This window comes from Glandiceps talaboti, chromosome 12 (genome assembly GCF_964340395.1).
Source record: "Glandiceps talaboti chromosome 12, keGlaTala1.1, whole genome shotgun sequence".
In the NCBI taxonomy this organism is placed as follows: Eukaryota; Metazoa; Hemichordata; class Enteropneusta; family Spengelidae; genus Glandiceps; species Glandiceps talaboti.
Window position 1 is genome coordinate 24,652,020 of NC_135560.1, and position 72,089 is coordinate 24,724,108.

Below are 72,089 nucleotides of genomic sequence, written 5' to 3' on the forward strand. Positions count from 1 at the left end.
TGGAAGTGAATCCCAAATTGTCTTTCTTTGATTATTTTATGACAGTTTTGAAATTTCCACATGCCTTCCGTATTTGAACTTGACAGTAGTATTTGTCAAAGACTTTTTTCCAGACTCAAAACTGATTTTTTTGTCCAGGATTTCCAGTTATAACAAAACATTGACATTTGAATCACATTGTGCAAATATTGAATATGTATAACTTACTAAGTAAATTGCATATAACTTAAAGGCTTTGCTGTATAATCCAGTTTTCTTATATTGTATTTATTTTTCCTATACATCTCATTATTTAGGTAGAATCATTGGTTACTATAGTAACAATGAACATGATGAAGGGTATGTTGTTGAGAAGGATGAAGGAGATTCTAAAAGGTGAGATGTATTGAAAATAGGAAAATTAGATATTTCTTGAGAATGGATGACAATGATTCTCTGAAACTGCCATTATGACAAGGAAGGATAAGAATAGTTTGCATATTTCACAAGTTTGTTTTATGGTTAATATATGTAATTTAAGAATAATTTATTAGTTACACAATGAATGCAAAATTTTCTTAAAATTTGTGACAATGTTACACATCCTTAGGATTTTTTGATAGTGAATAAAGCTGATAATAATCATGATTTGTAGATGAGGGATGTTCTAAAATGTGTAATTTGATAATGTACAGATTCTGCAATTACTAAGCCTGCTTTGACCTTACATGACCCAATTTGACCTTACATGACCCAGTTTGACCTAACATGATCTTTCAGATACATGTTTCATTTCCATTACTAGATATTCTAGGAAGAATGTGATACTGACCTCTGACCAAGCCTCTGTATTCCTTGATCAAAACAAAGTGAAAACACCAAGCCGTGCCACAGCCTCTGTGAGTCTAGGTATGGTTTGACACACACACACTTTAGTGTAGTAACTATCAGAAACATTGCACCAAGTGTATTGGCATCTATTTTGTTTGTACTTACATTTGATTACAAGATGTTTTGTACACTTGGATATACTAAAATCCCTCAAATGATAATGTATTTACCTATTTTCAAAAACCTTTTTTCATTGCTACAGACAATTTCTGCATCAAGCTATCGCCTTGTGGAATGTGCATATCTTTCACAGGCTTATGGGGCCCTCCTAAAGCCAGACCCTTCTGCCATACGACCTTGGTCCACAAAACCCTTATTTGGGCCGTAAAGATTATTATTATATACATAGACCATCATATTCACAGGGTGTGACGTCAAAGTATAGTAATATGAAATCCATACATTTCATATTACTATACTTTGACGTCACACTATAGTAATATAGTCGGAACTACTTTGAATTATTTGTAAACATCATCAACCTGTACAGTTACGATGTTGTTGTTTGAAAATATGGTTTCCTTGCTATTCATGGATTGCCGAACATCGACCTTCATCATCATCATCATCATCATCAGTTTAAACAGTGAACAAATACACCTCTTTTTGAAAAATCTATCGCCTTTCGTACAGCCACTACCGTACGTAGACACATGCTAACATCAACACCCGGCATCAACATCGTAAAAACATCCAGTTGTGATAGTTGCCCAATGCAGTGAAATCGTTGTCCGTGAAATTCAACTATTGATAGAATTTTTTGAACGACTTTTGAAAATTTCACAATGTTTTCGACATTTTAACTTGCCAGTGTTGATGTTTTTAGTGTATGACTCTGAGCTGAGTTCTATGCCTAACCGGTGTAGTAGGCATCCGTTTGTTAGTCAGTCTCTCGATATGCCTCATTTTTTCCGATGAAAGTGTCTATATTTTATCAAAGAATTAATCACTGCTCCTGACAAACGTCTCGTCGTTGGCAAAATGTTCCCCACCTGAAAGTCTGTAGTGTAATTTTACTGATCTCAACATATATGTTAGTAGTAGTAGCGACACCAGCTGTCGCAGTGGCGTCTACATTCTGAAAACTGACTGAACAGCTGAGCGCTGTAGCCCCATTACTTCGTAAAATTGATGCGCGTTCAGTGTAAGTTTCGGAATATTTTAGTTTAAAATTGTCATCCTAATAGAAAAAAATAGTGGGTCTATGTATATAATAAATAAATAATCACTCGTACGACGTCATCTCGGACTCATGATTCCCCTAATGTCTGTATCCCTCCGAGCCGATACGGCCGACATTAGGGGAATCATTCGTCCTCGATGACGCCATACTCGTTCGAAATACCGGGAGATTATATATAATTATCACACGCACCAAATACAGTAATTCTATATTGATTTCTTGACAGATAATTTAGTGATGGGTAAAAGAAATAGAAATACAAATCCTAAATATAATACTCCAGGTTGGTCCAGGAAAACTGAAGGAAAAGATGACTCAAAGGATAAAGTTGAAGGAAATACTGTTCCCCAAGAAAATTTGAAAAGAAAATTGGATGAAACAGATGGTAGTGGTGTACCGGAATCTCCTAAGAAAAGGGGAAGACCACCGAAGAAAAGTATGTATGGTTGAGAACTTGAGATGTATTGCTTATTTATTCTCATGATCTTTGAACTTTCAGGTGCTGTTTCCTCATCAAAGTCCTGTGTCAATTTTTGGGAGATTTATTACATATTTGTTTGATTAGAAATTGAATTAAAATTGTTTAAAATAAACTTGATAACTCATAGTAGAACTGATATAGTAGCCAGAAAATACTCATGACCTAAGAGTTTATCACTACTCTTCTAGCAACTTGTAGTGACATGGCCCCTTAAGTCACTCATATTTTCCTTGACTAAAGGAAGAAAACTAGTGTTGAATAATATCAAATTATGTGAGAATTTACACTTTATTGTACTTATCTTGATATGCTTTGTGTCTGCACTTATGAGAAGAAATTGCCAAGTACTGTGTTCTTATTCAGACATTTGATATTTCTATTCTAGGTTGGAAGTTTTATTTGATTGGTATGCTACTCATCCTATTTCACTTATTTACATAAATTTTATCAATAGATTCATTCCTTGTCTCCTCTTGTTGTTTATTAACCATAGCAACCCAGAACCAATAGTGTTGTCTATATCATTCATCATTAGGTTGGCAACCATATTTCGTTCATCAATATATTACTATGGCAACCCATAGCCAATTACGTCTCTTTCGCATCATAGGTTACCAAGGCAACCCAGTGCCGATAACATTGTCTCTTTCACATCATTAGGTTCAGTGGCTTCTCCTGCATCTTCAACAGGACTGCTAAGAAGATCATCAAGGAATCCCTCAACTCTTCAAGAAAATGTCCATGTTTTCTCATCACCAGCGAGAGTTGGACCAGTTTTGAAAGAGAATGATGTGATGCCTACAGACAGAACGCTGTTTAAAGGGTATGGATTCCTTCTCACCTGTGGAGAGAAAAGAAAACCACCAAAGTCACCTGGTTCATTTGGAGAATCTACAGATGACAGTGTGACAGAAGGTAAGGGCCAAAATTTGAACAAAAGATAGAAATCACTCCTAAGTTACCTCTGGCAACAGAGCATGTTTTCATTCCATTTTGTCTGTCTGTTTGTTTGTCTAGAAGATATTCAAATTATTGTGGATGGATGTAGGAGATAAATTTCTGAAAAGATTGCAAGAAGATAGAAACAAGTTATTAGATTTTTGTGGAGAGCTGATTTCAGCTCTCGTGCATTTAACCTTTGATGGCACTCTCAGAAATGGCAGAGGTATGCATTCTACCAAGTGCTTTCTTGTTCCCAATTTTTATCTAGATTGCAAATTGATGATCAGAATGAGAACTTACTTATCTATGACCCAAATTTATCACGATTGTATTCTCAGTATCAAGTGAATTCAAAAAATGTAATCTTACAAAATGCTTCTGAGGCCAAATAAAAAAAGTTATTTGGTTCCGGTTACCTGACCCCCCATAGTTTTTCACGCAGACCCCTAAACTTTTTTTACGTATTCGAGAAAAATAATAATAAAATCGCAAAAATTGTGAAGTCTCGCAAGAAATAGTGGGTGCAGAAATTGATGTCAACTTAAAAAGACAATATAAAACTATTGTTCCAATCTGTAATGGCTGTACATCTGATAGGAAGAAATAAAAACACAAGCAAGAGACCATTTGGAAAATAATGGAAAACCTGAACTTGACACTCACACATGAAAACAAATATATAATAAAATAAAAAATCTACCTACCCCACATATTTTAAAATTGAATGTAATCAGAACCACACATTTTTTTTTACGCCTAATCTGTCACCAAGATCTGTTAATGCATAATGATATATATGTACCAGTGATAACTTGCACTGGTGCATGTACTTGCTAGTGGTATTTGCACTGCAGTGTAATACTGAAACATTATTGCATACCTGCATGCAAATGATATGCAAATGAGGATGCAATCATTCATTGTACACAAAATCACACACTGTCATTTTTATTGAAATTTGCTGTTTAGGATATGCAATAATAACAAAATCCCATGCTGTGTGAGTTCAAGCAATGTTAGACAGTGAAGGGGCTTCACCTCCACTGTCTATGGTTCAAGTTTGGTACTCAGTGTATTTGCAATCATGCCTGCAGTGTTTTCTGCTGCACTTTCATGAGTGTAGAACTGGCTGCATAGAATCCTGTAAGCACTCATGCAAATACCCTGAGTATGGCACACTTGTCATTGGGTTCTGTCATAATATCTGTGGCCTTCATTTGAGTATAAATTGTCCCTGAAAGTTTTGGCAGTATTCATCACACTAGGCAACCATTTTCAGAGTAAGGTCAGTCTGAGGGAAGCAGCTAAGCAATATGGTCTGTTGAACTCTCACCATGGATTTTAGTGGTGCACAAAAAATCTCCTTGCCAACAAATAGGATTTGAGGTCATGTGGCCTCCTGAGGTCAAGTCCGAAGGTGAAATTATGTTGTGTTCACTTGTCATGTCATCTTAAGCTCTGAACATTAAAGTCATTCGTGATGGAAGAAAACCTAGTTTATCTTCAAGAACAATCATTGGTATTATCACATTTGTTCATTCCTTTACAGAATCTCCAGAAACCCCATTTGACAAAGACATGATAAAAAAGTTGATCAGGACAGGTGGGGGAAAATTTCTGAAAACTTTTGATGAGGCTACAGTAAGTATATTTCTCCTCTGTTTGCAACTGTCTGTCAATTCAGCTTTTTATTTGTATCTATGTCATTTTCAATTCAATCATGTCTCTGTCTGTCTGTCTGTCTGTCTGTCTGTCTGTCTGTCTGTCTGTCTGTCTGTCTGTCTGTCTGTCTGTCTGTCTGTCTGTCTGTCTGTCTGTCTGTCTGCCTGCCTGCCTGCCTGCCTGCCTGCCTACCTGCCTGCCTGTCTCTCTGTCTGTCTGTCTATCTGACTCACTCACTCTGTCTGTCTGTCTGTCTGTCTGTCTGTCTGTCTGTCTGTCTATCTGACTCACTCTGTCTGTCTGTCTGTCTGTCTGTCTGTCTGTCTGTGTCTGTCTGTCTGTCTGTCTGTCTGTCTGTCTGTCTGTTTGTCTGTCTGTCTGTCTGTCTGTCTGTCTGTCTGTGTCTGTCTTAGCTGTGTTTTGTGTCTATTAATTCAGGTTTTTATTTGTCAGTTTCAGTTGTTTGTATTTGTCAATTTGTTATTTCATCTGCATGTATGTGTATGTGTATGTGTATGTGTATGTGTATGTGTATGTGTATGTGTATGTGTATGTGTATGTGTATGTGTATGTGTATGTATGCATATGTGTGTGTATGTGTCTGTGTCTATGTCTCTCAGTGCCAGTCTGTCTATCTGTCTATTTGTCAATTTGACATTGACTTGTGTGATTTGTTTCATGCACTGATATGTACTCCTCATTGCTTAGTCAACGATTGAAATTTATTATTAAATTCATATTTCCAGAAATCTCAGTTGAGAGTCTATTTACTAGCCAACACTTACTGTAGGACTAAGAAGTACTTCCAATGTCTGGCAGCAGGGATTGAGTGTGTATCCCATGTGTGGATCAAAAATTGTAGTGCAATGGTAAGGAGTATTCTTTATTACATTTTACATCTGGTGTCCTTGTATTTCTTCAAAAATATACACAACAATCACAGGATGATGACATTTCTTGATTTCTTGATTTGTAGAAACAATGTTCAGTATAAGTTATACAAGACGAGATGAAACGACACAATACGACACATATCAGTCCAGAATTTCACATGATGATTAATCAACAATAATTTTTCTGCAGAACCAGTTGCTAGAAGTAACAGCATACCTGCTACCTGCTGGAGAGAGCATTGAAGACAACAAAATTGTAGAAATGTGAGCTATTTCTTTACATTGATAATTTGACAATAACCTATATATTTGTATTCTTTTTGTCCTACCTTCATTTCAGCTACTGCTATAGTAGGATTCCTACCAACATCTTTCACTTCTTTAGGTGTCAGTATGATGTAGCTGAGCAGAAAGGTTTATTTTATCCATTTTTAAGCACAATTTTACTCAGGAATACTGGATATTTAAGTACAGTGGATTCCTGGTCCAATAGGATAGAATAGAATAGAATAGAAATAACTTTATTGTCCACAGTGTATATATGGAAAATTGCTTTCAGTCACTCAGGTCAAAAATTGACATACAATAATCAAAGAACATAAATAACAACAAGACAGGCTAAAGTTACAGAGACAGTGTTGATCAACAGCAAGTTGGGATGCAATATAAGTTGAAAATCATACCCTGCTATATTCTTTTCCCATAGACAACAAACACATACTGCATTAGCTGGGCTCTCTGTTCTGGTGTTGTCTAGAAATCCTGATGATGAAGATTTTGAACAGTTCTGGGAATCAGTACTCATGGCAGCTAGATGCAAAAAGGTTTCCAAATTACCTGCAGATTTCAGCATCGCTAAGCAACCAAGTAAGACTTACTACTACTTCATCACAATACTAGCATAGGCAACAAAGTCCAAAATTAAATTAGGGGAGAAAGGAGAAAGTAACTATCTGCCATAGAGGGATGTCATATTCAGGTCACTCCTTATATCTTTGCACAGGGGCAGAAAGAGTGCAGTGAAAGTCAACAAAACCAGATTTCTGCATTTTTACAATAGCTTTTACGAGTCTTTACAGGATATTGCTCTTATATTTAGTAAGACTAATCAAATGGTAGAATCAATTTTCCAGCTTTTATCTGAGAGGTGTTCTGGGATACAAACATAATTTTTGGCAAATTGAAATACCCGATTTCCCATGGTTAGAAACAAATTAGTTTCTACAAATTCGGCTATATTAAGTACAAAATATCTCTTAATTTCTGTGGCAAAACTTTAATGATTTGACTTCTGTCATCATTTTGAATTTTACTTCTTTTTGTAAGCTCATCTCAATTTTCACAAAGTGAACACATCTCTCTCTGACATGTTGGCCGGGTCAAAATTCATAAGATGTTGTTTATTTGAAGGAGACAGGATTATTCTATTGTTTGAAGCATTTTAATTGGAAAGTGCCCCTTCTACTTGAAATAATCTCCTGTCCAACTTGCACCTTTAAAGTAAACAATTTATCTTTGATATCAAGCATACTTCATCTTCTTCAATAGTAATCATTTGCCTTCATTTTTTTGTCAGGGAAATCTCTAAACTATGATGTTATTGTGACAGACAGAACTTGTCCAGAAGATCTATTAGTCAAAGCTAAAAACCTGGATCTTCCTGTGGTATCTTGTGAATGGATAATCCAATGTCTTATCAATGGTAAACGAATGGCATACAATGGACACCCTAAGTACAGACATGACTTTTTGATTGATACATGAATGGTATACAGTGGACACCCTAAATATACAGACATGACTTTTTGATAGATACATGAATGGTATACAATGGACACCCTAAATATACAGACATGACTTTTTGATTGATGCATGAATGGTATACAGTGGACACCCTAAGTACAGACATGACTTTTATAATCAATACATGTGTACACTACAGTCTTTGATGGAAGACTGCCATGATCAAGTGATTGCATAAAGCAAACTATATTGACATGGAGATGGTAGCAAAACCCTGCCACACCACCTGTCACAAAAGTGTAGTATTTAGAATTTTTTTCCTAGTGAGAATGGACACTTGTGGTCTTTTCACCCAGAGGAGCAACATAACATCTGTCAATGTCACAGAGAATTGGATGAAGGAAGAAGAGGAATAAATAGTGATATGGTTATAGTGCACTATGCAAGCAATGTTCAACAAATTATGAAGTACTGATTTGTTGAATGAGTTTTACACATGTAATTATTTTTAGAATATAGTTTTAGCACTACAGTATTGATCATGTTCATAAGCATTGTCATGCTGCATATTTATTGGAGTAGAAATCGTTATTGTTTCATGTGTGAACAGAATTTTGTTTACATGTACTTCTGTATAAGGAATGATTGGCACTCTCAAGAAAGAATGCCAGCCAGTCTTTTTAGGTCTCTTTATTTTTTCCTGTAGTCTGTTTTCAGTTTTGACTTACTTGTATATTACTGTTTGACTATTTGAGGTGTGCCCCCAATGTACAGACTTGATAAACTTTTGTTTTCTACACACCTACATAAACTTCTTACAAAAATCAAATATCACTTTCAAATGCACCAGAATGATTTCCAAATCATATTTCAAAATTGACATTCCCAATGACTTGTATCATTATTCCTGTAATAGTTTATTATGTATATTTGATATTGTCAGACATAGCAACGTAATGTATACATGCATTAAACAGTTGTAGGTAAAAATAAACATCACTTTAAGTGGCATACAATATGGCAACATTTTTTTTTGGATAGCTGTCGTAGTAGAAGCTACTGGAAACTTACAACTTAGTACAGAAACCATGTAGGATACACCCCATTCACAACTTACTACAGAAACCATGTAGGATACCCCCCATTGGCAACTTAGTACAGAAACCATGTAGGATACACCCCATTCACAACTTAGTACAGAAACCATGTAGGATACCCCCCATTGGCAACTTAGTACAGAAACCATGTAGGATACACCCCATTCACAACTCACAACTTAGTACAGAAACCATGTAGGATACACCCCATTCACAACTTACTACAGAAACCATGTAGGATACCCCCCATTGGCAACTTAGTACAGAAACCATGTAGGATACACCCCATTGACAACTTAGTACAGAAACCATGTAGGATACACCCCATTGACAACTTAGTACAGAAACCATGTAGGATACACCCCATTGACAACTTAGTACAGAAACCATGTAGGATACACCCCATTGACAACTTAGTACAGAAACCATGTAGGATACCCCCCATTGGCAACTTAGTACAGAAACCATGTAGGATACACCCCATTGACAACTTAGTACAGAAACCATGTAGGATACACCCCATTGACAACTTAGTACAGAAACCATGTAGTATACACCCCATTCACAACTTAGTACAGAAACCATGTAGGATACACCCCATTCACAACTCACAACTTAGTACAGAAACCATGTAGGATACACCCCATTCACAACTCACAACTTAGTACAGAAACCATGTAGGATACACCCCATTCACAACTTACTACAGAAACCATGTAGGATACCCCCCATTGGCAACTTAGTACAGAAACCATGTAGGATACACCCCATTGACAACTTAGTACAGAAACCATGTAGGATACACCCCATTGACAACTTAGTACAGAAACCATGTAGTATACACCCCATTCACAACTCACAACTTAGTACAGAAACCATGTAGGATACACCCCATTCACAACTTACTACAGAAACCATGTAGGATACCCCCCATTGGCAACTTAGTACAGAAACCATGTAGGATACACCCCATTCACAACTTAGTACAGAAACCATGTAGGATACACCCCATTCACAACTTAGTACAGAAACCATGTAGTATACACCCCATTCACAACTTAGTACAGAAACCATGTAGTATACACCCCATTCACAACTTAGTACAGAAACCATATAGGATACACCCCATTCACAACTTAGTACAGAAACCATGTAGGATACACCCCATTGACAACTTAGTACAGAAACCATGCAGGATACACCCCATTCACAACTTACTACAGAAACCATGTAGGATACACCCCATTCACAACTTAGTACAGAAACCATGTAGGATACACCCCATTGACAACTTAGTACAGAAACCATGTAGGATACACCCCATTGACAACTTAGTACAGAAACCATGTAGGATACACCCCATTCACAACTTACTACAGAATTTAAATATTCAATATAAAAGAAATTGAATAGATAACACCAAAATTTATATAAATTTATAATTATGTGTAATTCAAAAGGTATTTACTTTTTTAATTGTTGTTTATCTTTAACAGCAATCATGTGTAATAAATCTTTTTATTCTTACAATTTTCATTGTTGTCTGAAATAATTATTTTGTTGCATGAATAATTAGTAGGAATACACTCCAGTGTTGGTTAGCATCCTAGAAATTATAGATGATTAAATATTATTCCACCAAATTTTTCTTTGTTCTGCTGTGGAAAGTATGGATAGCATAAGACCTTGTCACTGAGTGACAGATTAGTAGTGACAAAACACTTACTCAAGACAAGCAATTATAAAAAGGAATAAATGGCGAAAGGACACATTCCCAAACTACTTGGTGGATTGGTGCATATTTGCTTGAGATCTTTCAAGGATGGGTAGATGACTATAAGGATGCCAAATTATTGAATTAAAATTATCTGATTCTATGTTTCATTTTTTATATTTATTTTAGTATTTAAATTGAGCTCTAACCAGGTCACTTAAACACAGTGCGTCCCACAAGGGATATTGTTGAAAATTGATTGGGATGAGAATACAAAGTGTTGAATGGGATTACATGTATATGCATAGTGATCTTGATTATGGTGGCCATTGCATGTAATACATTAACCATAGACCCTCCACCAGGTCTATGATTAAACAAGGTAGCATATACATGATATGTATAGTCTAGTAACTATATATGTGGTCATTTCTACTATTTCTCTCTCCACCATATAGTCAAATGGCTTTCTCTAGCAGGACATTCTGTTCTTACCACTGACAGCAGTAGTTATATGCTATTGGAGTATTGATATAAATGGAATGGTGTTATCACGTCCTCCTGTTTTCCACAGGAACCCCCCTGCCCACAAATCAAGGGCTCTTACTATTGATGCCCCCCCCCCCCCCTCCAACTTCAATGACTCCACCAAACATACTGACCCCAATCTCACCTTAGCCAGGTGAAAATGACTGGTCCTAAATGTATTCAAATGTCTCTTTTACAACTTTATCTTTTTATGAGGGAAATGTACAGAATTTTGGAAACTTAATTATGTTTACTCAAATAATTCCCAGAGGATTTAGTAAAGATTTCGAAGCTCAAGTGAAATAAGTGAAATAAAAGAAAATTGAAGCATACAGAAAATTATTATTAAAGATAAAGAAAATATTACCTAACTGAAACATAATGAGTTAAATGAGTAGGTGGTGTTGCTGTCTCATGTCTGAACATATATAGTATTTGGACATGAGACATAGTGCCTACTCATTTACTAGTAATTCATTACATTATCATGTATGTTTATGAACACAGTAAAACACAGAATGTAGAATGTGAATTTTAATAATGCCTTTGATGGCATTTAGAAATTTTTCCATTTAGAGGTACAAAACAGATTGTCAATGAATGAAAAGTAAAATAATTTTTGTGAGAACTAAAATGCCGGGTTCAAAAATCCCCCCCCCCCAAAAAAAAAAAAAAAAAAAAAAAAAAAAAAATATTAAAATGAAAAAAATGTAAAAGAATTAGGTGGTTTTTTTTTTTTTTTTTTTTTTTTTTTTTAAAATCCTACATGAAACTATTGATCTCGCCCCGGTAACCAAATGCAAGCTCCCATAGATTTACCTAGTACAACTTGTTTTGTATGTATCGTCTGAAGGCCCCTCCATGCAATCGGGCTCTCGATCGTAGGGTCTCACATGACACCCATGTGATCGTTGCACAAAAGATAGACCATACGCCGAGGACCTTTAGGGGAGTACATTTGTATCTCATTTTTATCCGTTTTATTACCATTTGCGTCATTAGTCTTTCGTTCAGACGATCAGTATTTTTTAAATGACCATTATGACTATAATACAACATGGTAATCGTGTTTCCAGTTATTATAGTGTGCTTAAAACGAACATAAACTTTGGTACTCGACAAGTCAATGTTATTGATATCTACATTTCCGACTTTTCCACGTCTGTCAAATCATAGCACCTACACTAGGGTCTATGGTCAAATTTATGTTTCTGTCTGTATGATTGTGTTACTTTTCTATTAATTATCTGCTCTGGTGCATGGTGTAGATCAGCCGCCCTTTGAGTCGGCTAACCCTTTGGAGGAATGGTATGATCTAGGTCACTTAAAGTTCACAGACGAGACGATGAAAGCTGAAACTGCTGAATGAAAAGTGTATGCGTCTATAAAAGACGAACCTCATCTACATCCGGGATTCCCATTGATGATATTTACCAATTCCTTGGTCGAACATGGGGAAATTGAAGAATTATGATATTGTATTTGACTGGAACAGGGAAGTGTATAATATTGGCGATATTGTTGCTGGACACGTAGCGATCGAACTCTCCGATTCCCTGCAGTGCAGAGGTATATAGTATATGTTTTACAACTAATACTGTCTTACACTGCACCATCATCATGCCCATGGAGGCCTTCCTACCTCCAATGTTAGCACTTACACTTTACAGTTTGGATCTTGTTGTCTTGATACATGATATTGGGTCAGTACTTCCTGATATGCAGTAATGTCACAAGACATTTTACAGGGGCACCAGCTGATCGAATGTACATATGATTTTGGTGATGTATTTTTTTCTGCATTTTAATATACTCACAGTATTATATTAATCTTGTATTGTATACCATATTGTATTGCTTTATTTTCACTGAATGTCTGAAAAATAAATGTACACTTACAAACACTAAATTTACCATAGTGAAGGACATATGACAAGACTTGTATTGTACAAAAACGTGACATCTAATTTCTAAATACGTTTGTCTGGTCAAGTGTTGGAATGCAAAAAGATTTACAAAGTTCAGTGAATGATTCTTTCGAGTGAGGACAAGGAGACCATAAACAGAGAAATTTAATGAATTTCCTCTGCACCCTTTCTAATTTATCAATCATTTAGTTTTCCAAGGATTCCAGACTACTGAACAGTACTATTACATATAGGGATTTCATACAAGACACAGACTTGAAAGATTTACAAGTGCGTTTTAGGAAACCAAACATATGCAAGACCTTGTTTCAAATATTCGAGATATGTGTATTATAACAACGGTTAGAGGTGCCTGGTGATAAGAATGCCAAGATCCTTGATTTTATATACTCTTTCTGAAACATGGTTTCCAGAAAATAATCGTGAGTGATGTATAATTTCCTCTTGTTGGTGAATGAAATTACAAAACATTTCACAATATTGAGACACAACGCCCACAGTTAAGACCACCAAATTATGTTGTTGATGTCTAATCGTTGCATCAAATGACAATCATTTACAGGAAAAGTAATGTGATTTCACACCAACTTTGCTATCATCAGCGTTATGCTGCAACGCCATTGGCACTATCTTGATTACATCTACTGCTATCACATACTACCACATGCAATTAACAATTAAATTATGGATTTAGTCTATTGTGGAGTCTGCCTATAACTTTTGTTTTGTAGTAATACTTTGCATGGCTTCATAAAAGCTACCAACATACAATAACTTTAGACTGCCACATATGAAAATACAAAGTGTACAATTAATGTGATGTGGATTTACAACATGTACATGTATACATAAATAGTATTCTGTAGCAAAAGTCATATGGTACAGTAATTTTATTATATACATGTACCAACAGATGTTTCATACCACAATGGGTTAATATGTGCCCTTACCTCCTCTGCACTGTCAGGAATACAACACAAGCATTAGGTGATTAAACAAAAGACACACACCTTATCAAATATTGGATGTACTGTATATGACAGCTGACCTAGACTATGTATGTTGCAGAAATATGTTGCAATTTACAAGGTTCACAGGCCATGCACACACAGTATCAACATGGTGATCACAAATTTTGTAATTTTTGTTTTCATCAACACATTGTACAAAGATCCTGGAACTTCCGTCACTTTTGGGTAACAAAAATGTACATAGGTAGACTTGTAATCTTGAAAAAAGTTACTGTTTTAGGAGCAAATTTGTGCTGTTTTAAAAGATTTGCTTATTATGTCACAACAAAAAATGTGGGCAGATAGATAGATACACATATAAGACATGTCAAACGTATTGAAAATAGTGAAATCTAGGTCAGAGCACTTAAAGATATAGCAAACAAGCAACACACTGTGTCCTGATCAGTGATACTGGCCTCATCATCATATATGTTGAAACACTATCCTATCACTTTCAATAATAATAGCACTGTCTGCCAATTAAGTCATTCTCAATTTCAATGAGCTAGATATTACTTGATAAAAATACTGGAAGTCCCATAAACCTGACCAGTATAGCTACTTAAGTTCAAATGTGAGGTTGAATATGCTATAGCTTTTAATGTGTCATAACATGTAACTAATGTTAGTTTTTATATATTAACTACTCAAACCGCTTTTCTGATTATTATCCCTTGCATCAGCATGGATCTATATTCTTGCACATTTAATACCCCTAATACTTCCTGAACTCCCTGGGGGCATACAATACATTGCAATCTCTGTAAGCATAGAATTAAAGAATTCACACTGCAAGCTCTTTCCTACGGGGTCCCAGTTATACTCTGGGTTTGCTAGGTTTACTAGGACACAATTAGGTCCAAATCTTACCCAATGACTTTTAATAGCCATACACATATAGTAATCACATTCAGAAACAAATGGTTCGACAGGGCTCAAACCTGCAACCTGCAAATCCCAAGCCAATCACCCTATAAGCCATTCAGCCATCAAGTGTAGTTTGTGTGTGTGGGTACTTACTGATATTTGAGTTCACACTAAGTTGTCATTCTTAGCTACCTATGTAGTTATTAGCTTGTAATGGGCATCATAAATAGGACAGATCAGATAACCCTGCTAAGTTGTCATACTTAGCTACCTATGTAGTTATTAGCTTGTAATGGGCATCATAAATAGGACAGATCAGATAACCCTGCTAAGTTGTCATTCTTAGCTACCTATGTAGTTATTAGCTTGTAATGGGCATCATAAATAGGACAGGGATCAGGTAACCCTGCTTCAGTTTTTAGTGCCAGCAAACATATATCAGATATTCATTGTTTAAATGTAGTGAATAAGTTAAAAAAAGAAGAAGTTGATTGTGGTTTTGACATTGGTTTTGAATAATGATCTCCACGTATTTACTTGCTGACAATTGTCTATTGTTGTCAACTGCTCAAAATCTTGGATGTGCCATCCTTAGAGGGTGGTGTTATTACATTAGAAATGTATGGTGGGATATAGTACATTGTATTATCAAGATGAAAATGTATATCTTAAACTGAATAAAATTTTAATCATCATAGCAATTATGACAATGACCATAGTAAGTTCTGTAACTTACCCAGAGAGTTTTGAAATGAAAGAAATATGGGTACATATATTGGTAACCCCCAATTTTCAATGCGAGTTAATTGTCTTTGTAATAATTAAACCACATAAACAGATAAAAAATATAACATAATGTATGTATAGTGTTGTTGTTTTTTATCAGGAGTGCGTGTTAGATTTCGTGGTATGGGGAGGGTACACTGGACTGAATCTGAAGGTAGTGGTGACAACAGAAAAACTGTCCACTATTCCGCAGAAAGTGTATTTTTTGATGAGACTGTAACCGTATGGGGGAAAGGTAAGCTGGTAAAATGAAACAGAGTTGATGAAACAATAGTTGTTTTTTTCGCATGGACAGAAAGTATGGTAGGTTGTGTCTGTGTAATTATATTTGCTGGTTTTTTTTTTCACTGGACTGTTGTTTGTTTTCCAGTTACTAATTACAGTGTTTAGAAAGTTATTATCTAGTAAGAGTTTGAAATAAATTATTTCATTACAAGGATGTAGAAATTTGAGACTGTGATAACTATGATTTAATAAAGTGACCTCCAAATGCATTGACTTTTTTGCCAGTTGGTGATGGTGTGTGTATGTATGTATGTATGTATGTATGTATGTATGTATGTATGTATGTATGTATGTATGTATGTATGTATGTATGTATGTGTGTGTGTGTGTGTGTGTGTGTGTGTGTTCGTGCGTGCGTGCATGCATGCATGTATGTATGTATGTATGTATGTATGTATGTGTGTCCCATGTTTATGTGTGTGTGTGTGTGTGTGTGTGTGTGTGTGTGTGTGTGTGTGTGTGTGTGTGTGTGTGTGTGTGTGTGTGTGTGTGTGTGTGTGTGTTATGCCAGAAATGTTATATTACTGAGTTTTACATTATTAATATTTTCATTACCTTCCACAGTGGAGACACCCCATCAGTTTTATACATATCATATAAATATATAATTATATATGTGTTTTAGATTTGAGGAGTATTCTATGATTGGATCCACAAGTCTGTGTTTTTGTGCACAGCCAATAAATTCATGCAACATGGAGTTGCCAGTGTTATTTAAACATGGCGTATCTGTGGCATTATAGTAGTGGACATTTGAACATTACAATGCAAAACTAACGAACCTGTGTATTACATTGTCAATTCATCTTTTTACAGAAAAAGGTGAGAGTGGTGATAATCCAACCCTCCATGCTGGAACACATCAATTCCCATTCCGTTTTCAACTTCCTACATCTGGACTTCCCTATTCATTTGAGGGAACAGCCTATGGCTATGTGCGTTACACTGTCAAATCTAACATTGATAGGCCCTGGAAGTTTGACCATAACACCAAAAGAGCATTCACTGTGACAGGAATTCCTGTGGATTTGAACAGATATCCAGATTCAATGGTAAATCAGATTTCAAGCTTTACTGCATTGAACATTTTTATTTTGCAAAAATTTGGCAGAATGGCATTTTAGGATGTGTCAGACACACTTTATTTTGATGGACATGTCAGTGTAAGGGAAAAATAGACACTACGTACTGTAAAAGCACTGATTATCCAAATTATTTAGTCATCCAAACCACAGACAAATAAGAAACTGTGTCCAAACTTACATTTCCCTCGAAGTTTCCAGCATGCAGTATAAACATTGTTAGCACATATTCATATAAAATTAGTGTTCACAGTAGTTACATATAAGTAACAATGATGTCCTATTATAGTGAGGGATGATCCTTCTATTAATCCTATATACTGCCCAGATAGACTATGCCAGAAAAGGCTTCCATTATTGGCTATCCATCTATCTGTGTGTCTGCACTGCAGCCATATCTCTAACATGCACAAGTTCTTTACATACCATTTATGAGAGCTGACATTCCTGATCAGTCTAGGAAATAACTGGTATTGTCAATTGTTTCCACATATGGTCATTGTCATCATGATATTTTATATTCAAGATTGGGGAATTCATTCTCATTATCTCCAGTATGTTGTGAAATTAATTGATTCATGAGTATGATTATTCATAAAGGTAAAACGCACACAATATTACAAGACAATATAATGTCATCAAAAGTTAAAATTGCCAAATTGAATGCATCAAGGTTTTTCAAATTGTACGTTTTACCTCATGAAGTGTATAGTGGGATATCTAACATTGCACATTTATAGAATTGTTGCAGAATATTGTATATGATTTAGTTACTGGTATTTTTCAAAGTATTTTGAAAGCACCAGCTATGTGTATTGTTATTATATATCATGCTACAGACTTTTTAAAATCATTTGTGACTAAATGGCATCATCCTTGCCAACACTTTCCCAAACAATTAATTGGTGATAAAATTTTCCATTTTCAATCATGGAAAGATAATTCCTATTCTCGTTAATTCTCTGCACTGAAATTTATATTTCATATGTGTTTTATTAGTATTAAATAACTTTCATCAATTTGCCATCAATGCAATCATGACACTTTATTAATGGTTGTTTTTTTTAATCCCTCATTCACTCACTCACTCACTCACTCACTCACTCACTCATTAAATTCCTTCCTCAAGAGAAGTAAAAGTTAATAACTTGACCTTATCTGATCCTCCAGTTTGCACAGCAAGATGAAGACCAGAAGACAGTGTGTTGTTTGTGTTGTGCTACTGGGCCAATCACCATGACAGCAACGACTGATCGTAAAGGTTATGTGTCTGGTGAAATCATATCAGTTGGTATGGATGTTGACAATGTGAGCTCACGGGATATTAATGATTCTGAAGCAGCACTTGTGCAGGTAATGACCATCCTAGGCTAATATTTCTCATTGATGTGAATCTACCTTAAGCACAATAACTAAACTGGGGTTCAGTGTCTTCTGTGTCTGTGTCTGTGTCTGTGTCTGTGTCTGTGTCTGTGTCTGTGTCTGTGTCTGTGTCTGTGTGTTCATTTTTGTGTTCATATCTGTGTAAACAGATACTGATCTGTAAAGCAATCTAACTATCCAAAGTGTCATGTACTTCACATAAAGCGTATGCTGCAATTGCTACCAATTTCTGTCTAGTTTTAAAGTTTCACATGTCACAGAAAATATAAAGACGTAGATCCATCATTTGTTTCAAAACCCCTTCAAATGTGCACCGAGGTATAATAAAACATACACCTATTGCAAATCTCAATGTATGTGCATGAAGCCCATAAGAAAATATTAACTGGAAATATGGTAAAAGTATGGATTTAAACTTTCATCTAATGTTATTAGCCCTTGAATCCGGGGCTGTTACGACAGGCTCCGTCTGTCTGTCTGCACATTGCACATATGTCGACTGTTCGTAATATGTCACTTCTTAGACATGTAATATCTGATTTCTTTCAAATCTGGCACAAAGGTTATATATCATACGGGACCTTTGCATGTCACTTTGTTTTTTGATATATGCAAATTTGACTGAATGGCGGCCGTAGTAAAAAATCAATATTTATTGCATAACACAAAAACTGTAATAAACAGACACTCCATTGAAGTGTCTATCCACTATTATCAGATGCAAGTTATCTTTTTAGACCTTAACCTTTGACCTTCATCTTGAGGGTCAATTATCAAAATCAACCCAATTCCTGCCTATCACAGACACATTGTAGTATTTACATATGGCCAATTCCTTTTAAATCTTGTTTACAAGTAATGTTGAAGAAAAGAACTGTACACAAGCATTTTGGTACTGATATCACTTTTACTGAATGGCAGCCATATTTTTAGTGAAAAATCATTCTTTATTCCACAACTCATAAACTGTAATACATAGAGATTCCATTCAAGTGTCTTCCCCATATAATCAGATGGAAGCTGTCTTTTCATACCTTGACCTTTGACTTTGACCTTGACCCTCTGTACCAATGATCAAAGACTTGTTTCTTTGGGCTTCATTTGTGAACAGTGAGATTTTGAATTATAAAGTTGGTAAACTCTGAAAGATGTTATTGATGTGCATTAGAACACTTGTTAGAAATATGTGAATACAGTAATAATGATAATCTTTATATTAAAGAAAAACACTTCAAATATAACTTACCCTGCATTTTATTTATCTTTCACAGAAATGTAAATTTACAGCGTTCAGGCATGGACATGGGTGGAGACATACACGTACAACTAAAGAGAAAGTGTCAATTATAAAGGGCATGGGTTGTGGTCCAAATGATAAAATCAGCTGGCGTGGGCAACCATTACCTATACCACCAATACCAGCCAGTGGTCTAGAGGGATTTGAGTTCATTGATATTGAATACTGTGTGAAAGTATGTATTCATGATTTTATACAGCCCATTTCAATGTACCATTTATAGACTCTTATGATACAATCACATATAAACTACTGATAAATGAACGAATGTGCCACCATGTAGACCTGAGATGCAGACATCAAATGCAAACATTAAAACATTGGTGTCCATGTGTCTGTGTCTATTTGCAATACATGTAAATGATTTGTTTAATTTAGACAAAATGTAGCAAGAAATTTAAGACCTTGCTATCTTAAAACATACGTGTAGAATGTGCAGTTTCTCATTGGTTTGTGCATGGTGCACCGGTGTATCTGACAGAGGCAATGAATGGTAACGTGAAATGGGCTGTATAGTTGTAACACACTTGTCATTGAGTGAGTTCAGGATAAAAACCATTTGTGTTCCACCTAGACTGTCCAACACACTGGATAAGCAATTGTTTTAGCTCTCATCTACTATGAGAGAGTTAGCGCAGTTACACATCAGTGCCATGGGCAGTCAAGCCAATGGAACAAAAATGATTTGTATCCTGAACTTGCCTATTGATAATGATAAGATGGTGCATATAACCCAATATCCTGACTCTTTTTTTACTTCTTTTGTTTGTTGTGTAACTGATAGAAATCTATTTATCATACTCTCTTGCCATTATGAGTGTGAAAATAAGCTGTTATTAAAAATTTTCTGTTATTTTGTCCAAGAAAACTGAAAGTCATTCTCAGCTCAAATCATGGGAAAAATGAGGTTACCTGGGGATACAAAGGTTTTTAATAGAGGCTAAAATGATATCAAAATTAAGTCATTTCAGAATCTAATATAGCTGCCAAATCCAATATGGCAATCAAATACTGTGTTCACTCTATGAGAAAATCAGAAACTGTCCTAGAAAATAAAATGTGAACCCCAAAATTTAATTTGTCATATTTCAAAAGTACTATAAATAAGCTTTCATATGGTAAAGTTTAGAGAGATTTGGAGAACTTTGATTTTCAGTTAAATTGATCTCTGAAGCGCATTCAGTGAATCTTTATATTTAATTGCTGTAAAACTACATTTTATAATTTGCTTCAATTTTCAGTTTGAAGCCGACATTTCCAACACACCATTTGATTTAGATGTCAGTATACCAGTCACAATTGGTACCATACCATTGCAGCAGGTGTATAGTAACTTTACTATACCACTACAACCATTTCCAGATCCAACAGCACCTCCACTACCTCCACCCGATAGTGGCGCAAACCTACGTAAGTATCTCATGGCCTCAATACATGATTGATTTTGTTCAAATTAGAGAAGTTACAACTCTGTATAATCGAGCTGGTCGTTTACTTAGATAGGCACAAACTAAATCTATTGATCTTCAATGTGATAGATTAAACAAGTGGGTGATAGTGGTTCCTCTGTTGTGTGATTATAATCATCCTCTGATTAAGATAATGTAAATATAAAAAGTAAACTCACTTCCAGTAAAACTCTGCAATGCCTCCCTACTGAGACTATAACTAATGTCCATTCAATAGCTTATCATTGTTGTATCAACATATTGTGACAATAATTTCAGTTTGTGTCTATCTTAGTAAATCAAAGGCTCCAGAGTAATAAATGTGATGATGTGAGATGTTGGATCATGTGGAGCACATATGGGTAAACCATGAATCTATAATCTATGTATAATTATATGTAAATACTGTAATATTTCTAGGTGGGTGTTGTCACATGTATAGTCACAGGGGTCAGCGAGCATGTAATTGATTGATCGATTGATTTATTGATTAATTTATTATTTGCTTAAATGATTGATCGATTGAATGATCAATTTTTGTGGTACAATGTAACTTATTTTCTGTGTGATAATAATAATGATTTATTGTTTAAAGACCACTACACAAACATGTCTCAGCGGTCTGAACATTACAAAATGAGAAAGACTAGCAAAAGAACAACAGCAACAATTTAGCATAAGAACACAATGAATATTTAAAAAGCGTCTCTAAAAACAAAAAAAAACAAAAAAAAAAAACGGTCACATAAAAATTAGCAATCAATTTAAAAACATCAGCAATAGCATTGTTGGAAAATATACATTCTAAGACTCTTCTTGAAAGGAGCAAATTTCTCAAGTAGTCGAAGCTCAAGCGGTAAACTATTCCACAGTTTAGGAGCATACACACTGAAAGCCCTGTCACCATACGTTTTAGAAGGTTGTTTTCCATGAACTTTAATAGAGAAAGCATTCAGCCTGATTCCAACACTCTTTCTCGTATCATGTAATGGATGATTGATACTGATAAATTCAGACAAGTAGTTCGGCGCTACTTCTCCTTGAGGGATAATTTTGAAGATAATAGTTAATACAAAGAATTTTATAACGAACTCGTTGTTCGACTGGCAGCCAATGTAAATCCTTCAGCACTGGATTCACATCAGTTGACGACCAATCCTCCATCTTGTCACCAATCAAGCAGCAGAGCTTTGAATATGTTGAAGTTTGTTCAAGTTATATACAGGTAGACCGAAAAACAAACTATTACAGTAATCTGATATTGATCAATTCACTCATTAAGTTTTAAAACTATTTTTTTCTTTCCCTGGCTACTTTGCTCTCAGCTGTATCTCACGCCACTAAAAGTCTGAGGCTGTATGTAATTCTCTCTTTATTGACTAAATAAAGACTCCTTGTCCATTCTCTTCTTTTAAAATTAAAACACCTCTAATCTTATAATTTGGGAGAGATCAGTTACCGCTAGAATTTGTTTTATGTCTAATCTTCTGGGAGATTATCACACTGGACAAACAGTCGATCATGCATAAACTAGTATATGCATGATTGACTGTTTGTCCAGTGTGATAATCTCCCAGAAGATGAGAGATAAAGCAAACTGTTAATGTAAGTGATCTCTCACCAATTATAAGCTATGGGGTGTTTTAATTTACATAAGGGGAGAATGTTTAATGAAAACAGCTGAAAATCAGAAAAGTAGCCAGGGAAAGAAAAAAAAATTTTTTTATCACCACAAAACTCAATGAGTCAATTGATCAATATCACACACAAAATAAGTTATATTCCACCACAAAAAGTGATCATTCAATCAATCAATCATTCAAGCAAATAATAAATAAATAAACAAATAGATCGACTAATTGTTTGATCAATCAATTACATGCTCGCTGACCCCTGTGGTATAGTTAGTTCCTCCCAAGCACCCAGACAATAAAGATGTACTCAGTGTATTTGGCATGCTCTTTCCCTCTGAAGACCCACTTGAATCGGCCTGTAAGCTACCCTGAGAATCTCTCAGTTCACAGGCTCCAACATGTTATGTGAATGGATACCATGCGTACACCAGTGTACAGACATATCACAAACAAATTTCACACTAACTATGCACAATTAAAGATGACAATACTGTAGTTGGTATGCTTATTCTTTACTTTTGGAACTTTGTCAAATTTTTATTAAATTCTGTTATAACATTCTACTATTTGTACAAGAGATCAGATACTGTAACACATCAGGACTCAGGAGTTTCTGCTACCATCATCATATTTGCTGTTGACCTTGACCTTTTGGGTCAAAGTCAAGCCTTTTACAACCCATAATAGGCTTGTCTGTCAGTCTTATTGTTATACATGTATGTACCAAAACACTTGCTGAAACGAAAATGAAATTTAGCATACATATTTTTATACAGATATGGTTAGATCCATGTTTAATGAAAACGTTGCCATCATTTGTATAATTAATTATAATTACCCGTTAGCTATTAAACATCGAACTTGTTCACTTCTTCATCAACTTGCAAGATTTACGATTTGTATTTGTTTTTCTAATTTCAGCACCTCCCCCATCCTATGCTGCACTGTACTCTGGTGAGAAATCTATCAAAGATGATGAAGATAATGACTATTTATTTGGACAGTCGGATTTTGCTCCAAAGTACACCTATTATAACTTTGGTTCAATGGACCAAACACAATCTCAAAACACAATATAAATAATGTTATCATGTAAGCTGGAAGTCTCATCAGCAATATTTAGTCTTTTGAATAATTGATGGTTTTTAGTAAGGCACACTTCAAATTCAACATTATTAGGTATATATGTGTTAACCATAACAAAATGCATATGTCGTATATAGTTTGTTGATCTAGCTTATGGTTTTAATGAATAATTTGCATGATTTGCAGTAATTATGGTATATCTTAAGAATGCACACTTCAAATTCCACAGCATTTGGTACATACATCAACCATAATACACACACATGTCCTGTAAAGCCTGTTGGCATAGTATTTATTTTTCATGAGTAATTTACATAATTAATTAAATTTGGTAATTAATGAGATTTGGTAATTATGGAATATCTATAGAATGCTAGCTTCAAATGTCATATAATTTGGTATATATACCAACCATGACAGTGCAAGTACAGAGATATTAGATGGCTTAGAGTAATATGTACTAGTATTAGAGTTTCTCAAAAATATATTATTGGCAAAGGAGTTGATTTTACCAGCTACATGTAGATGAATCATGAAATTTTGATTACTGCTTTCTTTTCATTAACAAGAAAGTACTCTACTGTTGGAACATATTTAATGTATTTTAGCACTAAACATTTTTATCTGAAAGACAATTTTTCCCATTTGGTGCAAGTATGTAGGAAATAGAACCCAGCTTAATTCTGATGTTGTGTAGTATCTTGTACCTTGTACCTTGTAGTCTCTACTTCCAAAATTACCACCAGGGTCAACCAGCTTAATTCTGATGGCAGTTGTAGTGGGCATTTAAATGGATCTTGTGGAGTTCTTGGTGCAAAAAAAATCATGATTCAAAATTGACACATTCTCTACACAAAAATGTAAACCTCTGCAAATCTGAATTGCAGCATACAATGGTCACATAATTGCACTTGTTTAACTCGCCCAGACATATATATATTGATCTGGACCACTTCCTTGAAATACAGTGTTGTTATATAAATTATCTCCATGGCTTCCAGGTTGTTAACAAACAGCTCATTTTGATATATGAACTTTTATGAAATTATTTCAGTGTTTTTTTTGTGCATGGAGTCTGTACTGAAACAGTATTTCTAAAAGCTATTACCTTATCATATATAATTTTAATGGTGACTTAGAGGCTGACATTATATAATGAAACTACCCCGTAAAGTGTTACTTGAAACCATGTTAGCATGGAGAGAGACATACAAAGGCCATAGACATAGACTATAGACTGAACAAGAAATCACAGTGACCCGGAGGCTGATATGTATAGTCAAGACTAGATTAGATTAGACTAGATTAGATTAGATTAGATTAGATATAAGCTTTATTGTCCATAAAAACATGGAAATTCATCTTGGCACCAGGCAAACACCAAATGTAATAAAAGACAAGACACACGTACAGACAAAAACACCAATGTAAAACTGAGGGTATACATCTAATTAAAAAAAATAAATAAATAAAGACTATCTTAGAAAGTGTTATTGATAAAATAAAGACTGTGATACAAAGGCCATAGACATAGACTGAACAAGAAACCACAGTGACTTGGAGGTTGATGTGTAGTCAAGACTACCTTAGAAAGTGTTATTGATAAAATAGAGACATACAAAGGTGAAAGACACAGGCTTAATAAGAAACCACAGTGACTTGGAGGCTGATGTGTAGTCAAGACTACCTTAGAAAGTGTTATTGATAAAATAGAGACATACAAAGGTGAAAGACACAGGCTTAATAAGAAACCACAGTGACTTGGAGGCTAATATGTAGTCAAGACTACCTTAGAAAGTGTTATTGATAAAATAGAGACATACAAAGGTGAAAGACACAGGCTTAATAAGAAACCACAGTGACTTGGAGGCTAATATGTAGTCAAGACTACCTTAGAAAGTGTTATTGATAAAATAGAGACATACAAAGGTGAAAGACACAGGCTTAATAAGAAACCACAGTGACTTGGAGGCTGATGTGTAGTCAAGACTACCGTAGAAAGTGTTATTGATAAAATAGAGACATACAAAGGTGAAAGACACAGGCTTAATAAGAAACCACAGTGACTTGGAGGCTGATGTGTAGTCAAGACTACCTTAGAAAGTGTTATTGATAAAATAGAGACATACAAAGGTGAAAGACACAGGCTTAATAAGAAACCACAGTGACTTGGAGGCTGATGTGTAGTCAAGACTACCTTAAAAAGTGTTATTGATAAAATAGAGACATACAAAGGTGAAAGACACAGGCTTAATAAGAAACCACAGTGACTTGGAGGCTGATGTGTAGCCAAACTACTCTACCCTTAAATTGTTATTGCCAAAAATAGAGATATACAAGGACTAAAGATGTAGACTGTAGCAGAATTTGAAAGTACAGTGACTTGCAGGCCGCAACAGAATTTGAAAGCACAGTGACTTGGAGGCTGACATGTATGTAATGAAACTCCTTCAAAAAGTGTTTATGTAATCAAATAGAAACTACAAAGCTGAATGTGAAATCAGCTGTTGTAAATTAAAATGTACTTTAAAAAAAAAGGTTTTCTTGTACTGTAACTCAATCTGATTAAAATCTGATATGGTGAAAGCGTCTAAATACTTTGTTTACCTCTATTTCCATCGTTTCACTCGGTACGAAAACAAACGACACAAACGATGGAAATAGAGGTAAATAAAGCATTTAGACACTTTCACCACATCGGATTTTAATTAGATTGACAGTAACTATGACTACTGTCAATGTCAGGTGCACATATTTATTTGTTTTTGTACCACAGATTTAAAGACACCTATAGATGTACAAGTATTGTGAAACTTTATCATCCATTTTATAACCAGATGGTTATAACTATTATATATTTGAATGTCTTGTTACAAACAGATTCAAACTTACATTGTAATGGTAATCAAGGTATTAATTGTCACTTTATCACACCAATTTTTATCATTAAATGGTGCACTTCACTACCACGGTACTATCTAGTAATGTTGCACAAGTCTGAGTGTTTGAAGTTGTTTGAGTCTGATTGAAAGCATATGTGCGCATATGTACACACACACACACACACACACACACACACACACACACACACACACATACATACATACATACATACATACATACATACATACATTTATTTTGAGTGCTTCTGTATAGGCAGGGGTTGCAGATTTGAAAACACTTTCATCAAAGGAAATGTCAGATAGTCTCTAGCTTGCTTATTGCTGCAGGGAGATGCTTGATGGTGAATGGTCAAGGTTCGATTTAGAGTGAACATATACTGAGTGGTCATTATATATACCTATAATTTATATTACATATATACTCTGCAAGCAAAGCTATGTACTCAGGCACAGACAATACAATAATATGAATATATAAACAAAGAAATATATGTTTAATTATTATTTTCATATTTGTACAGACATAGTTCTGTGACAAAACATACGTATAGAGATATATTGTGATGTACGAGTTATGACAGATGAGGGTGCACGAAAATATCACGAATTATGATATAACGAGTGCTGTGATCAGGATGGTCCATTGTCAGTTTGTAATCTCTCCATCACACTTGACATGCTTCGATAAGCTTCGAACTCTTCACTTCGCCACTAGGTGGCGTGTTCCATCATGGCAGAACATCCAAGTCCGATTGTACTTTGGGCACAAAGAAATGATAGCATTTCTCTAAAAGTTGACCTGAAAGACGTGCAGGTGAGTAGAAGTTATCGTACTAAGTTTACAGACATGTGCTTGCAGTAGCGTCTGTATGCAACGATCTGTTCATTACAGCATGATTACAGTAAGCCACTGACTGTAAAGTTAGCGGCTCCTCAGGTCGTCAGCGTCATATCGTGTCACGACCCATATATTATTAGTCCCATATTAGTCCAGCTTGCGGGTCTACATTACTGACATGACCCTCAACACATAAAAGAAGAACGAAGAAAAGGAGAAAAAAGAAAGGAAGGAAAAGGAAGAGACGACTTACTCCGTATGCAAGTAGGACTAGTCACGAATAGTCACGTTCTCGCTATCTACATAATCTCAGACCTAAAAAGATTTTAGTGGTCTGAGACTGAGACAATCTAGACGGTAGACCTTAGTAGTTATCATGGCCTTTCATCCCAAAGTACTAAGTTGGAGTACACGTAATTATAAATTACTATAAATGCACCACTGTCTTTATTCCTGGGCCCTAGGGAACTGTCATTATTTATTGCCTTGGGAAATCAGAGGAATCGACAAAGAACGATGAAAAATTAGAGTACCCCCCTCCTCTCTTTTAAATTTGCTTTTATATAGCATATATTGTACCATTTGTATTAATTTTGCAGGCATGTCACTAGATTTTTTCATCAGGAGAATTAAGTATATAGGTGGAGAGGACAGCATAGCCTAGTCTAGTAGTAACAAGACATTGGATCTTCACTCAAAATGTTGCTGAACAAAAACCGAGGATGACACTACCTCTCTTGTGAACCCTGAACAGAGCCTTCGGCGCTACACTATGCGACTGCGGTTAGGGTCTAGTAGCTAGACTAGGCATAGCCATATACTGGACCCATATGGCAAAGCTGGGGGCGAGTATGAGAAGAGGTTTTTCCCACATCTCTGACAAGCGCGAAGCCAGTTTGAAAGTTTTGAATGAACCAATTTTGATGCTGTTTGGTGAAATCTTAGAATAAATCAAAATTTGTTTTCAAAACTTAACCAATTTAATGAGTATATTTGCAACAAATATCAAAACATTTCCACTTCTAAATTTTTGAGAATTTTGGAGAATGTGTCTGTAGTAATATTGAACCTGCTGATGATAATACATTACAGTTCTGCAATTTTTTTCTGACTGTTGGCTTTTATTAATAAAAACCGTACTGCTTGGAACCCAACAGAGATTTCTGTGCTTATACTGAATAACAACATCATTTTTGGTATTGAATGTAGATCCTCTGATTAATTGATAATGAAATACATCATGTATATTGAAGCAGCTCAGGGATTGTATTTTTGTGTCACCCTTGCCTTTCCTCATTTTTCCAGTACCACCCTGTGTATATGTAATTTTTAAGTGACCCTCCCTAATATTCTCTGAACTGATGCCCATGCTTTAAATAATGATGGCTCCATTTAGTTAGGAATGGTTCACACTGTCGTAACTAATTCATAGACACCAAATGTAACTAAAACCCAAGCTTCATAGCTGTTTAGGGTATCATGTTTTGTTCATCAAACATTCAAAGTTTACTTTGTGACCATAAACTAAAACATAAACACCATACTGATGGTGCCTAGTCATGATTATTCATTGTTCAACTAGTACATGTATGTGTGCTTAGTTCCATGAGGAAGCACTAGAAGACAATGAGGACAATGAAGATGATATAGAGTTTTTGTTTGGTGTTTCTTGGCAATCACATGAAATTCATGTGATGTGAAATCATGAAATGATTCTCCGGAACCCAAAGTTCATGAAAATACCACTATTTCCTGGAGTGGTGTTACCCTTTAAGTATATGTGATCTCATAGTACCCAGTTGAAGCATATGTACATACAAATTTACTGTAAGGTTGGTTTTATAGGTAATACTGTACTCTTAAAATTCAATCATCATAATAATTAATATTGTTATTTTTTGCACAGAATGCCAACGTTGATATACAGGACAAGGTTCTTCATTTTAAAGGTAGGTATCTACCATTTCATTGCTATGGTAACTAAACTTTCCCACAGTATATGATGTTCTTTATCATTTCATGTAGCAGAAAGTACATTTTCTGTTTGACCTGATGTCTGTCAAAATATAATAGTGTTTTTTATGTGATGGACAGCATACTAGTATACAAGTCAGAAAAAAATAAATACTACTGTAATAACAAATTATCATACTCATAGTACCATAGAGGAAGGTGTTAGAGTTATTCTTGTAGTTTGAAAGAAGTAATTACAAATCACCAAACCAGGGCCAAATATTCATTTATTTCCTTAATGGTAGATGTCTCTCATATCATTCCTAGCTTGTACTAGATCTTGTAGTAAAATCTTGGATCTGACCTCAGAATGTTGCCAAACAGAAGCTGAAGGGTGACAGTACCTCTAGTATGCAGTACATTACCTCTTGGGCAAGCCCTTGATTGACTATATGGTAGCTTTTAAAGTAAGCAGAATTACCCAAGGGTGTAGCAGCTGCTGGACTAAGCTTGTACTTGCTTGCACATAATGTAGTTTTGTCACTGACACAATTTATCAGTTGGCTGCAATGGAAAAGCCAGTTTACCATGATATTTTCTTGACTGTCACTCAACAAATCCAACATACAGATGTTGACAGCTTCCCTACCCAGAGTAGTGCATGACATTCCTTCAAGGAAGAAAACTACAAGAAACTTAATGCAGTCAGATCCATTGTTCCATTAAAGTAAAAGCCAGGGAATGGACTGTGTAGAACTATGCTTATTTTATGTACTATCACTCTCTACTAGTTAACCAATTAAGTACAAGCTAAGGATTCAAAGGAAGGGACTGTGTAGAGTTACATTTAGTTTATGTACTATCACATACTAGTAGCGAACCAATAGAACAATATTGGTTACTTATCATCTAGATACAAACGGTACTTCAGTACTGCTTGTGAGATATATTTGACATGTGTGCTTACTGTTACTTAGTGTTCAGCTGAGACCATCACATACTCAATTTTAAGACACTGTAAAGTCTATATGCACCATTTTAAGGAGTGTTTGGTGTCAAGTTAATTGTCATTATATTTGATTGACAGGTATTGGTATTGGTGCAGGTGGTGAACAAGTCTATGAGTTTATCCTGAATTTCTATGATTATGTAGAGCCCAAGGTAAGTACATGGAACTACTGCTTACTAGTTATAGAATTGTAGATACCTGCAATACCATTCTACCACACACTAGAGGGCAGTGTGCCCTTTAATGATAGCCAAATTTTGTTGTTGTGAGTCAAAATGAGAAAAACTGTGAGTCACCACATAGTAAGAGATAGGGGAACACCAAATTTTGGTGCGTCACTAGAAATGATGTGTGTCAGTGGCGCATCATATTGGCTTAGATGGCACACTGCTAGAGGGTCAAATAGAACAAAAAGGTCTACTTATCATGTGTGTCTAGTATGTGTAGCGCATATTAAAAGCAGAAGTTACCTTTCAGGTACCTAGAATTGCTGAGATTAGATAGCATACAACATTTGAATGATGATGGTACATTACGCATATTTCAAAATACAGTTATTTTGTTAATGGTGGTACATGTGTAAAATATATCTTGAGTTCCCAGGTGTTCTTACAGTTTTCTCCACCAGATTGTTGTACAAGGTATAGAAATGTATGCCAAGAAAAGTTTCACCAGATTCCTTTGTTACAATGTTCCCCATCAAAATTATGGTTGATGGAAAGAAATCTATGTAAGGTTTACCAGATTTCCCCCCTCAGTTACTGAGGTTACAAAAACTTATAAAAAACTGTGTGTCATGATCTACGTCTGAAATATGTTTGCTGCCTTGGAAATGTTCCATCCACTGTACTGTTGCTTCACACATAGGAATCAAACTTTAGTGTTTTTGATGTCATTTCCAATCCATGCAAACCTCTCATAGTGAATGTGTGAAAATAATGAACTTTTTTTTTTACAAAGTTTGATATAAATTTTGAAATTAAATAGAAAAAAACCTTCTGATTTGTGTACCTTAAGGTCAAAGAGGAAATAAAAGAATGAATAATGGGTAATGTATGTATTGTGTGATATTACAGAAATGTGTGTACAGAGTGACACCACGTTGTGTGGAGTTTAATGTAGTCAAGGATGGAGCATACTTCTGGCCAAGACTCACAAGGAAGGAAAAGAAACCAGTCTGGCTGAGAATAGACTTTGATAAGTGGAAAGATGAAGATGATACAGAAGAGGAAGAGGAAGTAAGTAGGTGCATGGTGACACACCCCCAACTGAACGATTAATTCTTCATTGTTGTGTACACTCCTGTAATCATTCATTTAACTTATGGTTAGGATGGCCTTAGTCCCAATTAGTAGGTACATGGTGTACACACCCCTGACTGAAGTGAATGATTCATCATTACATACACTCCTGTAATCATTCATTTAACTTATGGTTAGGATGGCCTTAATCCCAATTAGTAGGTACATGGTGTACACACCCCTGACTGAATGATTCATCATTACATACACTCCTGTAATCATTCATTTAACTTATGGTTAGGATGGCCTTAATCCCAGTTAGTAGGTACATGGTGTACACACCCCTGACTGAATGATTCATCATTACATACACTCCTGTAATCATTCATTTAACTTATGGTTAGGATGGCCTTAATCCCAATTAGTAGGTACATGGTGTACACACCCCTGACTGAATGATTCATCATTACATACACTCCTGTAATCATTCATTTAACTTATGGTTAGGATAGCCTTAGTCCCAATTAGTAGGTACATGGTGTACACACCCCTGACTGAATGATTCATCATTACATACACTCCTGTAATCATTCATTTAACTTATGGTTAGGATGGCCTTAATCCCAATTAGTAGGTACATGGTGTACACACCCCTGACTGAATGATTCATCATTACATACACTCCTGTAAATTGTAATCATTCATTTAACTTATGGTTAGGACTGCCGTAAGTAATTCTCTGTTTAAGACATGACCAACCCTATATTTCTTCAAATTGGTGAAATAAAAAAACGTTGACTATACTATCTCTATGACAGGATTACAAGAAAATCACATTGTCACTGGTTGTCACTGGTGACCCATGAGCATGTATCTTAGTGATTTTTATCATTTATTGCTGAAATTTCGGAACTGTAATAAAACAAATAGGGGTGTGGGGTGTCATACAATACAGGGATATTGTTGTTTGGTGCTTGGTACATTGTAGCTGCAAATTTTTAAAAGAAAGCATGTAAGGTTGCAGGAGAATTGGACATTTGCAACCCAGGTGATATAAAAACGTAAGAATTTCTTTGTGGGCCATAGAGGGCAATGTAGTAAATCAGTGGACTGTGCACCACCTGAAGCCATCATGCCTGTGCATGAATCATAGGATATATTCGCAATTCACAATTTTTTGCATTGTGACTGATTTCAATATTAATATAATAATGGTTTGTCTTTTTTACCTTGGTCACAACATGTTGTGAGTCAATAAAAGGTTCCACTATACCATTAATATTTTCATACATGAAATATCATAGAGGAGCAATGAGATTGTTCAGGAAATATCATTGTACTGATGTAAAGAGTGACATGCTTTCAATATCAAATGATTTGGACATTGTGCAATGAGTGAGTTTTTAATCTCAATTTTTTTCGATAAAGTAGTGGTGTGTAGTAGTAACTCTTGAAATAAGATATACTGGGTATATCATCTTTGTTATTGATAACCGTGCAAGATTTGTAGCAGACAGATACATTTTGTCTCATTTTTTCTTCAGCCACCGAGAATGCCAGAAGATCCTAACATTGCCTTGAGAGAAATTGAAGAGAGATTAAGAAAAACAGAATCAGATGGTAGGTGTTTGTACATCAATCCACTGTTCTATTCTACCTACTAAGGCAATATCAGTAATCAGATGGTAGGTGTTTGTATATCAATCCACTGTTCTATTCTACCTATTAAGGCAATATCAGTAATCAGATGGTGGGTGTTTGTACATCAATCCACTGATCTATTCTACCTACTAAGGCAATATCAGTAATCAGATGGTAGGTGTTTGTACATCAATCCACTGTTCTATTCTACCTACTAAGGCAATATCAGTAATCAGATGGTAGGTGTTTGTACATCAATCCACTGTTCTATTCTACCTACTAAGGCAATATCAGTAATCAGATGGTACAGGTAGGTGTTTGTACATCAATCCACTGTTCTATTCTACCTACTAAGGCAATATCAGTAATCAGATGGTAGGTGTTTGTACATCAATCCATTGATCTATTCTACCTACTAAGGCAATATCAGTAATCAGATGGTAGGTGTTTGTACATCAATCCACTGTTCTATTCTACATACTATTACTAAGGCAATATCAGTAATCAGATGGTAGGTGTTTGTACATCAATCCACTGTTCTATTCTACCTACTAAGGCAATATCAGTAATCAGATGGTAGGTGTTTGTACATCAATCCACTGTTCTATTCTACCTACTAAAGCAATATTAGTAATCTGAAATACAATTTTTATCTTGCGAAGGGGCAGCTACCAGTGTCGTGATGAAATAAAAATGCCAAGTTAAAATGTCATTAAACATTGTAGCTACAATCTTATTTGCTTTCACTTTATTAAAACTTTTCATGCAACTAAAGATACTAAAGTGTGATTGTCAACACCTGACATGTTTACATTTCCGGTGCAAATAGGTGCCTTATAACTAACAAATTTGTATCCATGTTTACATTTCCGGTGCAAATAGGTGCCTTGTAACTAACAAATTTGTATCCATGTTTACATTTCCGGTGCAAATAGGTGCCTTATAACTAACACATCTGTATCCATGTTTTTGTCATCAGCAATGGAAGAAATCAAGAAAGGATACTTATTCACTTACAACCTCCTACAGTTTATTGGCTTCTTTATTGTGGGATATCTTTTACTTACCGGTTTCCAGCAATATGGATCAGGTAGAACTGAGACGAGAAGAACATTTACATCATATTTCATATATACATATGTTGTGTACTTCCATGTATACATGTATGTATATGTGTGCATACATCCATTATCACATAAATACGTGCATATCTTCTACTGTGTGACGTCAAACAGGGGCTGATTTCAGAGCATCTACCAAACTATTTTTTCTCCGTACTGTTCGAGTGTTCGTGCCAATCCTACGTTATAGCACTACGATCAAGTTTGTCGTAATAATTATGTGCTTTCAAAACATAATGCATACATTATGTTACACGTATCCGTGGGTGGTATGAGTTTGATACGTAGAGGTACTTTTATTTTTATTTGATACATTTTATTCTATTTGAAAATCACATAGATTATCGATGTAGCAGCTGGCAAGCTTACTTCCGATTTTCTGTCAATCTCAGATCTCCGAACTTACACAACCCAAGAAAATATGATTAAAATGACGGCACAAAAGTCGTATTCAGACAAATTCTACGTACGTTTTAAACTAAATTCCATATTACATGTACATTGCAAGGTTATAACCGATAATTTTGGTTGAAAAACCACACAACAGTATGACTGATACCGTGTATACGGTAAGCTTGACCTCGCCACAGGTCACGTGATTATGTAATTTGCATAGCCGTCGGGCGCCATTATTTAATATGCGATGAAGAATATAGTGTGATGAAATAATGCAGTTTTTGTAAAATACGATTTAAAATTTTAGAAAAATACGGGGAAATACTTAGTTATGTTATAAATATATAATTCCATGAAATCAATGTTAGTTTTATGTCATAATGCTCAAGTATGATTTCGCGGACTAATACAAATTCGAGACGGTAGGCGAGAATTTGTAGTCCGCGGAATCATGCGCTACTGGTTCCATCGCAACTAAGTTTTCTTGTGACTATTAATTATTTTCATGACATGAAACAAGAATTACAGTCTTTGATTATATAAGTGGGAGGCAAGAAGACAGAGAACAGGTACTCAAGAAACTTAGGAACAATACATGCATGGTATATATTGGTTCAGACAGTGTCATAAGGGTGTCAACAAATTGTTACATTACACTCTCCCACATTCCATCTTTCCATTTCTGATACATGTAGTCATATTCATTCTAATCTATTTTCATTAATCCATGAATTTTTCTGCCTTTTAGGAAATTACGAGGAAGTATTCAACAATGCAGGAGGTGTATTGTGCATATGTCAAGTGGGGGCCATATTGGAAGTTGTCAATCCAGTTTTAGGGATAGTTAAAACTGGAGTTGCTGCTCCAATGATGCAGGTAATGGACTATATCACTCTATGCACCTATATTATGCAATACCTGGCGGAATCAATCCGGTTTTAGGGCTAGTTAAATTTTGATGTTACTTCTCCATACATAATAGGTACTACTTTTATCCATATTCAAATTCTGGCATAGTTGAGGAACTCTGAATTCAATGCACAAGTTATTTACCCAGCTTATTGTAGAACTGAAGGGAACTGTAATGTGAGTGATGTTTGAGTGCAAGACCAGGAATGATAAAAATAGTTGCTACTGGTTCCATCCGATACAAAATATGTGTCCAGAAAAACTTTGAGTTGACTCCTTCAGTTGCACCAAGTGGCCTTGTACCACCAACTATCCACCTGTTACCATCACATGCAGTCAGAGTTTGAACTCAGTCTGAATGAGATGTACCTTTGCCATACTCTAATATCATAAGAGTGTTATTCACTTTGAATGCACTATTAAAATATCACAGGTTTTCTTCAGGCACTTTGGTTACTTCCTGCATTAACATTGAACCCATGGAACACTTTGGATCCTGTATTTGGAATCCTGTTTCTGTGAAGTTGAATTTGGTTAAAGTCAAAGAATTGGAATAAGCTTCACGTTATATTAAATAATATAACAGAACCCCCATGATACTAGAGTGCCACATTGGCATACTTGTGGTATTTGCACAAGAGCCTGCAGTACTCTCTGTGGTCAATCTTTCAAGAGCATATCAAGGGAAAGTGCTGCATGAGTGCAAACATCCCCAAGTACCCACACTTGTACATGTGTCATGTGGTTCTGTTGTTACTACATTTATGTTTATCCACTATATGATCACATGCTTTTGTGTACAGTGAATGATTGGATACTCATTTGCGTATATGTATGCAATTGCACTGCAAATTGCCACTAGTGTGCTTGTGCACCGGTGCAACTAATATTAGGTACATATCTCATAAGAGCAAGAGTTTACCATATTTTGTCAAAATAAATAAATAAATAACTCTTTCTTCTGTTTTTTATGTACTTCAGTTATATGGTCGTAATTTTCTACTCTTCTTGGTGATAATACCAGAGAAATCTATGTATGAGAAGTCAGCTGTAACTTGGTTAATCTTTGTGTGGACATTAGTAGAACTATTTAGGTAAGGAAATCCCTTGTCAATTCAAGTAAAAGTGATCATTGATGTTTGTTGTCACAGACCAAATATGTTGACAACTAGTGACACAAACTGATTTTGATTTTTGATTCAGGCGGAAATACTCCGGATCTATAACAATAGTGCCAATGGCGTTATAGCACAACTGTATTTGGCTGTTGTTATGGGCATGGTCTCGTTGCTATGCATATTTGCTCACATTCTTGGAATCGTTATTCACGTACCAACCCAGTGGGAAAGTTTCTTGAGGTGTTATTCTGCAGTTATTGTTAAAAACATTTTGGCACAACGAGCCCTAGCAACCATGACCACACCCTTAGCAGCAGTGAAATAATTATGCATATTACAAAGATAACAAAAGGGATGGGATCATCACTTTGTGAATACACCTTCATCTACACATCTCTAGATGCATCCCCAGTAAATTTCAGCCCATCTGCTCAGTAGTTTTGGAATTATAGAATTTTTGAGTTTTTGACCAAAAAGCACATTTTTTGACCCAAAACGTACATCTCTGATACGAATTAGGAATTAAAATGTAGCATTTTGTTCATTTCAGTCACATTTTATTCAGTATCGTCTAAGTAGTGTCGGTCAACAACACAAGACAGTATGTGTTTACATGTAAATGATCGTTGATCTCAGTTGGCTTCAAGTTCACACATTGGAGTTCAGGTGCTGATATTGCAAATTGTCCATTACATTTGATAATTTAAATTAAAGCTGCATCTTTCGAGAAACATTGAAATTTGCGTAAAATGGCCTAGATAAAACTTGGCTGTATCAAGAATGCAATGAAGATTTATTTTTTATCAAAAATAAACATACGGTCGAGTGTTCTATCACATGTATCCCGTTGGGAAACCCAGGTAACGTGATTTATTGCACTATATACATGTAGTAAATGAATGGCAAAACAATCTCGTGCATGGTGAAAACACGTAATTTTATTTATCAATTAGACTAACCACGAGTTTCATTTTTAACTGGGTTTTTTGAACCCAAAAGACCTTGGTTGTTGCAACGATAAATGAAAGTATTTAATGAACTCCCCCACGGCAATATTTTCTATATTCTAGTGATGTTGACCACGGTTTTGTTCTCCATATAAGTTACTTGTACATGGTTGTCGGGACAATTTCTTCGGTTTTAAACTTTTATCTCATCTGACATAGCACTGAAGGTATCATGATGCCAATTATTAAATAGTTTTTTTTATGCTCTTTTAACTTGTTGGCATACTTTTCTGTCATTCAAAGTGATATGAAGTCAATGGTTTATTACAGGTATCCATTCTATATGTTATCAGCGATTGGTAAAGAAAGTAAGTTGATCACCTGGCTAAGGTACACAGTATGGATTCCATTGTATCCACTAGGATTCCTCCTTGAAGGTAAGAAATGTGCTGACAGGCATGTAGAATAGTGGACTGAATGTATGATACACATTTGTACTCAAACTAGGGAGTCAGGGGAATGTAGAATAGTGGACTGGATGTATGATACACATTTGTACTCAAACTAGGGAGTCAGGGGAATGTGGAATAGTGGACTGTATGTATGATACACATTTGTACTCAAACTAGGGAGTCAGGGCAATGTGGAATAGTGGACTGTATGTATGATACACATTTGTACTCAAACTAGGGAGTTGGAGGAATGTAGAAAAGTGGACTGAATGTACAATAGATACACATTTGTACTCAAACTAGGGAGTCAGGGGAATGTAGAGCAGTGGACTGAACGTATATGTAGATACACATTAGTACTCAAACTAGGGAGTCAGGGGAATGTAGAACAGTGGACTGAATGTATATGTAGATACACATTTGTTCTAAAACTAGGGTGTTATAGTTAGGGTTGGGTATTCAAGCAATAGAGTTTGGTTTGTATTTTTTGCAACTATATGCACAGGGATCAGTGAGCACCTGTAATTGATTAATTGATCGATTGATTGATCGATCAATTGATATATTGATTGATTTATTATTTGGTTGAATGATTGATTGATTGAATGATTATTTTTTGTGGTGATTTAAAACTTATTATTTGTATGATATTGATTAATTGACTGATTGATTTTTGTGGTGATATAAAATTATTTTTCTTCATTCCCTGGCTACTTTTCTCTCTTTCAGCTGTACATAATTTTCTCTTTATTGAATAAAGAAAGACACCTTGTTCTTTCTTCTCCTATTACGGCTGTGGACTTTGAAGTGAACAAATCGGGTCGCTTAACATAATGCCAAGTTATAGTTATCATGTTTAGTCTAACAGGCAGGGGGATTCTTGTCATATACACAGTGAAGCCTTTAGTAGGCACCCAGCCAGGCCGTAATCATTCTTTGTATCATCATGTGTATTTGATCTTGAGGCAGACTTTTGACTTGAAGGAAATGGCACCATTTGTGTATGAGTGTAGGTCCAGCAAGCGAGTCAACTACTTATTTTATTATACATGGTTTTTGTGATGGGCCGTGTCATTTGAAAACTGACACACGACAAACGTAATTCCTTTGTGGAGGGGGGGGGGGGGGAGATTTTTGTTATTGCGTGTGTCAAAATCACTACAGGGATGGCATCAACAGAGGCAATGCTATTTTTCTACTCTTGAAAAAATTACAGTCAGAAACTTTGCCGACATACACGGAGAGAGATGCATGTTGTTCTAAAATAACCGTATGGCCAAGTAACCCAGCTGGCCAGGGAGTGATGTACAACTAATGAATGACAAAATCAACCACTTGAATGCTGTGAAAACATGATTTTATTATTCACCCACACCTAAACAGAAGTTCCTGAATTCAATAGACTTTTTTCGGTTTGTTCGGTCATCACAACTATAAATGATGGTACTTGACGAACGCACGTGTCAACCAATTTCATGCGACTAGAATGATAAGCGTACAACCCAAGCAAGGCATTACTGATTTCACTTAATGTAGACATTACCTCATTTAATTGTATGACAATCAATCAATCGATCGATCAATCAATTACATGCTCACTGATCCCTGTGCTATATGTAGAACAGTGGATGCACTGTACAATAGATACTGTCATACACATTTGTATTCAACTAGGGATTTATGGTTAGGATCAGGACAGGGATAGGAATATTGTTTGATCTCCTACTAGATTTGTATCATAGAGCAGTGATCTTATTGTATAAGAGATGCACATTTATATTCAACTAGGGAGCTTTATTATGGTTTGAGTTATAATGGAATAGTATTAGACAAGCCTGCATAAACCTGAGTTGTATCATTGGCAAGAATATAGAACAGTGATCTGAATGAATCAAAGATGCAAATTTCGGTTCAAGCTAGGGAGTTAGGGTTAGGATTATGACGGGGATAGGAATAGGATTAGACTACCTAGCATACTGCATATTTGTATGATTGGTAGTAATATCATACTATACAATAGATACATATTTATATTCAAGCTAGGATGTTTGGGTTCGAGATTGGTTAGGGTAGACTCCTTTATACTTATTTGTATCACCTCAGTCCTGTAGGGAGTATACACTGATCTATATACTGGTATGCCAGGGTACTTGACATTTGGATTCCCATAAGCTTAGGATTGTTATTTGTTGCAGTGTTACTTGCATGTTGATAGTGTTATGATATTTGTTTATGGTGTTTATGTTGTCTAAGTGTTATGATGTCTTATTTTTATAGGTTGTCTATGGTGTTAGTGTCATGGTGTCTTATAGGTTGTCTCTGGTGATAGTGTTATGGTGTTTTATAAGTTATCTCTGGTGATAGTGTTAGGGTGTCTTATTTTTATAGGTTGTCTGGTGATAGTGTTATGGTGTTTTATAAGTTATCTCTGGTGATAGTGTTAGGGTGTCTTATTTTTATAGGTTGTCTGGTGATAGTGTTATGTTGTCTTATAGGTTGTCTCCAGTGATAGTGTTATGGTGTTTTATAGGGTGTCTCCAGTGATAGTGTTATGGTGTTTTATAAGTTGTCTCTGGTGATAGTGTTATGGTGTTTTATAGAGTGTCTCCAGTGATAGTGTTATGTTGTCTTATAGGTTGTCTCTGGTGATAGTGTTATGGTGTTTTATCACAGGGGGCAGCGAGCATGTAATTGATTGATCGATCGATCGATCAATCAATTACATGCTCGCTCCCCCCTGTGGTGTTAGGGTGTTTTATAGGTTGTCTCTGGTGATAGTGTTATGGTGTTTTATGGGTTGTCACTGTTCATCGTAGTGTGATGACATGCAAAACGGTTGTTGATTAATGAAAATGAAAGTTAAAACCAAACTAAATTCTAGTAAATATAAAAAAAAACACTTGTTGAAAGAGCCATGTATCATCTTTTTTACTTTCTACACAGACAAGACATGTACAGGCAAAATAATTGGTGATTGATAAATTACAAAAAATAACAAAGAAAATGAAACTAGAAATTGATAAAAGGAATGAGGTATCACCAGTTTGTATTTTACTTTTTACACAGACAAAACATGTACAGGCAAACAATTAGCACTGGTAGTCAATAGATAAAACACTAAAGAAATGAAAATTGTAAATTAATACAAGGGACCATTTATCATCTGTTTCAAGTTATGTATTGTATATAGAATCTATTGTTTACCAGTATACAATTATAGTCATACATTAGATAATACCATTCAGATGTTTCCTGCCCAAATAACATTGTTGTAGGGAATTTTGGTTTGAATGATTAATTTAGAAGGATTGAACTTTGACAAATTTGGATAGAAAGTATATACATCAAGCTGGAATTTATTGAAGATTAAATGTATTCTAACAATAATCAGCAAAAATGAATCAGTAAAAATTCATTCATTACAACACATGAACTGTTCAGTAAGCAAAGCTGGCCCTTTCAGACCAAACATATTGGTCTTTGTATTGTCTAGGCCTTTAGACAAGATAATTAGTGTAGTAAATAGAGAAGATATCAAACAATGTGTTTTTAATTAATGTAATTTAGTGGTAAAGAGGGGAAGTGAATGTAGTGTGGCTATGTAGGAATCCAATATAGTGTTTTAATGAGAATGAGTGATTGTTAAACTAAGACAGCAAGTTACATTGTATTGATAAACCAGGTTGCAAATGAACTGTATGTGTTAATTTGATAGTAGGAAGATTTGAATAGATCTGCTGGTCCAGGACTAATTCAAGCACTTTCTTTGTTCAGCTAACATGTAAACACTGCCTCTAAGCAATAGAGCTAGAGGGAATGTGCTATATGGTATTATGACATGACTGGGAGTTTCTTGTTTAGAGAATCATTGGATAGAAATCCCAATGTTATGATGTTTCTCATCATAACATCTTAAAAGTGATGGATTGGTTCAGTTGTTCAGTTAAAAAACGAAAAAAAGAGAGAGAAAAGTGAGAGTGTATGTGTACATCTTGGCAATTTTTCATTTCGTTATTATGTGCCTTGGAAATTATAATTAAACTTTAAGTCAGAAGAAAATTATGAGGTCCCACATTTCAATCATGAATTATAATTTCCACCCAGATATGATCTGTAGATTGTTTTTTGGCATTGTCCAAAGATTTCAGAATTTTTTGAAAAATTGAATTTTTCAAATTTTAATGATAAGTGCTGTGGGATTTTTTCAAGCAATTTATTTAATAGGTGAAGTAACCAGCCACCAGCCAATATGCAAAGTGTACAAATAGTCAAAAATACATTTCTGTCGTACAGATGAAAAGTTTAAATCTTAATGATGTGTGTTTTGGGATTTTTTTCAGCAATTTGTATATATGAAGCAACATCATTGTATGAGAAGTCTGGCAAGTTTTCTCTCACCTTACCAAATGCCCTGAATTTTAGCTGGAATTTTCCAATGTGGCTGTGGTGTGATGTCGCCATTCGAATTTTCATAGGTAAGTCATGTTGGAATCTTTTGGAGGAACAGCTGTTAATTGAACTGAGACATCCATCTGTAGGTGATAGTTGATAGTTGATACAAGATATGGAACGTACACATTTGAAGTTGATGTAAGAGACTTCTGTATCAGTAGATGGGAACAGTATAGTGACAGTCACTCACCACTCTGACAAATACACACATGCACACACACACACACACACACACACACACACCACCACCACCACCACCACCACCACCACCAACAACAACAACAACAACAACAACAACAACAACAACAACAACAACAACAACAACAACAACAACAACAACAACAACAACCAAACCAAACCAAACCAAACCAAGCAAAAATAGAGGAACTCAAAGAAGATTGTACAGATGGTAAATCAGGCTAGTACCTTTTGGATTCTAATCACAGAGCTTGGTCATTGAAAGACTTTCTCAAACTAAAAGTATCTTCACTTTACTAGCGTAAAATCCAATTGTGTTGGGATTTTGTTCTTTCTTTTCCCCTACCATGCCTGGTATTCTGCCATAATGTTCGTATTTGCTCAACCCTACAAGTTGGTTCTAATCACATGGTGATGCTACCGATGTTATTTCACATTAGGAAGTGTTAAAAACCCAATAAGAATTTGCAACTGTTTTCTGGCCATAGCTTCTTTAAAGCATTAGATCATACGCAAAATACCAGGCATGGAAGGGGAGAAGCAAGAGCCAAATCCCCACATGACTTGATTCCAGACTGTCATTTTACTGAATATTAAATACTATTGTTTGTATTACAGGTATGCCATTTCTACTAAAACACATGTACATAAGTAGGAAAAGAAAACTACACCAGAGGAAGAAGAAGACGGCATAATACTAATAGGAATCACAAGGTGTGAATTGGGTAGATAGTAATATTCATTTGTGCAATTAATAAGATTTTTGATCAAATTTAAAGTACAATCATTCTTAAATTGTAATGAATCTGTCTGTTTCTCAGTACAGTCTTGTCACTCTGATGAAAATGTTCATGATTACTTGTAGAAAGCTACATTTTAAAGTTTTACTTGCTGTATGTACTTCCTGTAATGTTTTCTGACTATGTATGCCTTTGTTTAGTCTTTACTCGGTTCCTTTGTATAGCTGATAAGTTCAGTTTATGTATAGGATGGTAAAATATAGTTACTTGTGAACAGTAAATTTGAAATGGATGCGATGTTTTGATCCATCTACTATGGGCTGTAATCCTGTTAGTGATCCTCTTTGCATGAGATAAATGGTAGACTGTGATGGAGCGCATTCTCACACCAGTCATCCCCTCCCAGAGAGAGAGAGAGAGGAGGCCGGTGAGGGTGGAACAACCTGATGTATCTTACAGTCTATTAACTATGGATCTTGATCATGTAAGTGATTATCTTTGTGTGATCAAGGGCTGAAACATCAGATTCATTTCCAATTTACCATTCCAAAGTAAGTATATTTTTTTATCTTTCTTGTTGATCCTTGGAACCACTAACAATATATTCTGCAAGTTTCTATATGATTGAGGGATATTTTGTGCTGCATACTTAATAGTAAACACAGTATTTTATTAACTGAAACATACTTAACCATTACTTACTATTGGCAAAACTTAAATCTGTCATTCAAGTGTGTTTTGGGGAAATGGTTTAGTAACATATTACTAAAATGTCAAGAAAGCAACTGCAGATAACAGTGTTTACTGCCATCAAAGACAGGCATCAACATTATATTACAATAGTACAGGCTTTAATAGAGGTTTTATTATTACTTTAAATATTTTCACTTGAGAAAAGAACACTAATAGATTCATTTTAAATCTGGGAGTTGGGATTTATAATGCAGCCAAATTGAGAACACTAAATACACAATAGAAATGACGTGATGTGGTCAACAAAATGCAGTGATGTGGTCAACAAAAATGAAACCTGTACAGCAAAAGTGAAATAGAGACAAGATGAAGGTTGATACAATTTTTATACAATTTTATTTTACATGTTGTATTTGCTTACATTTGCCATTTTGTCTATGGCTCATCCATTTCAATAGTAGTAACTTGTAATCTCATTGGAACTAAGGTTTAATAATCATTTTATGTTCAAGGCATTTTTACTTGTTAACCACAAGAAAGTGCAATTTATGCAATAAAATATGTGGAGAAATAACGGACCTCTTTTTGGGGTGTGTGTTCTCTTTATCTTTAGAGCATTACCCATGTCTTTATCAGCATTTTTACACTCAAGTAGAAGTGAGGGGGTGGGTGTGGTAAAAGTAGGTCATTAATGTAATAATGTAGAGAACTGGAGGGGGAGAAGGGAGAGTCTGGTTAAAGTTTGTCCTTACCATAATACAGGAAAACATAGTAAAAAGCCAAAGCAAAGTGAACAGACTTTATCTGCTTACTAACCGTAACAAAATAACTGATTATACCCTAGTGTAAAAAGGTAACACCTACATGATGTTTAATATAGCAACACAGATGGCACCAGATAAATGGTATTTTGGTAAACAAAGTTCATGCAACCCTATAAATATAGGATAATAAATAAAATGAAGACAAAGTGATCAGATTTAGACAGATAGATGAAGTTAAAGTAAGCATCTGTGTGTACTGAGAATGGATGATGTATGCGTTACTATACATATTGAACTAAACTCTTCAGTTCTACTAAATGGTTGATTCAATCTGTCATCATGGGTCACTTCTTTTGGTGTATCGTTCTCACGGTTTTAGTTATCTCATCTTGAAATGTTTTATTTACTGTATTCAGGACACATTTTCTCAACGATTTTAAGAACAAAAAACCAACCACTTTCTTGTAGATGTTACCTACCTGCTTAAACAGGATATTTGAAGTGTGCATTCTTAAGACAAAGCTAAAAATGATTAATGATGCAAATTACTTACTACAAGTAAAAGCTATGTCAACAAATTTCATAGGATATACATGCATTGTTACGGTTGATATTTACACCAAATTATGTATGGTTTATGCAAGTACCAAATGTTACAGAATTTGAAGTGTGTATTCATTAGATATGACGTGATTACTGAAAATCATTAATTACGTAAATAAGTCATTAAAACTGAAAATTAAATCAACAAACTTTCTATGACATATGTACTTTGTTAAGGTTAACACATGTACCATACTATATTGAATTTGAAGTGTGCATTCTTAAGATATAGCCAGATTACTGAAAACCATCAATTATGCAAATGACTATGTTTACCAAAGTTTGGTCAGTTCTTGTCATTACCATATGGAAGATGTGTAGCAAGTTTCATTAGAATTGATGCAGTAGTTTTTGAGATATCGTGTTCACAGACTGACACAGACAGCCAGACAAAAGCATAACATAACCTCCCTTATGGGATGTAAAAGTGTTTGGTTTTATGTCAGACCTCTCACAGTATTTTGAATATAGACACTTCGGGAGCATTTTGTCTTTCTGTATTAAATGAATTTGTGTAAGTGTATATTTAGGAAAATTATTGAAATTTATTCAAAAGGCATGTTTTTTATTTTTGTTATTTTTAACAATTGAAATTAATGATGGGTGTTAATTCTTGGATCATCAACATATAAAATGTAATGAATTGTAATTCTGCTTGTATTCTTATAAATTCTAATTTGTTTAGTGTCATTGTCGATGATTTGAAGTCCATTGATTTACACATTTCTTCTTTTTGTGTCACTTTTTTTTTAAATTTGATAACTGGATATGTTGGACCATTTTGAATGGCATTTTTGAAAGTACAAGACAATAAATTTATACAGCTCTTGAAATTTGAAAGATGTTATTTGAGATATAAGTTTTGGATTTACCACTACAGGGTAGCCACTTTTTCTATGCCAGTGTTATTGCTTGTGTTGGGTTCTATATTGAAGGAATCAAAATCTTTTGAAGAAAATTTCTTTCTATTTAGTTTTGATCCGTACATTGTATTGATTTGTTTGTTGAAATAAATATTAAGTGAATATTGAACAATGTGAAATGTTTTTTTTCATGTTTTCTTCATATTGTGCATTTGAATAACTTGAATATAACATAAGCATTTCTATCTGGTTTTGAAAAAAGAGCACTAAAAACATGGCATCGTGGGGCTTGGATGATTGTAGCAATATGCTATGAAATCATATGAGCTTTGTTTGTACTGTTTTAATATTGAGAAAATATTGGAAAATGATTCTAGGCAAGAAAATGAGCACTATACCAAGTATGCACAGCATGTTATTTTGATGACGTGATATTTAATTATGTCATTTTGTAATATAAAGTGCACTTTCCAGTATTAGTCAGGTGGCTTAGCAACTTTATTGTTACATGCAGGATAAAAACACCAAATTTGGCATGAATGTTCCTAAGGACCTACTTATTGATTTTAGAAGGGGAGTCCTCTTGAATATTTGCATACATTTGCATAAATCAGTAAAATTAAAAAAGTCTGCCATCCACCATTTAAAATCATGTGTTTCAACAAAATAAGTTACTGAAAGGCACTAATTTGGCATGAATCATGCTTAAGATCTATTCATTGATTTTATCCTGGAAGCTTTTTTTTTTTAGAATATTTGAATATATTTATGTATATCAATAAAATTCACAATGGCCATTATTAACATTGTAAATTACTATAATTCAAGAAAATAATTTACATAAAGGCACAAAATTTGGCATGATTGTTCCTCAGAACCAACTAATTGTTTTTTGCCTAGAAACCCTCTTGAAAATTGAATCAATTCACATATATCAGTCAAATTAAAAAGGGCTGCCACCACTTTAAAAAAAATCATATTTCTCTACAAAATTTAAAATTGAAAGAAGAAACAAATCTGGTGTGAGTGTTCATTAAGATATATTTAATGATAATAGCATAGCACAGTCCTTAAATATTTGTGTAAATTTGCATAAATCAGTTAAAGTCAACTACATGCTGTCACACAGGAAAAATCTTTTAGAGTGGCCAGCCAATCTGATTATTTGATTGGTTAGGAGTGGCCAGCCAGTCTGATTATTTGATTGGTTGGAGTGGCCAGCCAGTCTGATTATTTGATTGGTTGGAGTGGCCAGCCAGTCTGATTATTTGATTGGTTAGAGTGGACAGCCAGTCTGATTAAAATCTGATGTACACAGAGGACCTCAACTCGAGCATCAAACTCAATAAACAAATGACAACATAGGAAGGATATAAAGGTAAATGAAATATACTGTAACCTAGATATTTTCAACACAAGAAAATATTGTGATTTTACAAGTTCTAAAAAGCATTTTGACCATTAATTAATGTCACATTATTACTATGTATTCATAATGTAATACATGTAAATATGTAGACAGTGAATAGTACTGTAATAGCAGATGAAACTCGCATGATTGTAATGTTATTTATACTTCTAAGATTAAGGTTTGGGGACTATAGTTTATACATGAATTTGAATTTTACAAAACTTGTTTCGTAAGGTTTTTGTTTCCTTATGTCGGCCCCCTTTCCTCCTTTTATCAGCAATCTCAAACAATACACTTAAAGTATGTCTTTGTTTGGTATGGTATGACATTTTCTTTTAATATCTACCACTTGGCATGTTTTCTATTCATATGATAATTTAGACATCTTTTGGTGTTATGTTAATTTGAAAACTGTCAATCACTATTCAGACCATTTTATTATCATGTTAAAAAATACAGTTTTTGCTACTGTTTTGAAATTCTGTTCAGAAAATGTTTAAATATGGAATATCACCCAGGGTACTACTTCCATGGTTTATGTGAGAAAAAAATTAAGTTGTGAAATAAACTTTAGATAGTTTTGTATTTTTTAGAGTAAGAAGATGACATTTGGTATCAAGCCAATAAACTTGTTTTGTTTATTTATTTAACATTTACTTCTGAACTTGGTGAGTGTGCCTAGAATGAAAAGGAACAGGTCTCATTAAAGTGAAAAGTTTTGTTCCAATCTCTGTATTGTACAGTCACAGAAGTACAAATATTACCAAACGAAACTTGACTATAGTAATTGTGGTGTAATTCCCTCTGTCTGTTGCTAGAGGCAGGTTAAAACAAAGTCTGCTTGCTGTCTACGTACTAATAGTAAGCAAAGCTTGAAAATACTTCATCTGAAATCTAAACACTCTTTTTACTGTGGTTTGTGAGGAGTGGCTTTGGTGGGGAGAAAAGACTCACACTCCAATTGTAATTAAATTGATTACATAATTGGCATCACCTGCAGCCTGTATTGTCCGTTGAGAGATGGCCTTGGTGTCTATACAAGTGTGCTTCACAAAGGAATGTGAGATACAAAGGAAGATATACCCTACTAGTAACCTCCCAGTCTGACAACACTTAGACTAGTTTCTATCAAGTCAGGATTAAATCACAGAGGAAGCAGGCAACAGGACTTACTGATACTGGTAAGACATTTATAAGTTTTGTTCTGACTACATTAAGTTGTTAAATGTTGTTCTAAATTTATTATAATTACAGTATAATGAAGTGATGAGTATTGATTTTATCAGGTGAAATAGACGGATACATTGACCGCAACCTTTGTTTGACATTTAGCCTTTGTATGCACACCTTGGAGTACCGTTAACTGCATGTGTAAGTCACTATGATTTATATATCCTGTATCCTCCCAATCAAGGGACATACCATTCTGTTTTTGATCAAGAATACAACAGCTGTTCAGGATACAGGTGGTGAGTTATTAATCATTGCAGTCCTGGCTATCAATCACCTTTGCTTTCACTAAACAAAACAAGTTTTATACTTTCTTTCATTTGTTTATCTGTTGATGCTGTGAGAACAGGATGAGAGCTGGTCAGAGTGTTTAGATTATTGAGAATATGTGGAGACAATCTAATTTCCTATTTCAGTTTATTGTGTACACCTTAGACTACGATATATTCTTATAGTGGTCTGAGTGAAAACATAATGTCTAATGCTGTGTGTATAGAAACCTATAAAGTGGAGTTTTGTTGAGAATCCAGTTTTACTGTTTTAGTTTATAGTGAAAATAGAATGATTAGTGGATGGTTCATGAATAGGGTTGAAGCTGGTCATCATTTTAGGAAATCTATAAAGTTGTAGTTTTATTGGGAACATCCACGTTTCTTTTTTTTATTGCTGCACTATCTATGGGCTAGTTTAACAAAATTTTATGTTATATTAAGTACCACTACTATTAATCATACACCCTGGAGTCACTCAATGGAAGATTTTCTAACATTATGATTTGACCTGTCACAGATGATACTGCTATATTCCTAGTAATGAACAGTAAATATTTCACATTCTATTGTCCATTTATTTTGATCATTAAGTATTTATTACAAATTACTATGCATGGTCCAGGAGTAATAATAATCATCATACAGAGTTTGATATCAATCAGAACAACAAACAATATGTTAAAGACATTAAATGATGTAAAATTAAAATTTGGAAAAATCTCAAAAAGTGAAATTTTTAGCTTCAGTATCTTCAAACTATGTGCAAATTTTTCCATTACATCATTCAGTGTATAAAGATAAAAAGTTTAGTTTAGTTTGGTTTAGTTCTCTAATTATTAATTTATCTACCAAATTTAAAATGCTTATGATGTCATCAGTTTTTCTTGTCATGAAATTCTACTAATTCAAAATTCATATTCTTGGACATACTTGGTTTATTTAATACAGTACACTCAGAGCTGATGCAAATGTATCAATAGAGGTATCTGTTTTAAACATTCTGTTTTCGTCATCCTGTCCCGGAGTGTAAACAACTTGAAATAGCCTCAGGTAAGTTACAATCAAATGAACTTATTACCCAAATAAGACAAGGGTAACAATTGACTACAAGTATAGACTAAAAGCACTTGGTTTGTTGAGAACTGTATTGAAATGTTACTTAACTCACAAACAGTACATTGGGTGTATTCTTGAATGAAACACTAAGACAATTGACAACTACTATACAACTTTTCATGGTTTTTTTTTGTTTATGAAGTATTAAATGAGGCTGTGTATGTTTCAACTGAGGAGGCTGGTCAAGAGATCACCATAAATAGTATCAGCACTAATGTTGGGTCCAGTAAAAAAAAAAGGGCTGTAGAACTGGGGTGAGTCCATCAATTCAAATGCTAATTTTAATAACAATTGAAATTCTTTACATTGTCAGGATCCAGGAGTTCTTTATATAGCACTGTTCAGTTATGTTAAGTACACACCTTCGACAAGTGATCAGTTCCCGCCAGCTCCCTATCATCATATTCACAGACTGCATGCATACCCGCATGTTGGCTTTTGTTAGGAGGTATTCGATGAATCGTACAGACATATAACACTAACAGTATTACTGACTTGCATTTCCATTGTTGCAGTGAGTGACTTGGCACTGGTGGATTCAACTACTATACCTGAAAGTTAGGTTAACATACAGTGGAAAGTGTGTGTGTGTGTGTAACATACTGGTATTTAGCTTGTGGGTGACCACAGACATCAACAATACGGAAACCGCACCATTTACATAAAGACAGCTACCAGGTATGTATAAGACAGTTACATTGCCCTTTATAACAGTCATCTTCGAAAGAAATCATGATCAGTTTCAGCTTGGAGTAATTATACAAGGTTTCAGCCAACTGTTACTTTATGCTCATATCTGCAGTTACATTTCTAGAATGTACACCATCATCTAGTCCATCAGACTTCATATACTAATGGATAAAACGAAGTAACCACATTTCAGTGTTTTGACAGTCCAGTAACTTTCACTACTGGTGCTATATGGTTCTGATATGTCAAACTCAAGGTCAAAACAATTATCTCCGGCAAGTCATTCCAAGTCATTCCGTTACACTGACAGTTATACACTGTCTAAGCAGTTGGTGATACTTCCATGGTCAAGTAATCACCAGGAGCAGGGTTTTGTGTGGAAAGATAAAACTTGACTCTATACACCTAGAATTAAATAGCTGGTTTTCTTGTTTTACATACATATTGTTTTCACACTAGGGGAGGACTTTGCACAGTTATGGTAAACAGTATGGACAAGTGACAATGAATACCTAAGGTAGAGGCATGTAGGGCTTGTAATATTAGAAGAGACCAATTAGGGTAACCTATAGAATCCATCTATTCAGACTCAAATTGCTTGCCTACCAGTACCACTTATACCAAATTGTGGTCAGGTTTTTGGTTGGTTTTGCAGGCAGGTGTTGTCAAAGTAGGTATATGTGTGCAGTGTTGAATTATGTAAACTCCTGTCAACATGTTTTTAAAGTGACTTAGTATAAAAGTACAAGTAGTAAAGAAGACATGAATTGCAGCAACAGAAAGATGTCATTGACAAAAAGGTGTGTTTTATCATAAAACAAATGTAGTTTTTTTTATGTAATTCTGATTTTATTTTTCAGATTAAGTTGCCAAATTTTTAATATTGTGCTCTTTCCAGGATTACTTAAGTTGATTTGTCTCTATAGATTATGAAAGTTAGAAAAACAATTTGTTGTGTACATCAAATGAAAATTCCTACTTACAGTCAAAACATTTCTTGGACATCATGAATCCCAAATTTTGGTTTCCAACAAATGTTTTGACTCTGTGAGTAGAAATTTTCATTTGATATGAACTCAGAGTTATGAACATTGGTTCCTGTTGTTTACAGTGGTATATTTTGAAATTAACATTTGTAGAATCTGATGTATTTCCTTAGTAGATTTCTAGATTTGTATTTTTGAGTTACTCAAATAAGACAAGGGTAACAATTGACTGCAAGTATAGGTTAACAGCACTTGGTTTGTTGAGACTTGAAAACACTAAATAATATTCACAAATGACACATTCCCCTGACTATTATGTGGAATGTACAGGAAAGGTTAATAAAAATTCCAGTATGATTAAACTTCTTCTAAATTGGTTCTAAAACCTTGTTAAATCTGTCTGAATGTATTAAAATTGTAAGATTCAAGCCATTTTTTGTCCCACGGTTAAAAAGTTGTATATTAAATTGTCATGAAAGCACCCCAAATTTTATAGCTTGCTTGTCACTATCTGAACATAGACCCTCCACCCATTCTGTATGTTGAGTTGAAAAAAGGTTAAAAGTATCAAACACTGTCTTTGGAAAGTTAAATTACTTAACTAGCTATGTTCACACAACAATGGACAATCAGGTCAGGCGATATGTGATTTAAACATTCAATGCAGTGTTCAACACATAAAAAACTAGAAGTATTTTCAGAAAAGACATTTTAGCCCAAATTTATTCTAGATTTAAAAGCATAATTAGCATGCCTGTGTTCAGTAATTGGATTAATTGAAATGCTAGAGAAAGTTGAAAGAAAAAATAACCTATGAGTTTGGGTTAGAGACACCTCAAGAATTTTAATCCAGCTGCTAGGGCCATTGGGGAATAACTAATTTCTTTGGATTTACTCCTTCTTTTGTAGTTTTAATACCACAAGTAATACAAGTAATACAAGTAAGCTTGCTATCTACCATCATACCAAGGACTGGTAGTACCACACAAAACAGAACAGTGCCACTTTAATCTGCATCTTATTTATTTAAAGTATTTACAATTGTCATGGGCATAATTTTGTTGTTTATGCTCCTAAAAATGACAGATTTAGTGATTTGTTTCACAGCAAACATTGAAATATTGGAACACAATATGGTTGTCAATTCACATGGTGAGCAAGGCACCCATGTGTTTGTCTAGTCTTGAACAAGCTCATCAGTAATTTTATATTATAGTCGGTAATTCTGTTGCTCTCTAAATTTTTTTTTTTTTAACCATGATTTCAGCAAAGATGCTTTTATAGATGCATGACAATGTGTCACATTAAAACTCAGATCAAGTTCAGTGCCTCTGATAGTCTGAAGTTGAACTTTGAAGTTCATAGCTGTAACTTTTTAAGTAGAATAAACTGACTATTGCCATTTCTTTTCTGGCCACTGTAATGTGATAACAGCTTCCACTAATATTAATCATACAGACCTCTACCAGTGTATAATTTGCTTAAATTCGTCTTCTTCCTGATTGGTCAAATATACCACAACTTGTATATTTTTAGTCAGTCTCAGGATTAAGTTTTTTGATTATTGATTTGAAATATCAGCAGACTTGGAAGGCAAGTCTAGATGCTAATTGTGACTCTGAATCTCAAGATCTTTTCACCCCGTTGTGAGAACAGATTTTAAGTCATGGATAGCCTCCAATTTGATTAAAATGTGATGTAGTGTACACATCACAATTTCTTTTTGGCTGTTACATTTACTGTCGTTCATTCTTTTGTGAGCGCTCGTTACATACATTTGAAACAATACCACAGGTCTTCCCAAGCCATACGAGAGCACTGATTGAGTGAATTCACTCAACCAATGAAAATGCTTAAGCTCCAAAACATACAAGTACAGTACTTCATAGTACTCTGTTCGGAAAAGAGCACAAGCACAGAGCGCCTACAACAATGTTATCTTTATTGTTTGGTGGTTCTCTTACTTTCAATTTCAAATATTGAATTTTATATTGTAAGATGGATTCTGGTTGACTGCTCCTAAGTACGAGATTTGGTTCAGGAAAACCAATGATATCAAGTTGTGTCAGATGTGTGTAACGAGAGCTCACAAAAGAACAAATGACAGTAAACGGAACAGCCAAAAAGATATCACAATGTGTACACAACATCAAATTTTAATCAGATAGGGATAGCCTCTAGACTATGGATGGCAGATCAGAGTTTAGTGAAATATATGGAAAAGCCATGTGATTGTCAAAGTATTAATAACATACATCTAGTCAATGTTACATGTAAACAAATCAAAAGTAAATTCTACATTGACGAAGTTGAGGACACATCAATGGTATATTTTTTGTACTGTTAAAACTTTGTAAGTGTGAAACTGTTTTCATATATTGCCAAGGGTGGTGGTTGCTTTTACTATCAACACCCTTAGATTTCAAACGTAGCACTGAGTTCAGTGACTGTACAAGAAGCCATTGCAGTGTTAAGGTGTGGTTTGACACTATAGTCCTGCTGGTAAGTGCTACCCTACTTCATCTTTGTAATAATAATACCCACATGTCACACATATTTTGATTTACAACTTGGTGTATTTCAACAATGTTGCGTACACCTTGTGTTCTCAAGTGGAACGAAGAAAACATTTATCCAAGTATGTATGCAGCAATACCTACATATAAATGACCATCCTGTGCATTAAGTTGTTGATCTTCATGCATTCTGTTAGTCTCTTCACACCAACCCTAGTTACGGTTTGGTGATCTACAAAAATTTGACTTTGTTTATTGCTTGTTTGTGCAATGATCCAATAGTTAATGAAGTTTGTCAGCTTAAGGAAAGGAAAATCATTAAATTTAGATTGTATTTCTTGTCTGTCTGTTTTCAAATTGACTATAAAGTCTACAAGTTTGCTTCAGTAGCTTGTATGATTTTTATTGTGAAGAATAATTTTGACACTGTAATAGTAATGTACAAATCCTGACTCTTAATTCTCATTGGTTGGAATTTATCACTTGACACTGATCTGTGGTCATTACTGATTGGTTAAATTATGTCATGTGACAGTTGTAAACTTTTGACAAGTTAAGCAAGTGCCAAAGTTTGTGAAGATGACAGGACATATAGCATGCAGTAGTTGTGCTTCACAAAAAATTGTAATTTCTGCAGTCACTATCTAGATACATACTTTTGTCCAACACAAATAACTCATATCATATTCAGGAATGTTCAGATTTCAAAAGATATAGAGAGAAAAATGAGAGCATTGATTTTCCAGAAGTTGAACGTCGCAGCTGTACCGATACCAGAGTGTAACAGTCAAGGTTGACCACACATCCTAAACTGTGTAATAACTCTTAGACAGACATATACAAATGAAAGACATGTAAAAGACAAAAGATTGTGGGCAATACCAACCTTTCAACTTTGAATGTTGGATATTTATATAGATGCCCACATCTGTCCTCATTAGATACATGTTTATAGTGATATGTTAGATAGACTATGCCAATGGAATGACAGCTTTTGTCTCTACTTGCCTATTGTTGGGATAAAGGGATGGAAGTTTTTACATTTAGTAATTTACAAGTAAATAGAGATATTATGGTGATGCTTTGAAGTGTGAACAGAACTAGATTTTCCATTCTTTATATCTAGACAGACAAAACAGCCATGCAGTCAGAATTCCTATACCATGGCTGTCATACAATACAGCCATGCAGTCAGAATTCATATACCATGGCTGTCATACAATACAGCCATGCAGTCAGAATTCCTATACCATGGCTGTCATACAATACAGCCATGCAGTCAGAATTCCTATACCATGGCTGTCATACAATACAGCCATGCAGTCAGAATTCATATACCATGGCTGTCATACAATACAGCCATGCAGTCAGAATTCATATACCATGGCTGTCATACAATACAGCCATGCAGTCAGAATTCCTATACCATGGCTGTCATACAATACAGCCATGCAGTCAGAATTCCTATACCATGGCTGTCATACAATACAGCCATGCAGTCAGAATTCCTATACCATGGCTGTCATACAATACAGCCATGCAGTCAGAATTCCTATACCATGGCTGTCATACAATACAGCCATACAGTCAGAATTCTATACCATGCCGCTGTCATACAATACAACCATGCAGTCAGAATTCCTATACCATGGCTGTCATACAATACAGCCATGCAGTCAGAATTCCTATACCATGCCTCTTGTCATTTAGTCCACTGGTCCTGTAACAGTTAAGACTGAGTCTGTTGGTCTGTTAACATTCTACTGTGTCTTGAATTTACTGTAGTTGGGTTTTTAAAAATCAGCTTTCCACCAAAACAAATTTATCATCAACCAATCAGAAGCTAACATACAAAATTGTTACACTGTTATTCTCCAATCAAAGCAAAGGAGATAGTCATACTGTTGTTGATAGTTGGGCATGACATTTAACAAAAAAATCAGCTTTCCTCTGAAACAAATTATCATCAACCAATCAGAAACTAACATATAAATTTGACACATTTTCATTCTCCAGTCAGAATCAAGAAAACAACAATAACACTTTTGGACTTTAATATGAAATCAGTCTTCTTACCTGTCTGTGATGAAATTCACTAGTTCTAAGAAAGATGTTTGTGTGTACAATGTACAGATTAAATCTTGAGTATTCACAGATTCAATCCCTGTAAATGTACTTCATAGAAATTATTGATCCAGCTGTTTGTTAAGGGTTATAATATAAGTACAATCTAACTGTTGGTTCCCCAGATATTTTACCAGGGTTCCTCACTAAAATTGTGGTATAGTATGAAAATCTATGTTAAAATTTACATGATTTACTACTCTGTTACCATGGTTACTAAACCTTTGCAATAACACTTTGGTTTAATATGATCTCAATGTAAATAATATGAACTATTTGTGTCTAACATGTATTTAATGATTGCATGAGAAACAAGATAAAAATAGGTATACAATCGTATGGTCAGTAAACATTGCTGGCATATGTTGAATCAGAAATAACAAAACAGCTAGATGTACAAGGCTATTGGTATTAAAAGCAAGGTTTGAGAATGGTTCATTGATAATTTACCGGCATCTTTTATGACAGTCCTTCCCCAAAGTACAGAATTGATGGCAGTGGTTGATTGGAGAATTAGACATAATTGGTACTCAAGCTCCATGTCCTTAGGGGTCACTCCCACATATTTGTTTTCTAAACAATGGATGTTACTGACTTGAATAACAAAAGGTTTATTCAAATGAAATGCCTTTGTGTACATATTGATCAGTTGTTGAGTGACTTCAGAAAAATTGTGCTATAAAGTGGGAAGAGAGTGGACCTCAGAAATACTGGTGAGTTTTAATGTATAAGTTCCAGTTATTGATAGAGTGTGAGTCTGAGCCAAATCAAGTTAAATTTGATTTGCGCTGTTACTGCAATTTGTATGCTGTAATATGTCTAAAAAAAGGGGGGGGGGGGGCTCTGGGAATGGTTGAGGGAAGTATGACAATGTTAATTTACGTTGGAGGTATTTTGTGCCTTGATTCAAAACATCTAGCAATAAATTTTCTTTTAAAACTCACATTTTACCAACATTCATAGTTTTCCTTAAAAGGTTGATATAGTAGAGTTAAGGGTTTTGAAAATCTGACCCATCATCTTAATGCATGTTTTTGAAAAAAAAAAAATAAACTAAAACTATTCTGATAGACTTATTTCTTGAAATAGTCTGCTGCACACCAAAGGTCACAATAACCATACAAAAGTCACAAATTATTGGATTCACTATAGGCCAAAATAATGACTAAATGTAGATTTTTTAAAGATCCAGGTTAGCTCCTAGCTGCTTTAAGTCATCTGAGGGTATATTTGCTACATTCTGAAATTCTGTTCTTCTAAATATGATTATAGCTTAGTGTTTTCTTGTAGCAAAGTGTGTTCCTTGTATATGCCATCTAGACTATAAGGTCAAGACAGATGCAAGGTTTACAAATGTAGCAATTGTAACACATTTCCATTTGTGCATGTATTTTTTTCAACAAACTACCAATAATTTATTTCCATCTGTATACCCATGACTCTATTTTGTGGGACAACATAATGAACAGTAATTATTATGTTCCATGGATCTAAAGCTATGATATGACTATTGAATAAAATCATTTTTGTAAGGCTAGATTCATGATTGGAGCAGCCAACTAAATTGGTCTTGGCCCATCCTTGCTATAAACTGTTATGGAGTTGGGAGAAGAAAATTTGTAACACACTTGAAATTTTCATTTTCTGTAAATTGCATGAGTTAATAATTGTTATGTCTATTTACAATACTGGTATGTTGTAAGGTCTGCAGTGATCCATGCAGTGCCATGACAGGAATGCATAAATGATCTAAAGATATTTTGTAAATATGGGTAGGTAGGATATGCTATTTATATATAATTGTTGCACTTTTCAGACTATGTTTTGAACTCTTTTATAGTGTTTGGGTTCACTGTGTTTCGACTTTGCCGTACTTCAATTATACTATCAGCATTTTTATGTTTTGAAAATCATTTGAGCTAAAGTTTCTGTTGTTATTCGCACATTCTTGAATCTTCAGATTTATTTGTTTCTCAGATATCACAATTGTTACGTTTGAATACGGTATATGGTTTATGAAGTACATTTAAAATGTATCTATTAAATCAATACATTATACAAAAAGTTATTAGATAAGAATTGAGTTGATCCCCTCACCTGCCAACTGAGGGCAAGAATGGACCTGGAAGCTGCCAGTTGACACACTAGCTCGGCTGGTTAGAGCACTCTGACTACAATTCAGGAGGCATGGGTTTGACTTCAGCATGTATCACTTTTCTTGATATAATTTCATTTCAATATATTATGTATATGTCTATTGCTGAAATGTCCATACACTTCAGAAACCTTACATTTAGAAACACATATAAATTATTCCTACAACTTAGAATTTACTTGGCATGCGTTCCTTTCAAAAATTGTCAGAAAATGAAATTGTGTTGAATTTGGGAGATTTCTCTATCTTTCAGTGATTTATAAGATTTGGCAGATTTCAGCTATATATTAATAATTTTGCAGTATGTTATTCAAATGTTAGTAAATGTTTTTAGTACAGCTTATCCTAGTCTAGAGGCTATCCATGGCTTTGAATCTCAAGATTAGCTGTGTGAGAAGAGATTCAAAACCACGGATAGCCTTTAGACTAAGCTACACTATACTAGCAATCGATGTGAACAATGTGAAATTGTGTTGGAAATGGAAGATTTTTTGATATTTAGATCAAAACCATAAATCTTTGAAGGGTCTATGGTCATTCCATACTTTTAAAACCTTGGGATATTATCAAATGTTTGAAAATTTGAAGATTTTCAGCTGCATCACAATCAAATGGTATACTTTTAATAACTTTTAATAACTGATAAAATTTGGCTCCAAGTTTATCGATAATTTTGTTGCCAAAATAAGTCAGCGTGAAAATTAAAATATTAAACTACAGGCAGATTTGTTTCATTACTGGTAGTTGTGATCCAAAAATATGTAAGGACATGTACACTGTCATGAACAAAATAAACAAAATAAAATGGTTCAGTGACAAGAATGTGAAAATATATCTTTCTGCTGCTCGAGTGGTGAGGTAAATGTTTACAGAAGTCAATCTAAAAGTTCTAGTTTATCAGCCAAAATAAAGCACTGCAAAACTTTTGATAAATTAATGCCTTTTGCTAATATTTAAATAAATTGACAATATTAAATCTTTCCATTCAACTTTAACTACATTTACAAGAATGATGATAATGCAAGTAGCAAGAGCAAAAATGTTAGAAACTGCCTCTCTGCTGTTATTTTTACATAGCATATAATGAATGTATTGGCTGTATTAAATCTTGTAGTCCAATATCTGCAGCATTATAACTGACAATAATGAAAGAGCAAAAGTAGGTCAGACGAGGCTATATAATAGTTCATTGTACCTGTGAACAGTTTGTTGAAAATGGACTAAGGTGTTCTACAGATCAGTTGACCTGTTTTAGATTCTTACATACATAGCATAGTTTGCTGGTATTTGATGGTGTGTGTATAAATGAAGCCTGGCATTACAGCTGGCAATCATTTAACAATACATGTATTGTATGTATGTACCAACCTGCAAGAAAAACAACATTATAAAAGCTTAATCTGTGCTCTAGGCTGCCTAAGGGTTCATCTAGATACTTAACAGCTTTTTATGTATTATGGAGAGTACTGTGAACTATGAGTATTACACAAATAAAGAGTTTATTTGTGCATGCATGGTTCTTTAGATCAAATTATTCAACTAATATTTTGGCAGAATTTACAGTTCAGAGTCATGCTGGTTACCTATCTTGTTGAATGTATTAGTTAGTTGGCTTGATAATCTGTATGTTGTCGGTTTGAATTCTTGTAGTTGGTTTGCAGATAATCTGTCTGTTGTTGGTTTGAATTCTTGTAGCTGCCATTTATTTCTGATAGGGTAATAGTCCTTGGGCAAGATTTGAACCATCTTTATGTATCAGTTAATCCATAGACAATAGCTTCTCTATTGGCTATGGACAATCCAGCTGTAAAAATGGATACCTTATAGGATAGAGAATGTTTTTGTAGGAAGGATTCAATCTTACATGGATATCCAAGTGTTAGCAAAGATTGTATGCTCCAAGGGAGTTGACGAAGTATAAAATGCTGCCATATTACAAGTGTGTTCCAGGAGTAATACCTGTAGAACAGTTTGACCACTTTCAGTTATCGGACATTTTATGTGTTGCATAATACAATAGCATCTTCACATACAATGACAATGAACTTTAGAATAGTGAGATTACCACATAATGACTCAGCTAGCATTTGCTGTAAATTCACAAACATTCATTGTACATTGTATATACTCTTACCTCTAACAGATATTACCTCTGGTGTTGCCATGACAACGACTTTACAACAGTGTTACTCTACATGTCAATTACTCTTGATATTTTACAATGCAATCATGCATGGCTTTTAATAATCAAGTGACTGTAATATCTTTAAGCTGTTGTATACCAGTGACCCATTTGTACAACTATGGTCATGCCAAAGAAATTGTAGCTCTTCCCTCCAACAAGTGGATCAGACAATCCATCTAGAGACAAACAATTCCAACTGCACATGTTTAAAAAGTTTGTTATTGGTGAGTGCGTTCAGAAATTATAAAAGGGCTCCACATACTTTGTTATCTTGTTCTGAGCCAGACAATTGTAGGAATATGATGCTAATTTGAATGACTTATATTATAATGCAAGTATCTAAAATATGTCTAGCACCTCGGGAAATTAAAACATGAGTTTGATGAAACAGTGCAAGAAGCTTTGGGAGTGATTGACTTTAGATACACAACACAACACAACACAACACAACACAACAACATAATTAATTATGCAATTTACTACGTAAAACTAAAAGCTATGCCAAAAGGCTGTATAGGACATTTTGTGCTTTGTTATGGTTGATGTGTGTACCAAATGTTGTGGAATTTGAAGCTTGCACATTCTTAAGATATGTCTTAATTACTACAAATAATTAATTATGCAAATTATTCATTAAAACTGTAAGCGACTTCAACAAACTTTATTTATCGTATGCACTTTGTTACGGTTAAAGCATGTACCAAATTATATACCATATACCAAGAAAGACTATGCCAAATTTGATGAAACTTGCCACAGAGATATGATAGTTCTTAATGAAATTTAGTGGTGTCAATTAATTGCTCATTTGCATAATTAACGAACTTTGGCAATTAGGGCCTATTCCAAGAAAAACCACCAAATTTGATGAAACTTGCTAACGATATTGATTGAGCAAAGATATGATGGTATCGATTCAATTGCTAATTTGCATATATGATGAACATTTGCAATAAGAGATATATAGCCAGGACTGTATGGAATTCAAGTAAACTTACTACAGATATTGATTACACAAAGGTACAACAGTACAGAAAGACATTTCAAAGTCTCAGCAAGCACATTAACAACATTTCCCCTCACATGGGAGCATTTTCAGTTCATCTCTAGTTGAGATATTGTGGCCACAGACTGACAGACAGACACACATACATACACACACATACACAAAAGCATAACATAGCACTACCTTATGGGAAGTAAAAATGTTAATACATAGAGACAACAGTCAAGTGTTTACCCCCATATTGTCAGGTTTAAAGGTTTTTTGAGACATTGGCCTTTGGCCTTGACTCTGATCTTCTGGTTCAATTATTGCAATTCAGCAATTTCCTGCATTATCAGACACTTTGTAGTATTTATTTGCTGCCACCAATTTCTTTAAACTCATGTTTCCATTCAGTCCCATAGAAGTAAAGTATTTGAGGGAATGTATTTTCTTTGAGGACTTGTTTCCACACTATGATTGGCAGGCATGACATGTACAGACAGTCATGGCAAGAATTCTGGGTTGAGCTTGATGCTGACTGTCCAGAAACTACCATTGACTGTTACTTGAGGAGAGTTATACAGCCACTAAACTAACATTGTAAAGTAGAGTGCTGTCATTTTGTGAAGTCTCTGAATAAACGAGGTGAAATTTGAGAGTCTACTTCATTGCTGTCAAAGTACAAACAAGTGGTCCCACTTGATATGTATTCAAAGAATAGCAGTGTACATGGCAGTCACCATTTATATTCACAACCTGTCTAGTCTTTTGATAGTATCTGTTGTGGTACTTGGTTGCCACAGTAACAAAGTTACTGCTATCAATGACCCAAGGAGCAGAGCTCACAGAAATTTTTTTTCCAAATGTTATGAAAATTTCAACTCACAAAGTCAAAACTTTTTTGGAAGCAAAGCCCAAATTCTTGCTCACGTCTCATCACCATTGTAAGGGGTGTGCTAGTGTGGGCTTTCAAAACATTTTGATGCTGTGAGTAGAAATTTTCATTTGTGACTACAATGAACGCGGAGTCAATGAACATTGTTGCATGTGTGCCATTTTGTAATTTATTCTACATATGATACTATAGTCTATAGTCACAATAAACAAGTGCATGTATTTATGAGTGTTTATTGTGTGTTAGAAATTATCCAGGGCAAAACATGATCAGTGTCTAAGTATAAAATAGAAATCAAAATGCCATTATGTGAACAAGCAACAAAGACTGCAGTAGGCTGTTGTACATACATTTTATCATCTCCTATGCTTTCCTTACCATTTATATTTGTATTCATTTTTTGAAGCAAATGTATAATTTTTATGTGAAGTGTACTATTAATACATGTATATAATAATAGCAGAAATCAATATGTACATGATTTCATAATTTGTAAATTTATACAAAAATGAAGAAGAAAAAATTAATATATAGTACAGTGGTGACTTACAAGCCGTGGGATCAGATTGGGATTCAAATTTAGAAGTGAAAACAGTGGTGAATTACAGGCCATGGGATCAGATTGGGATTCAAATTTAGGAATGAAAACAGTGGTGACTTACAGGCCATGGGATCAGATTGGGATTCAAATTTAGGAGTGAAAGCAGTGGTGAATTACAGGCATGGGATCAGATTGGCATTCAAATTTAGGAATGAAAACAGTGGTGAATTACAGGCCGTGGGATCAGATTGGGATTCAAATTTAGGAATGAAAACAGTGGTGACTTACAAGCCGTGGGAATTACAGGCCGTGGGATCAGATTGGGATTCAAATTTAGGAATGAAAACAGTGGTGACTTACAAGCCGTGGGATCAGATTGGGATTCAAATTTAGAAGTGAAAACAGTGGTGACTTACAGGCCATGGGATCAGATTGGGATTCAAATTTAGAAGTGAAAACAGTGGTGACTTACAGGCCGTGGGATCAGATTGGGATTCAAATTTAGGAATGAAAACAGTGGTGACTTACAGGCCGTGGGATCAGATTGGGATTCAAATTTAGGAATGAAAACAGTGTTGTCTTACAGGCCGTGGGATCAGATTGGGATTCAAATTTAGAAGTGAAAACAGTGGTGAATTACAGGCCATGGGATCAGATTGGGATTCAAATTTAGGAATGAAAACAGTGGTGACTTACAGGCCATGGGATCAGATTGGGATTCAAATTTAGGAATGAAAACAGTGGTGACTTACAGGCCCTGGGATCAGATTGGGATTCAAATTTTGGAATGAAAACAGTGGTGACTTACAGGCCCTGGGATCAGATTGGGATTCAAATTTAGGAATGAAAACAGTGGTGACTTACAGGTCCTGGGATCAGATTGGGATTCAAATTTAGGAATGAAAACAGTGGTGAATTACAGGCATGGGATCAGATTGGGATTCAAATTTAGGAGTGAAAACAGTGGTGAATTACAGGCCCTGGGATCAGATTGGGATTCAAATTTAGGAATGAAAACAGTGGTGACTTACAGGCCATGGGATCAGATTGGGATTCAAATTTAGAAGTGAAAACAGTGGTGAATTACAGGCATGGGATCAGATTGGGATTCAAATTTAGGAGTGAAAACAGTGGTGACTTACAGGCCATGGGATCAGATTGGGATTCAAATTTAGGAATGAAAACAGTGACGAATTACAGGCCCTGGGATCAGATTGGGATTCAAATTTAGGAATGAAAACAGTGGTGACTTACAGGCCCTGGGATCAGATTGGGATTCAAATTTAGGAATGAAAACAGTGGTGACTTACAGGTCCTGGGATCAGATTGGGATTCAAATTTAGAAGTGAAAACAGTGGTGAATTACAGCATGGGATCAGATTGGGATTCAAATTTAGGAGTGAAAACAGTGGTGAATTACAGGCATGGGATCAGATTGGGATTCAAATTTAGGAATGAAAACAGTGGTGAATTACAGGCATGGGATCAGATTGGGATTCAAATTTAGAAGTGAAAACAGTGGTAAATTACAGGCCCTGGGATCAGATTGGGATTCAAATTTAGGAATGAAAACAGTGGTGACTTACAGGCCATGGGATCAGATTGGGATTCAAATTTAGAAGTGAAAACAGTGGTAAATTACAGGCCATGGGATCAGATTGGGATTCAAATTTAGGAATGAAAACAGTGGTGACTTACAGGCCCTGGGATCAGATTGGGATTCAAATTTAGAAGTGAAAACAGTGGTGAATTACAGGCATGGGATCAGATTGGGATTCAAATTTAGGAGTGAAAACAGTGGTGAATTACAGGCCGTGGGATCAGATTGGGATTCAAATTTAGAAGTGAAAACAGTGGTGAATTACAGGCCGTGGGATCAGATTGGCATTCAAATTTAGGAATGAAAACAGTGGTGAATTACAGGCCCTGGAATCAGATTGGGATTCAAATTTAGGAGTGAAAACAGTGGTGACTTACAGGCATGGGATCAGATTGGGATTCAAATTTAGGAATGAAAACAGTGGTGAATTACAGGCCGTGGGATCAGATTGGGATTCAAATTTAGAAGTGAAAACAGTGGTGAATTACAGGCCATGGGATCAGATTGGGATTCAAATTTAGGAATGAAAACAGTGGTGAATTACAGGCCATGGGATCAGATTGGGATTCAAATTTAGGAATGAAAACAGTGGTGAATTACAGGCCATGGGATCAGATTGGGATTCAAATTTAGGAGTGAAAGCAATTGTCTGGCAGACCTATAAAACAAATTATCCCAGTACAAAAGAATAATCTGATGTAATCCTTACGACTCCACCTATAAGACAAAATTAATGTGAGTACCTGGGATTGACTCCATAGTCTTTTATTGAATCATTTCTGTATATTCTAATAATTTCAATCAACTTTGACCCCTGATAGCCTCAAGTCAAAGTAATTGATATTCATGGAATTTAATTTCCACTATACTTATAAAAAGACTGCAGTTGTTGTTTTGTTTATAAATGTTTTTAAGTAGTAGAACAGTCAAAATACAGTGTTAAATACATATGTACAATATAAATATGTTACAAGTCACAGGTAACTAACTAAGTCTTTATAGTCTGTCTTTACTCCTGAGAAGACCTTTTTCTATAAATTGCAGTGTTTTTCACAAAACTATCTTTAAAAAGAAAATTCAACTTATCATGGTTTATAACCAGTACATAGTAAAAATGACAAAGTACAGTTGGCAAGCTATGTACCAAAACAATTATGTCTACTAAAACGCTACCAAGTTAAAACATGCAGTTACACTTTGACATGTAAGCCTTGCTCATCATAAAATTCACATGTTGCCAAATGTTTATCAGGGTTGAATCTTATGTCAGACTCCTAAAGTGCACATAATTAAAACCAGCCATGAAATATATTCATTGCAAGCAATGTCTAATTGTAATGTTCTTTGTATTTCATCCAGAAACTCTACTGCAGTCCATTTCATATCTTGACAACTGTATAAGGTTGGTGTTGGAATGTATCACCTCAGTAGCAGTGAATATTTTGGAATATCACTACACTGCATATGTTGAATGGTTCCAGCCACATTTTACGCATATCTGTAAATATACTGTATCCTGTTACTGCCCAGAAGGCAAAAAACCCACCCCGTGTGGTATGTACTGGTGGTAGATGTTTACAGAACAATACATTCCATGGCAAGCTAAGGTCAGACTGGGCTCATACAGGTGGTGACATTTCATTTTATAAGTTCGAGAAAAAACATTCAAATTATAAAGAATTCATTGGATTTGATGAAAGCTGGGAAACATTGAAGAGTTCTGCAACTGGATTTTATGTGTGGAGATATCCTGGTTCAAGTATTTGTGTTGGTGAAAGCACTTGGAACTCCATGCTAGAAACATTACCCTATGTACAGATCACATTGTGCTTATCAGGATAAATTTCATTACACTTGACAACACAGGTATGACATTATAATTACATTGTGTTGATTGTAATTAAGTACTACCAGTACACAATCTCATGGACATACTGCTCAGTGTTGAAAGACCTATGTTTGGATTAATGCCTCACTGTTGACATATTTTGGGTTCAATTTCTCTCATTTAACAGTAGGAACCAGAAAGGGAGGAATTCTGGAGTTTGTGAAAGAACCAGAAGACTCAGTGGATAGCTCTGTTTTTCAAAGCTATCCAAGTACTGAATCTATGCCATCAACAAAAAAAATGTTTGACCTAAGTGGGGGTGCAAGCAGGACTTCTAAGAGCAACATCCAGAAGTTAAGTGGCCTTAGTGTGTCCAGGTTGACTTTGCTTGGGAAAGACTTTGGTATTGAGAAGAGTCTTGCAGCATTAGGCATCCTAAGCTTACTGGCTATGATCATTGCTGTGCTGGCAGTTCTACTCATATTCCAGTTACAAGGACAGGAACAAAACGTTGTACTCCAACCAGGCTCAACTCCTACATACTACAATGCTGTTATTACGGAACAAGTGTATAACAATATGCTGGATTCTGGAATTGTACTCGCTACATTCTGTGCTACTTTGAACTTTTGTTGTGTTGTGGTGTGCTCAATACAGAGTTATTTTGCTGCTAAAATGTTAAAACTACCCCAAGGTGAAGAAAGGTAAGATTTCAAGAAAAATTATTCATTTTGATAATAACTGAACTTGATCAGTGACAATTAAAAACTTGCAAGGAAAACAATCGTTGAATTGGTTGTTTTATACAAAATTTACTTTTATTTCTTGATTTGACAAGAATGCAGAATAATAAGGTTAGGGGTAAAGAAAGAGACTCCCTAGCCTCTTTAACCTGATTATGATAATCTGCAATGAATGGATGGTGTTGTGCTGTCTAATGAAAGAAAAAATATTTTGTTTTTGGTCAAACTGATAACAAATGTGGGTTCCTTTTGAGTCACCACATAGTAAGAAATAGAGAAGATCATATTCTGGTGCATCAGTGGTGCATTAAATTTGATTAGAAGGTACACTGGAGGGCATTGTTATTCTGCTGTGCGTGAAATCACTCAACTGTTTTGTTGGGTAGTAGGTATGCATCTCTCATGTATATTGTATATTTGTTCTTCTGTAGGGCTTACAAATTTTTAAAGAAATCAGCAAGTACAAGGTTCCTAGCCATCGGGTCGTTCTTTGCTGGCATTCCTGTATTTCTCATAGGTAAGGGGATGGTATCTATTTATGTAGTTGGAACAATAGTCAATATGAATTCTCATAGTTGAAATGGTCAGTTTTATTCACCACAAAATGAAAGTCAGGCCAAATAAAGTACAAAATTTTAATGTATTCACATATAAAACAAGCTGGCAGATCCCAACCAATTTGTATCTGAAGCAAGCCTCAAAATTTATTTTTTTATGTTCAAACATTGCAACATTGGAACTATTTCAATGATCAGCTATCACTTTTCCTTTGAAGTCATTTTGTATAATTTTTGTAACATCCATGTCTGAAATCTGCATGACACTACTAAAGCTTGTAACAAAGATTGTACCACATTAGACTTATGCTACTTAAAGCTGTGATGATTACATTCATTGCACATGTGTAGTGAACAGAGAAAGTCCAAGGTCATGGGACATGAATTACTGGTATGAAAGACACATCATGGATTCACTGAGTCAATCATTTCCCCAGTGATGCATACATACATACATACATACATACATACATACATACATACATATATACATACATACATACATACATACATGCATACATACATACATACATACACACATATATACATACATACATACATACATACATGCATACTGCTATAGTGACATTGATATGTTCACTATTATAATTATGTTAACTTTATAATCATAACTTCAAGTTGTTAATGGTAATACAGTGATACCTAAATGAATGGTAACTGTTCACTTGTATCACTTAAACACCATATACAGCTACTTACTATGATACATGTACTTACCTTTCATTTTATTCTTTATTCCAGCACTTGGAATATATCTATTCCTTGAATTCCGAGTTGTCCCTGCAGCCATTTCCACAGCGTTCATGGGTCTGGGGCTCATTTTTATCCTGTATAGTTTTTCGTGGAGTTGTTATGTGTGGAAAGTTGAACAGTCATTAATAGCAAGGGGACTTGGTCCATATGAAAGACAATCAGATCAGAGTGTTCAAAGCATAGACCTCAAGGCACCCTATCTTCATATTAATCATGTTGATCATGCACCACCTTCAAGTCCCAGTAATTTATCAACATTAGTATGACAGGAAATAATATGAACTTTTTCAAGTGGTCATATGGATGAGATTTGGGTATTTATTGTGGAGTTGCAATTGACAAAACAATTCTGTTTTTCTACTTGAAAAGAAAATGTCAAACAACATATACCATGTCTGTGTTTGTAATGTAATGAATTTTGGCACAAAAATACTGCCAATGGCAATGTGCACACCTGAAATCCAATGTCTGACTTGCACATGCAGCGAGGGAAACACTTCAAACATGAAACCATCCTTACAGGATAATGGAACATCCCATGGACTTTAGCCAAGTGATTATGTAACATTATGAATTTATGAAAATCACTCTTTTTTGGACGTAACTTGAAAACCACTGATCAAATCACTCATTTGTACAAATTTTCATCTAGGCACCGAAAGTAATGTCTCCACCAAATATCATGGCACTTAGTCAGGCAGTTTTTTATTTCAAGTTGTTCACACACACACACACACACACACACACACACACAATATGTTAATAACAATAATAAACTTTTTACACACCTTTTACCCTTTTTGCAATTTACTGAATTACAAACAAGGACTTGGTCAAGCTGTTTCATATTGATTTTTCAAGTAGGAAAACATGATAAAGTTGGTTTAAAAATGAAAAATCCAAAATAAATACCAATTTGTCATCCATGTGGCCCAATTTTTTTTATAAAAAATAAAATTTTACTATTACTATTTTTAAATTGGAGAAAATGTATGTTTAGTAATGCTATATATATTTATCTATATGACTAGCTGCTTTTTATCGGTGTCTTTAAAGTTAAATTCTTTGCCATCACTTTCACATCTATTGTAATTTTATTTATGCAAAGTATATCTTAGAAGTCTTTAGAATGATGTAAAAATTTGTTGGAAGTATTGCATGTAACACAATCAAGACGTTCAATCCTATTGTACAGTAGTCATGGTCACGTGATCAGTAAGTGTAGAGAAACAAGCTCCATCCTGATTGGGTAATAGTTTGATCACATGATTAAATAAGGCAAGGATATTACATGTCTGCACTAAGCTAAGTGTTTCTTCATGTCATACTGTGTATCATTTCTTGCACACACTATAGACTATTGTACATTCAATGTAAAATCAGTATTTTATGCAACTAGATCAAATTAAACCTTTGAGAAGCCAGAATTTTTTGTTTTTTCCTGCCAACCTTCCAGATTCATCATTTGTTTAAAGAGCTAAACTATCTACAAATGGAATTCCAAAAACATAACTTATGAATTACACTAATGAATTCCTTTGTGATGAAATTTTACTTCTTATGAAAACATCAGTATAGCACATGACATTCCAAGTATAGTCACTCATGTAAGATTAATGTGATGTCATCAACTCCTACAATGTAATGAATTATTTGGTGTTGCTAATAATTAAGTGGTTGTTATGCTGAGCCTACTCAACATAGCTATGTATACTCTGTAGTTTTACAGCACAGTCAGTAGCAATAGAGGCTAGGTTCTGCATGGTCAACTTCACAGCAAATGACAATCATTAATACAGTATAAATCATTCAACAATCCTGTAAAATAATTAGATAAGTAGAGTATGAAAGATTTGGCAATGAAGAACCAATCCTTTATCAATGAACTGGAAATCATGATATGCTTAAAATGTATTCAAAAAACGAAAGCCTTTACTATTGTAGAAACTAACATAGAGGGCGCCATTCATATCACCACCGACATCAATGACTTGAACTTATATTAGTGTTTTCACCAAATCAGGTAGATCATTTCTGTATGGAGGTATTAAAAGTTATCAAAAACAGGGAATCTTATATGAGAATCAATTTTTCAAAAACATATATTGTATAATTACTTGGGTGTGTAGAATTCTGGATTCATTAGGTTATGTATAAAAGCAAGTTGATGATTGGTTAATAAGCAGCTGTATTTGAACTATCTAAATTTAGTTGGTGATCAAAAAATATAATTTTAATTTTAAATCAATGTCCATATTTTATAGTTCAGTCCAACAAATGTGAGAGACAGTTTACATCAAAACATTTTTTCATTGCAGAATTTTACAATAAATCCATTGAATATTGTAACAAACAATTTCAGGAAGTCATAACAGCATTTTATGTCCATTAGTGAACTGGGAAGGTGTTTATACTGCGAAAATACAAACTTAAAAAAAAATGATATACAATATTTAACCATTACATTTAGTATTAAATATTTTTATTCAAATAAAATACATTTTTGTTGTCAACTGAAGTAATTGTCTGATTGTCAATGTTATACATACATGTTCACAAGCATGAAATGAAGAAGTGAATATGCAAACTATTAACTATACATTGTCAATGTTATACATACATGTTCACAAGCATGAAATGAAGAAGTGAATATGCAAACTATTAACTATACATTCAGTCATTGTCAATGTTATACATACATGTTCACATGCATGA

At 34.7% G+C, this 72,089-nt stretch overlaps 5 protein-coding genes and 1 long non-coding RNA gene across 6 annotated transcripts in view; 5 read left to right on the forward strand and 1 right to left on the reverse strand.

Annotated features, from left to right (window-relative positions):
- Nucleotides 1–3,354: 3,354 nt before the first annotated feature.
- LOC144443249 (uncharacterized) lies at nucleotides 3,355–5,987 on the forward strand. Its single transcript, XR_013481676.1, has 3 exons — nucleotides 3,355–3,449; nucleotides 5,026–5,117; nucleotides 5,885–5,987. It is a non-coding gene; the product is annotated as an uncharacterized LOC144443249 (long non-coding RNA).
- A 17-nt stretch (nucleotides 5,988–6,004) lies between these two features.
- Nucleotides 6,005–8,650, forward strand: LOC144443159 (TP53-binding protein 1-like). Its single transcript, XM_078132526.1, has 4 exons — nucleotides 6,005–6,040; nucleotides 6,222–6,295; nucleotides 6,738–6,898; nucleotides 7,608–8,650. Exons 1-4 carry the CDS (start codon nucleotides 6,005–6,007, stop codon nucleotides 7,793–7,795), a joined length of 459 nt encoding a protein of 152 aa, XP_077988652.1. The 3' UTR covers nucleotides 7,796–8,650.
- A 3,812-nt stretch (nucleotides 8,651–12,462) lies between these two features.
- LOC144443430 (arrestin domain-containing protein 3-like) lies at nucleotides 12,463–26,888 on the forward strand. Its single transcript, XM_078132902.1, has 7 exons — nucleotides 12,463–12,682; nucleotides 15,808–15,942; nucleotides 16,809–17,044; nucleotides 18,245–18,427; nucleotides 19,729–19,929; nucleotides 20,996–21,164; nucleotides 23,758–26,888. The coding sequence occupies exons 1-7, from the start codon at nucleotides 12,565–12,567 to the stop codon at nucleotides 23,913–23,915; spliced, it is 1,200 nt and encodes a 399-aa protein (XP_077989028.1). The 5' UTR covers nucleotides 12,463–12,564; the 3' UTR covers nucleotides 23,916–26,888.
- Nucleotides 26,889–27,555: 667 nt separating this feature from the next.
- LOC144443867 (very-long-chain (3R)-3-hydroxyacyl-CoA dehydratase 3-like) lies at nucleotides 27,556–43,826 on the forward strand. The gene is made up of 11 exons (XM_078133454.1): nucleotides 27,556–27,639; nucleotides 29,570–29,612; nucleotides 30,704–30,777; nucleotides 31,702–31,863; nucleotides 33,411–33,486; nucleotides 34,487–34,597; nucleotides 35,773–35,900; nucleotides 36,915–37,027; nucleotides 38,329–38,435; nucleotides 42,791–42,925; nucleotides 43,719–43,826. Exons 1-11 carry the CDS (start codon nucleotides 27,556–27,558, stop codon nucleotides 43,793–43,795), a joined length of 1,110 nt encoding a protein of 369 aa, XP_077989580.1. The 3' UTR covers nucleotides 43,796–43,826.
- A 22,610-nt stretch (nucleotides 43,827–66,436) lies between these two features.
- Nucleotides 66,437–69,640, forward strand: LOC144443160 (uncharacterized). Its single transcript, XM_078132527.1, has 5 exons — nucleotides 66,437–66,452; nucleotides 66,832–67,026; nucleotides 67,488–68,004; nucleotides 68,475–68,560; nucleotides 69,363–69,640. The coding sequence occupies exons 1-5, from the start codon at nucleotides 66,437–66,439 to the stop codon at nucleotides 69,638–69,640; spliced, it is 1,092 nt and encodes a 363-aa protein (XP_077988653.1).
- Nucleotides 69,641–71,941: 2,301 nt separating this feature from the next.
- Nucleotides 71,942–72,089, reverse strand: part of LOC144443560 (BLOC-1-related complex subunit 8-like) — a 6,419-nt gene continuing 6,271 nt past the window's right edge. Inside the window, exon 6 of the mRNA XM_078133091.1 lies at nucleotides 71,942–72,089. This exon is cut by the window's right edge and continues 1,571 nt beyond it. The gene's annotated coding sequence lies outside the window, so the exon portion shown is untranslated.

Bases quoted from the DNA above. Each gene is read 5' to 3' on its own strand.
- LOC144443430 (XM_078132902.1), top strand. From the start codon at position 12,565: ATGGGGAAATTGAAGAATTATGATATTGTATTTGACTGGAACAGGGAA. The intron at 12,683-15,807 runs GTATATAGTATA...GTTTTTTATCAG, and splicing joins CGATTCCCTGCAGTGCAGAG to GAGTGCGTGTTAGATTTCGT. The intron at 18,428-19,728 runs GTAATGACCATC...TATCTTTCACAG, and splicing joins CTGAAGCAGCACTTGTGCAG to AAATGTAAATTTACAGCGTT.
- LOC144443159 (XM_078132526.1), top strand. From the start codon at position 6,005: ATGGTAAGGAGTATTCTTTATTACATTTTACATCTG. The intron at 6,296-6,737 runs GTGAGCTATTTC...CTTTTCCCATAG, and splicing joins GACAACAAAATTGTAGAAAT to ACAACAAACACATACTGCAT. The intron at 6,899-7,607 runs GTAAGACTTACT...TTTTTTTGTCAG, and splicing joins CAGCATCGCTAAGCAACCAA to GGAAATCTCTAAACTATGAT.
- LOC144443867 (XM_078133454.1), top strand. From the start codon at position 27,556: ATGGCAGAACATCCAAGTCCGATTGTACTTTGGGCACAAAGAAATGAT. The intron at 30,778-31,701 runs GTAAGTACATGG...GTGATATTACAG, and splicing joins ATGATTATGTAGAGCCCAAG to AAATGTGTGTACAGAGTGAC. The intron at 33,487-34,486 runs GTAGGTGTTTGT...TTTTGTCATCAG, and splicing joins AAGAAAAACAGAATCAGATG to CAATGGAAGAAATCAAGAAA.
- LOC144443160 (XM_078132527.1), top strand. The intron at 67,027-67,487 runs GTATGTACTGGT...CTCATTTAACAG, and splicing joins CAAAAAACCCACCCCGTGTG to TAGGAACCAGAAAGGGAGGA. The intron at 68,005-68,474 runs GTAAGATTTCAA...GTTCTTCTGTAG, and splicing joins CTACCCCAAGGTGAAGAAAG to GGCTTACAAATTTTTAAAGA.